At 39.5% G+C, this 51,944-nt stretch overlaps 4 protein-coding genes across 12 annotated transcripts; 2 read left to right on the top strand and 2 right to left on the bottom strand.

Moving 5' to 3' along the window:
- Positions 1-280: 280 nt before the first annotated feature.
- Positions 281-7,509, top strand: LOC137726426 (Glycosyl hydrolase family protein). 3 transcript variants are annotated; one of them, XM_088694680.1, is made up of 6 exons: positions 324-1,089; positions 1,472-1,641; positions 1,766-1,863; positions 2,063-2,674; positions 2,765-2,827; positions 3,067-3,903. In XM_088694680.1, exons 1-6 carry the CDS (start codon positions 388-390, stop codon positions 3,732-3,734), a joined length of 2,313 nt encoding a protein of 770 aa, XP_088550806.1. In that variant the 5' UTR covers positions 324-387; the 3' UTR covers positions 3,735-3,903. The 3 variants fall into 3 exon arrangements, with proteins under 3 accessions (XP_088550805.1, XP_088550806.1, XP_068321454.2); XM_068465353.2 differs by adding an exon at positions 7,031-7,509 and having other exon boundaries at positions 340-1,089; positions 2,063-2,827; positions 3,067-3,710; XM_088694679.1 differs by having other exon boundaries at positions 281-1,089; positions 2,063-2,827.
- A 2,739-nt stretch (positions 7,510-10,248) lies between these two features.
- LOC137725675 (uncharacterized) lies at positions 10,249-14,440 on the top strand. 4 transcript variants are annotated; one of them, XR_015962893.1, is made up of 10 exons: positions 10,249-10,340; positions 10,422-10,799; positions 10,886-10,996; positions 11,070-11,204; positions 11,315-11,419; positions 11,704-11,873; positions 12,000-12,099; positions 12,231-12,461; positions 13,597-13,886; positions 13,976-14,440. XR_015962893.1 is itself a non-coding variant. In XM_088694676.1 (8 exons), exons 2-8 carry the CDS (start codon positions 10,452-10,454, stop codon positions 12,468-12,470), a joined length of 1,209 nt encoding a protein of 402 aa, XP_088550802.1. In that variant the 5' UTR covers positions 10,252-10,340; positions 10,422-10,451; the 3' UTR covers positions 12,471-12,684. The 4 variants fall into 4 exon arrangements, 2 of the variants coding, with proteins under 2 accessions (XP_088550802.1, XP_088550803.1); XR_015962892.1 differs by lacking the exon at positions 10,249-10,340 and having other exon boundaries at positions 10,362-10,799; XM_088694676.1 differs by lacking the exons at positions 13,597-13,886; positions 13,976-14,440 and having other exon boundaries at positions 10,252-10,340; positions 12,231-12,684.
- LOC137725676 (putative GDP-L-fucose synthase 2) lies at positions 11,714-16,481 on the bottom strand. Of its 3 annotated transcripts, none has more exons than XM_068464446.2 (3): positions 16,349-16,481; positions 15,235-16,198; positions 11,714-11,850 (listed from the first exon to the last, which is right to left on the bottom strand). In XM_068464446.2, the coding sequence occupies exons 1-2, from the start codon at positions 16,365-16,367 to the stop codon at positions 15,243-15,245; spliced, it is 975 nt and encodes a 324-aa protein (XP_068320547.2). In that variant the 5' UTR covers positions 16,368-16,481; the 3' UTR covers positions 11,714-11,850; positions 15,235-15,242. The 3 variants fall into 3 exon arrangements, with proteins under 3 accessions (XP_068320547.2, XP_088550804.1, XP_068320546.2); XM_088694678.1 differs by lacking the exon at positions 11,714-11,850 and adding an exon at positions 12,102-12,119; XM_068464445.2 differs by lacking the exon at positions 11,714-11,850 and having other exon boundaries at positions 15,082-16,198.
- A 1,454-nt stretch (positions 16,482-17,935) lies between these two features.
- LOC137725688 (cyclin-like protein) lies at positions 17,936-21,043 on the bottom strand. Of its 2 annotated transcripts, none has more exons than XM_068464458.2 (4): positions 20,755-21,043; positions 20,013-20,283; positions 19,079-19,142; positions 17,936-18,875 (listed from the first exon to the last, which is right to left on the bottom strand). In XM_068464458.2, exons 1-4 carry the CDS (start codon positions 21,021-21,023, stop codon positions 18,289-18,291), a joined length of 1,191 nt encoding a protein of 396 aa, XP_068320559.2. In that variant the 5' UTR covers positions 21,024-21,043; the 3' UTR covers positions 17,936-18,288. The 2 variants fall into 2 exon arrangements, with proteins under 2 accessions (XP_068320559.2, XP_068320560.2); XM_068464459.2 differs by having other exon boundaries at positions 19,079-19,139; positions 20,755-21,040.
- Positions 21,044-51,944: the final 30,901 nt, after the last annotated feature.

Below are 51,944 nucleotides of genomic sequence, written 5' to 3'. Positions count from 1 at the left end.
AAAACAAACAAACAAAAATTACAAATGCCATAATTAAAAATCAAATCAAATCTATCAAGACAAGTAAATACCAAAAGTGTTAACATTGAGTTTGCCTACATTGATTATTTCATCTTTGCTCCCACGAAGATTGGGACCATAATTTGCTGGTCCATGAGTAATGACTGTCCATGTACATGAAAGTGCAACTAAGAGAAGCTTTTGCTTCCTCTAAGCATTCTCCTTTCTTGTTTCACAAGCAACAATCCTCTTTTTATACCACAACAGAAAAAAAGTTCACGGTGACTTTTGGCATTTCGACTTATAGAGCTTCTAGTATAAATAGCAACAATGTATGTGCTTAAATCCACCAACCAGTTAGTTTAAACCCAAAGAATTGGAGAAGCCATGAACAACAAAATCCGAATTCGAATCCAAATCCTCTTGTTTCTTTCTTTTATATTTCTCCACATAGTTCCCATTTTTACACAAGAATTTGCATGTGACAAGAGAGCTTCGGCAACTAGCCAATTTCCTTTCTGCAACACTTCCCTTCCTTATGAGAAGCGAGCCAAGGACCTCGTGTCGCGCCTTACACTCCAAGAAAAGGTGATACAGCTAGTAGATAAGAGCACAGGTATTGCTCGACTAGGGGTGCCTGCGTATGAGTGGTGGTCCGAGGCACTTCATGGCGTGTCTAATGTTGGCCCGGGAACTCGTTTTAATGGCACGGTGCCTGGTGCCACTAGTTTCCCGGCGGTGATTCTATCCGCTGCTAGTTTTAACCAATCACTGTGGCTAAAGATGGGCCAGGTTGTGTCAACTGAGGCTAGGGCCATGTACAATGTTGGCCTAGCCGGGTTGACATACTGGAGTCCTAATGTTAATGTGTTCCGCGACCCTAGATGGGGTCGCGGACAAGAAACACCTGGCGAAGACCCTCTGGTGGTGTCGGATTACGCGGTGAATTATGTCCGCGGTCTGCAAGAAGTGAGTGAAGGGAATAAGACTGGTGGTGATAGGCTGAAGGTCTCAAGCTGCTGCAAGCATTACACTGCTTATGATGTGGATAATTGGAAAGGAGTTGATCGATTTCACTTTGATGCACAGGTAATCGATTAATCCACTGTTATATTATGAGGAAACGACGAGTTCATGTTTTAAGTTATAGTGTTAAATTGTTAATAATTACTTTACGTGTTATAACATGGATAGATTAATTATACCACGTGACAACCTTCCATCTTTTTCAGGATACAATACCTTTATTTATTTATTTTTTAAATAACTATCTAGTGTGGTTAATGCAGAAAAATAAATACATTTGTTACTTTTTGATACAAAGGCAGTAATCAATAATGGTACCCCTTGTTTACTGATAACCAATCATTAATAATTTTAGAGTCATTACTTCATGTTTCTTAAGATGCAAGAAATTTTAGTACAACTGAGTCAAATGACCATATATGCATGACTGCTGGATTCACTGCAGGTGACAGAACAGGACTTGGAGGATACATATCAGCCACCATTCAAAAGTTGTGTACAGGAAGGCCATGTAAGCAGTGTGATGTGTTCATACAATCGTGTCAATGGCGTTCCAACGTGCGCTGACCCGAACCTCCTCCAAGGGGTAGTTAGAGGTCAATGGGGCCTAGACGGGTAATTTTCTTGTCTCTTAAGCTTCAGGAGGTGTATTTTATCTTTATACTACAAATTTCTCTTTAATAACCTTATCAAATGAGCATTGTACCCGACTGACTGCTCTATTTTATGTTATGAGCAGATACATCGTTTCAGATTGCGACTCTATTGAAGTTTATTACAATGCCATCCATTATACTGCAACACCTGAGGATGCAGTAGCCCTTGCCTTGAAAGCAGGTTTGCCATTATGGTGTGACGGAATTAGATTTGACGAGAATTGTTTCATATTTCAATATTTTGTTTCCGTCAAATTTTATCAGTTTCCAGCTCACAAACACCCCTAATTGTAGCCAAAAAAAAAAAATTAAAAAAATTGTGACAATTAAGAAGAAAGTGTTTTGATCGATCCTATGTGTTACAATGTGATGATATGCAGGTTTAAACATGAATTGTGGGGATTTTCTAGGATTATACACAGCGAATGCAGTGAGCTCAAAAAAAGTTGAAGAATCTGTGGTAGATCAGTCCTTGATATACAATTACATTGTCCTGATGAGGCTAGGCTTCTTTGATGGTGACCCGAAATTGCTCCAATTCGGAAAGCTTGGCCCGTCTGATGTGTGCACCAAGGATCATAAAATGTTGGCACTTGATGCTGCTAAGCAGGGCATAGTTTTGCTTGACAACAAGGGAGGAGCTCTTCCATTGTCCAAAAAAATAAAAAGCTTGGCTATTATTGGACCTAATGCAAATGCCACCACTGTTATGATAAGCAACTATGCTGGCATACCATGTAGCTACACTAGCCCCTTACAAGGAGTACAGAAGTATGTCTCTGCCGTGAAATATGCCCCGGGCTGTAGCAATGTGAAATGTGCCGATGAGAGCCTCATTGGGGCTGCCGCTCAGGCCTCTGCCACAGCTGATGCAGTAGTGGTGGTAGTGGGACTTGATCAGTCCATTGAAGCTGAGGGGCTTGACAGAGAGAACCTGACATTGCCAGGGTTTCAGGAAAAGCTTGTGAACCAAGTGGTTAGTGCAGCAAAAGGTAAGGTCATTCTGGTAATTATGGCAGCTGGCCCAATTGATGTTTCTTTTGCCAAGAGTTTGAGCAAAATTGGGGGGATTCTATGGGTAGGGTATCCAGGTCAAGCTGGAGGAGATGCCATTGCTCAAGTCATATTTGGGGACCACAATCCAGGTTGAGTTTTGACCCTCTTCCGCTCTTAATTGTTTGAATATGTCTATCTTACCGTCATGTGATGTTACTGATTTGTTGCATGAGTTTTCAAAAATTCCAAGTGTGTCTGTCAAACTGTTATGTGGTTGTTATTAATACAGTGGATTAATTTGTAACAGCACGTAGGATGTGATGGTCACAATGAAAAACTACTCGTAAGATATATGCTTCGTGTAATAATTTATTTTTACCATCTGTAGCTGGAAGATCTCCTTTTACATGGTACCCAAAGGAGTATGCAGATCAAGTGGCAATGACAGACATGAACATGAGAGCCAACACAAGCAGAAACTTCCCAGGAAGAACATACAGATTCTACACTGGAAAAACCGTCTATGAGTTTGGTCATGGTCTAAGCTATTCAAATTTCACCAAGTTCATACAGTCTGCACCATCCTCAGTACTCATTCCCTCAACCCCAACTCATCATGTTAACCTTCTACTTTCCAACTCCACCACTCAACCGGATTCGGACCCTAACTCGAAAGGCAAACTAGTTGATGTATCAAAAGTACATTGCGCGAAATTAAATTTTAACCTTGTTGTCGGCGTGAAGAACAACGGGCCAAGGGACGGGGGCCATGTGGTGCTCGTGTTTTGGGAACCGGCAAGCTCAGGGATGGTGATGGGAGCACCAAAGTTGCAGCTGGTGGAATTTAAAAGGGTGGAGGTGAAGAATGGGGTGACAAAGTATGTGACAATTGGGGTGGATGTGTGCAAGAGAATGAGCCTTGTGGATAGTGAAGGAAAGAGGAAGTTGGTAACTGGAAAACACACAATTGTGGTTGGTTCTCCTAGTGAGCGCCAAGTGAAGCACATTGTCGATGTCAAGCTGGCTGGAAAAGCAGAATTGAGGGAGGCTTTTTAACTTTATGACAGCAGCAACTAAGCTATGAGCTATGATTTATACGCAGAATAATCATCCATGGTAGTAAGCATTATGATAGAGACTTGTTATTCAAAGGGTGTAAAGCATATATAATGTTTAACCACCTGTACTTTATAGAAAAAGAAATAAAATAAAAGGGTTTGTGTTAGTTTTTGGAAAGTGCTTAATCGATAGCCGTCGGTCGATGAATATGAATTTTACAATTACCCACGTGCCCCTAAACAGTTTAAAAGCACTACGGGCATACTAAACAGTTTAAAAGCACTGCATACATATGAGCGTATGAGTGATTGGTGCTACTTTTAGTTAGCACCTTGCAATTTACTGTTAGGTTCAGCGTCATGTAATTATGCATATGTTTTTGTGTGATTTGCCACTGAAAAGCTGCTTTGACTACTACTAATCTTGCACTAATGTTTCAAGTTTCAAGTTTCAACACCGAGTTCAAGCGGCTCACATTCTTGACGCTTATTGTTTGAGACCAATTCAACATAATTCAATTTGCATTAAGTGCTTGACAGCTATATTATGTGGTATCATACAGATTAAACTAACTTTAGCTTTAAGTTCTTGGGTCCAAATTTGGGAGTATCCGCATATAGAGAAAAAAAAAAAAAACCTGTATGCAAGGATTCCATTCCCATCTCTCTTAAATGAAAAAAACTTCAGAACATGTGTTTTATCTGTACATGCACATAAAAAGATTTCCGTGTTTTATGTGAATTCCCGTCAGTTAGTCGTAATCTCTATCTTTTGTGTCTGTTATACTAGTGTGACAACCTCACCGAATACTCTCTTTTCTATAAACAGTTGGGTAATAAAAACTGAAACATGCAAATTTTTAGTGTATATTTCATTGCACATTCCTTAAAACAAATGATTGGCAAAAGGGACCCGTATGCTTTACAAAACCCAGAAAATACGAAAACTAAGATTCATCTCTCTTTGAAAGCCAAGGATTTATATATAATAAAGTGTAAGAAAATAAAATGGCATATCTAACATCACCACATATCAAGGTTTTACAAGATGTTAGGCACTAGTCGGGAAATGAGCTGGGGCCCCAAGGACGAAGCCAAAGATCTGCCTAGACAGGGACATCCTCAAACAACGAAGTCACAAATTAAAAAGCTCTAGAATGTACTAAACAAAGCACTTATATATTAATCCATAAGGTTTTTCATACAACATATTACAATCTCTTTCAACGCATTTTCATGTTTTGAAAGCACTGTATGACAACTTCATTACCAATACCATCAAATATCTCTCTTTATAAAATAATCATGTTATCTTTAGTCTCCCATCCAATTTTTCAATCATTCTTTAGAAATTTCATGACGGAAAATGCTCTTTTAACGATGACAGTAGCACATAGAAGAGTTAATGCTAATGTCATAAGCAACTAAAAAAGTTGTTTCCAAAAAAGATGAGTGAGGGCATCCGCCCCCTATGAGCCCAAGTTGGCTCCGTCCATGGCTGAAGCATAGCGTCTAGGCAAATTTAAGTAAATTTACTATATATTGTATAAATAAGTGTCTTTATATTTATACTAGAAAAACACATAATTGTATTGGGATACATAAATTGCAAATAAAATGACATATAGATTATAAAGTATTAGAACATATTGAAAACATGGGGAATGAGCATATAATGAGTGTCATCCAAGTATTCAATGAGTCTCTTACATTTTATTGAAAAAATAAATTACAAAATGAAAGTTACTGGTTTTCTGTTTAAGTGAGATGTGACATAGGCGGGTGTCTAGGCAGATTTAGGTGGGTTAGGCGGACGCCTAAGGAGGTCTAGGAGCACTTTCTTAATTTTCAAACGCCTAGAGACTAATGGAGGCAGCGACCAAAAGCCTACGCCTAGGTGATGCTAGGCAGAGATTTTTAAAACAATGCCAATTTTTAGAACAGACGCCTAAGGAGGTCTAGCGTCATATACTTACCGCACTTGGTGCAAAGTAAAACCCACAATGCCAATTGTAAACCAATTTGTGTCAATTCAAGCACGTGATTATAGTGTCAATTCAAGCACGTGATTATAGTGTCAATTGCCCAATTCGAAATTTTAGTGTTCGGAGCTTAGGGATCAAATCGTCTGGGCCTTTGATTGGTGTGTAAAAGAAATCAGAGTCGTTGTTTTTGTGTGATGGCCTAGGAAAATGAGTTAATAAAGACTGTTGTATTGAATTTGTGTGGCCCAGATGAATTGATCTTTAGGCTCCGAACACTAAGGTCCGGAAGGGATCCAATTCCACCCAATCCCTCATACCAGTCAAGGAAATAATATTTCTTATATCATTTCCCACTTGTCAGAATACTTTTTTAAGCAAACACTGTTTCATTTAAATTACAAAATGTACGTTTTTCTAATATATTCTAAAAATATGACATTTTAATTCTGTTGTTCATCCATCTTACAACGTAAAATAATAATATCACCCGACAATATTATCCATAAAAAATAAAAAGTCTCCCCTTGATGGTTATCACCTAACAGTGTTATATGTCCGGAGAGGATCTAATTCCACCCAATCCCTCATACCAGTCAAGGAAATAATATTTCTTATATCATTTCCCACTTGTTTGAAGAATTTTTAACCAAACACTGTTTCATTTAAATTACAAAATGTATGCTTTTTCTAATATATTCTAAAACTATGACATTTTTATTATGTTGTTCATCCATCTTACAACATAAAATAATAATATTATCTGACAGTATTATCCATTAAAAAAAAAAAAAAAAAAAGGTCTCCCCTTGATGGTTATCACCTAATAGTGTTATGTTATCCACTAAAAAAAAAAAGTCACCGGTTGATGGTCAAACCATATATTTTCTTTAGCCAAGTGTAATTTGAATTCAATCCATAGTGATATCCTACGCGCATAGCCGCCTTACCTTACTGATTGGATTTATGTGTGAAGAAAACTCAAAGCCATCGCAATCCCACCAAATGTTCCACGACACGCCTTTATTCATTGCAAAGTCAACCATGCAAACCCCCCATTCAAAAACCCTACCCGGAAACTACCCCCAAGCCCCCATGAAACCTTAATATCTTCCCGCAATCGAAGGGCATAAGCGTCATTCTACGTATATTACCCGCCTCGCATGCACCCCCCAATTGTCTGTGTATATAAGTCTCTGCTTCGTGACGGCCTTGTATCACAATACATATCTAAAGAACAAAGTGCTTCTTCAAGAACAAAGTACCTCTTCAATAATCTGCAACAAGACAAGGAGCTAAAAGCAAAAGCAAGAGATCGTCTAGCAAGTTAAGGCAAAAAATGGAAGGTTTGATTCCATTTCTTATTCATGCAATCAAGAAGCAAAGTCCTCAGCACAGGATGATCAGATCGTTTTCTGCTTCTGAGAGCAACTCCAACCGTAGCTACCATCCTCTGCTGACCGGCCAGGATTCAGCAGAGGGCTCGTCTCACCGCAGGACAAGGTCGGAGTTCCAGCCTCCCACCTTCATTAAGGAAGAAGCGGGTGTTTCCGCTGCTGCTCCTTCGGTGTTCATTGGATCGAAGATGGGTTCCTATCCTTACCAAGGCTCTAATGTGGGCATGACTAGAAGGAAGTGATAGATATGTTCATCCCAGATATTTCATTGATTTTTTTGTCTTTTGGGGGTGGGTTGTGTTTTAAAGCAGGAACAAAGTGTTCAAAGGTGGAGCTTCTATCTGACTAGCAATTCATTTACATGTACAAGTTCAATATGTTAATAAAAATAACATACATATAATTGTATGTAGATAATGTTGTCGAAACTGAAATTTGAAAGTAATTAAGCAGTGTTCAGTGTAAGTTAATTCTGATTTGGATCGCCTCTTTTGTGACTAACAACCTGTACAGTTATGGAAGAGTCGTGATTTGATAATAACGATTAAAAACTATGTTCATCAAAAGGATTTTGGGTTCCCTTTGTTGACTTTGTATTTTTAGGTAGGATTCCTAATTGATATTAATTCTGTGCAATTTCCTGTAATCTCGTGTAATTAGTTTTCTTCCTATTACATTAGGGTTGTACACCTTGTATGAATACCTCTCATTGAGAATAATAAAATTATTATTCAAAGCATTCTCTTTTTGGTATCAAAGCTAATCCCTGGTCGGAAGTGTGCCGACGAGGACGTCGGGCCTCTAAAGGGGGTGGATTGTAACATTCCACATCGTCCGGGGGAATGGATCTCTACCTATCACGAGGCCTTTTGGGAGCTCACTAGCTTCGGGTTCTATCGGAACTTCGAAATTAAGCGAGTAGCACGTGAGATCAATCCCATGATGGGTGACCTACTGCGAAGTTCTCATCTGAGTTCCCAGAAACAAAACCGTGAGGGCGTGGTCAAGGCCCAAAGCGGACAATATTATGCTACGGTAGAGTCGAACCCGGAATGTGGTGGAGGTCCGGACCAGGATGTGACAATTTTGGATCTTGTGACCAATCGGGGTTTTAACTTTGACCGTGTTGATTCGGGTTGTAATCGGAGCTTTGCCTTGTGATTTTGTTCTCTTAGCAAAAAGCACAAGATAACAACCATGCCCAAGAAGGAGCACTAGATAATAGCCATGCCCAACCAAGCAAAACGGTTCATTCTTTTAATGTCAAATTATTGAAAGATGATTTGGGCTAAAGGTTCGTTTGGTAGAGCTTTTAACACTAGATTTTAACATTTTGTCAAAGTTTCCCACTAACATATTTGGTAAAGCTCTTAGAATCTGATTTTGACAAACTCTGCTAGTCCAAAAATGTGAGTTTGGTCGCTAGTTAATACCTTACAATATGGTATTAATGGTGTAATAACAGGATATTAACGATGTAATAACAGTGTATTAACAGTGCAATAGTAAGGTATTAAGTTTTTTTTAATAAAGTTTTAGTCGAATTGGTTTTTTTAGTTATAATATGTAAAGGGTTTTTGGTGAATGTCCCTTCTCTAAATCCTTATTTAAAATACAAGCCATATTACTATTTAAGTTACATTAGGGGAAGGAGGAGAGTTTAAACCTGAATACAACGGAGTTGAAGAGGAAGACCTAATGTAAGAGAAGTTCTTGAGTAAGAAAACCGGATTGAGGTTGGTGTGAAAGAGAGAATGAGAGGATTAATATGACGAATTAGGTTGTGTGTCATGATGATGTTTTTTTCTTGGGATTTTATCACAAATGGTCCCTAAAATTGACTATCACCATCAATATGGTCTTTGAAATTGAAAATCAATCAATGTACCCCCTGAAAATAGGTGTCGCAAATCAATGTGATCATTCCGTCACAATTCTGTTAAAAATTTCATTAAGTGCTGATGTGGCATATAAATGGGTCCCATAAGTCATTTTTTTTCTCACAAATGGTCCTTGAAATTGGCCTGCGACATCAAAATGGTTCCTGAAATTGATCTGCAACATCAAAATGGTTTCTGAAATTGAAAATCAATCAATGTAGTCTCACAAGTAAGTGTCCCAAATCAATGTAGTCATTCCATCACAATTCTGTCAAATATTTTGTTATGTGTTAATGTGACACACAAATGGATCACACAAGTCTAATTAAATTTAAAAAAAATTACAAATAGGTTTAGTAATTTAATGGTTAATAAAAAGAGTGAACCCAAAAACCCAGTCTTGCAATCACATCCGATCCTAGTCCACATTCCTCTATCTCATTATCTGTCTATTCTTTGAAAAAAAAAAATCTCAATACAACCATCATTACACACTTCGACACCTTTCATCAAATTCAACCTGGATTAAGATCACCTCTGGTGACGACTTGGCTGATTGGCAACGACTTCTGGGACATTATCGTTAACATTTAGGCAATCAACATCCTCACAACCTTAATCTTGTAGAGCTTGTTTGGGGCTTCTCTGGTGGTCTGATGACTTAAAGAACGGCGAGGTCTGCCTTGAGATAATGAGGTTATAACCAAGGTGCGTCTATTGTTGGTTGAAAACTATCTCCAAACCTCCTCTTAGGCCTTGGTTAAGCATTGTGCCTTTGAGAATTTATAAAAGGGATATCTCTTCGGAATAAGTCTTACTATAAGAAAAAAATTATATTGTGCAAAAAGGTATTTAGACAACTTTTTAATTAATTATTAAACCCATATCAGCACATAAAAAAAAAAAAAAATTAGGGACGCCTATTTTCAATTAATTCTATTGTTGCAGATCATATTAATTTGCGACATCTATTTTCAAGGACTACATTAATCGATTTTTCATTTTAGCGACCATCTTCATGCTGTGGGTCAATTTTAGGGATCATCTTGATGGTGTGAGTCAATTTCAGGGATCATTTGTGATAAAAATCTGTAAATCTTGTGGGGCCCATTTATGTGACACATCAACATTTAACCGAATTTTGAACAGAATTATCACGGCAAAACCACATTGATTTGCTACAACTATTTTCAAATACTACATTGATTAATTTTCAATTTCAAGAACCATCTTGATGGTGAAGATAAATTTCAAACACTGTTTATAATCAAATCCCTTTTTTCTTTGTGGCGTATGAAATGAGTCATTCGATTTCCGGACCTTAGAATTTCTCCTAGAAGTACAGGTAAATCTTTTTTTATTTTCTGATTGGGCCCTAAACTTTCACACAAGGGGCAACCTGACGTCGTTTTAATTTATTTTTCAGACGCTCTTTCACGGTTTCCTTCCCCGACGGATGATTTCCCAACAGAGCCATAAGCCACACTCCGATTCCGTTGCGGCAACACCCAAACCAGCATTCAAAACTATGCAAAGCGCGCGAAATACGACGGCGTTTCGATCAATCTTCGACGCCGGAGAGCTGAAATCGGAATTGGAAAATTCCGGGGTCAAGCCCAGCTTGATCCCCTACATATGGAAGCGGGTGATCCAAAACCCCGATGCCCAATTCGACCAAATTCCATCTTTGCCCTCGGCAGCGTACCCTCTCCTGACCTCCAAATTCAAAACCCTAACCTCCTCCGTCCACAAGGTCATGGACTCCTCAGACCAACTCACCACCAAGCTCCTCATAAAACTCCAGGTTTGCCCAATTTCTTACGCTCCACACAAACTGTTTGATAAAATGCCGCTGTGAAAAAAATTCTCACATTATTTTGTTTTTGTTAGAATGGGGCTCTTGTGGAGGCTGTGATTATGCGATATGACAGCCGCTTGGGAAAGTATGACGGGAAGCCCCGCCCTGGTGGTCCTAGGTCCACCTTGTGTGTATCATCTCAGGTATCAAAGTTTTGAAATTTTTTGTTTTCGTGTCGAAATTTCTGGAACTGAATGTTTATGTTGATTTCTATAGGTTGGTTGCAAAATGGGTTGTACTTTCTGTGCTACCGGGAGTATGGGGTTTAAGAGCAATCTGACATCGGGGGAGATTGTGGAGCAATTGGTTCATGCTTCTCGCATTTCGCCTATACGCAATATTGTGTTCATGGTAATTGTTTTTTCTTTACTTCATTTGTGATTGTTATTGAATGATATAGATATGGAGGAAATATGGGAACCGTTGAATGTTGAACTCTTTGATTTTGTGTATTCTGTCAGGGAATGGGAGAACCGTTGAATAACTATGGTTCCTTAGTGGAAGCGATTCATGTCATGACTGGATCGCCATTTCACTTGTCGCCAAAGAAAATTACTGTGTCGACGGTAGGCATCAAAAACTACCATTATGTCTAAGATCTTTTATCTGCCAAAACGTTCAGATATGGTGGATCTTATTAACTTTCTCATGCTATTCTATTTGATTATATAATCAAAGTTTTGTAGTTTTTAGATTTGGTGGATCTTAGTAAATTGGGTAGTACGTAATACTCTTTTGCTTCTTTCGTTGAGTGGGGGTCAATCATAGTTGCATTAGTAATGATGTAGTTCGCAATTGCTACAAGCATTTGGCTTACTGGTCTATCAGTTGTTCATGTAATCTTCTGTAGGTCGGCATTATTCATGCTATCAAAAAGCTTCATAGTGATCTTCCAGGTCTGAACTTAGCAGTTTCACTTCATGCTCCAGTCCAAGAAATTCGTTGTCAGATAATGCCTGCGGCTCGGGCTTTTCCTTTAGTAAAGCTTATGGATACACTGCAAGAATATCAAAAGAGCACGTAAAGTTTCGTTACACCTCATGCGTTTAGTAAATTCTTTAGCCTTCATTTCTTTACAATGAAACTCATTCTGTTGTTTTACACTCCTAGAGAATCTCACTATTGCCCTTCAATCTGATTCTTTAGTCAGCAGAAAATCTTCATTGAGTACATAATGCTTGATGGAGTCAATGATGAAGAGCAACATGCACACCAACTCGGAAAATTGCTAGAGACATTTCAAGTGGTGAGTTCTAATCTATGAACCTGCAGCATATGAGGAACTTCAGTCTCTTTTGTGTGTCTGTGTTTCATATATATATATATATATATATATATCCAAAATAACCTTTGCATTTGCTGTTTGCGGTCCTACAGGTCATTAATTTAATACCTTTTAATCCAATTGGTATTCTGAGTAAATTCACAACCAGTAATGAAAACAAAGTAACGAACTTCCAGAAAATTCTACGAGGCACATACGGCATTCGAACAACAGTTCGCAAGGAAATGGGTCAAGATATAAGTGGAGCATGTGGTCAGTTGGTGGTGAACTTACCGAACAAGAGGTCAACTGAGAACACTCTAACTGATATAGAAGATATTCAGGTAAGATAGATCTCATCTTGCTCCCGTAGGTGTTAATGCCCGAAAGTCCGTTAATGCTGGTCAAAGTAGCCAAACAGTCTGCAGACCATAATTAGTTTTTCTGTAATTTTGATAGTTTTGTAACTCATTCAAATATTATTGGGGTTGCAGTAGCAAAATTTCTGTTGTAGTATTATCCTATCAACTTGAGTTCTTCATTTGATACACCTAAAACTGTTTATTATCCCTTTTCTTTTTCCCCTTCAAGCTCCCCAAAAGTGTGAGTTATGGGTTCTTGTAAGTATTGGCATTAACTTGAGAATACAAAATTTTGATTGGCAAATACTCAAACATGAACAACCCGATTATAGATTAGTGTAATTTGTATGTCATAAAATATAAAATGAAAATGTTGTTCACCCTCTCATTTATTTAAATGTTTACTGAGAAATGACACAAATAAAGCTCGTTACAAATTTTTAATCAAAAATTGAACTGAAGGGATGCTAAACTTGGAATAAGCCATGAATAAAGCACATTTATATAGTGTTGGTCGGGTTTCATTTTTTATTAAAAGGTTGTAACCAATTCTATATGTTTATGTTTGACCATGGGGTCTAGGGAAATTCTTGGTCAATAGCCCTTGTATCCCATCTAATGGTGGTTGACCAAGGTTATTCTTGCACCCTGTGAATTATGATAATCCGACTCTGATGAAAATCTCTTTTTACCCTGTGTGCTTTCATTTCAGGTCTCATGTTACTACATTCTGTTATTTGGTCAGAAAAATCGTTAACGATTTTCTGACCAACGTGACGAAATGGGTTTAACTTGAGACGCGACATGAAAGAACGAAGGTAGCAAAGTTACACGGTTGCAAGTTAAGGGTAAAATTAGATTATGATCAAGCTCAAGGGGCACATGAACTAAAGGAAAATTATCACATCCAATATTTCTTCACATGTGCACTCATATTAATTTTTAGCCCTTTGATTAAACAAGAGCACGTAACGTGCATAAATCATTTTCCAAACAAAAACAAAAAGGCTTTTGTTTTCTGCTAACATCTTGTTGGTGTCATACACACGTGACCACCCTTGCAAGATGATCATATTCTCCCTTAACTAACACGTGAGGAGCACCTTGACTATTTCAGAATCTTACCCTAATTTTCAACCACTGCAACAACATTGATCGCATACTCTCACCTGCACCTTCATGTACCAGACCAATTCAAAATTTTCAATTTAATTGAAAAAAGGGGAAGAAAACAGCTTTTATACCGAGCCAAACAGAGCATTGCCTCAAACAGAAAGAAAAATGCAAGCAGCAGCAAATCCTAGAAAACTTCTGTTTGCCCTCTTGCTCACCGTGCTCATTTCTTCTCGACTGGTTCAGTCCAGCAACTTAGCTACCTCTCCATCACCGTCTCCATCACCTTCGCCGGTGAGTACTTCATCCGACACTCTTTTCTAATTAAATTATGAACTCTAATTTTCTGTTTTTATCATCTCGTTTTCTGAATTCTGTGTTAGGCTGTCGGGATGCCAACACCGAATGATCACGGGGTGTCTAAAGGGAAAGGGATTGTTAAAAAGGAAAGGAGAGGGTCGTATCCAGCAACTTGTCATTCAAAATGTAACGAGTGTGAGCCTTGCATGCCCGTTCAAGTATCTGTCCGAGCAATGGTATTGGAAGAGAACGAGTACTATCCACAGGTGTGGAGATGTGCCTGTGGTGACAGTATATTTTCCCCTTAAGCTGGCTAGAATTAACTCTACTGCTGCATGTAAATTAGGGCTAGCTATAAGAGGTTTTCTCTAGATTAGTACAAGTTAACGTTCACGCACACCTAATTATGTGCAGAAAAATTCTTAAACATGACAGAGGCAATGCCACGCTTTTTTCGCAGCGTGAGGAACGTGTCGTATGTAAGAACTTTTCACTATAAATGCATGTATAAATAGCATATAAAATAGGTTTATTTGTGCAATTCAAAATGTATGCTATGCCACCATGGTTCTCCAGTTATTTGTGTACTGAGACTGAGAATTAAATACCCCAAGAGTTACTGAATGTGTTGAAAGCTCAAGTGAGCGAGCGAGAGCCTAGATCAAAGGTTACAAATCAGGCATTCCTGAGTTGGAGGCTAACCGACTACGTTGTCCACTTCTTTTCATCTCTTAAACCTACAATGGAGCTTAGTTTCTGCTGTGGGTGTCCGTGTTAATCGAACACCTCATTTGGTCCTTGACCCTTGAATTTTCAATCATCACACAAAGAACTTGACTTTGTGTGATATGACTTACAAAAGTTGACAGCCTATGACCAATTTTTGAAGGGCATTTCGGTTAAAGAAGTGGACACCTTGAGGTTTTGAGGTTACCCTACTCAAGTCTCTCAAACGGGAACTAAATCATTGCAAACGTAGGGGCACAGATAGGAAGCTTCGGAAGATAAGGAAAGAGGGAGGGTAGAGAACCAAATCGATGCAAAGAAGAAGATCAAACCGCTTAACTAAAAAGATAATGAAGTCTACTGCTACTTTGGGAATCTTACTAACAAGAAGATTTTATTGAACATATATATATATTCAATTATCTAAAATGGTTTAATCTGTAAAAACAAATAGCTCACTTGGTTCTAGTAACAACTAATGCACAGATAACTTATTCGACATAATCGATACAGAATCAACATCCAAGGTAGGCCGGGCTCCTCATTTTACATGTAACTACGAACAATAACAATTTAAGGATGATAACAAAAACGAAAACCAATGCAACGGAATCACCTGCATTATCACTGCTTGACATTCTCCAAGTACCAGCTATAAGTATCAACAAGCCCGTCTTTCAGCGAGATCTTTGGTGTCCATCCCAAGCCTGCGAGCTTTGAGCTATCCATGAGCTTCCTCGGAGTTCCATCCGGCTTAGTGGAGTCCCAGACAAGCCGTCCCTCGAACCCAACAACCTCCTTGACAAGTTCAGCCAACTCCTTGATAGTCACTTCCTTGCCACTCCCCACATTGACATGCTCCAACCCACTGTAACTCTCCATCATGAACACCACCCCATCCGCCAAATCATCGACATGCAAAAACTCCCTCAAGGGGCTTCCGGTCCCCCACACCACCACCTCCTCTGCACCCTTCACCTTTGCCTCATGAAACCGCCTCATCAGTGCCGGCAAAACGTGCGAATTTTCGGGGTGAAAGTTATCATGCGGCCCGTACAAATTGGTGGGCATCCCAGAAATTGCATCCCAATTGTACTGAATCCGATACGCCTGGCACATCTTGATCCCGGCGATCTTGGCAATGGCGTACCACTCGTTCGTGGGCTCGAGCGGGCCCGTCAGCAATGCGTTCTCCGGGATGGGCTGAGGAGCGAATTTGGGGTAAATGCAGGAGGAGCCGAGGAACAAGAGCTTCTTGACTCCGAATCGGTAGGCGGCGTCGATGACGTTGGTCTGGATCTGGAGATTGACGGCGATGAAATCCGCCGGGTAGGTGTTGTTGGCGTGAATGCCGCCGACTTTAGCGGCGGCGAGGATCACGAATCGGGGTTTCTCGGCGGCGAAGAAGGACTCGACGTCGGCTTGGCGGGTGAGGTCGAGCTCGGCGTGGGTGCGGAGGACAAGGTTGGTGAAGCCTAGGGCTTGGAGCTTGCGGACGATGGCGGAGCCGACGAGGCCGCGGTGGCCGGCTACGAAGATCCTGGCCGATTTGTCGGAGAGGAAGGAAGGCGAAGTGGCATCTGTAGAGAGAGGGAGAGAGATTACAATTGAGAGTATGGGGATCTGAAAGATTTAATTGTGTCATGTTTGTTTGGTTGCTGAGAAAGTTGTATGAGGTTAGATTTTCTCAGATACCAAACAGATTGGAGAGAGAGAGAGAGAGAGAGTACCGTTATTGGCGCCACTCATGTTGTATTTGCTTCAGTAGTGCAGGAAAATCTGGGAAGAGACTAGTAAACGGGTGAGCACTGGGATTGCTTTGTCCTTGCGGTTTCCGGAGTTGATTTAATTGATTTCTTTTTTATTTTTAGGTGCAGTGTTATTATGTAGTTAAGATAATATCGTTTGTTAAAAAAAAAAAAAATTAATATAACTCAGGTGAGTTAGTTTCAATTGAGTTAAATAATACTTCAACCCAACCTAACTCACTTATTGAACGAGTAATCAAGTTTTTTCTCATAAATAAATTGTTAGTGTTTATAACCCAACCCAATCCAATTCATATCGAGCGGGTTGGTTTGATAGACCCACTAAAAGTGCCACCCCTAACAAATCTAGTCATGGATCCATAACCATCACTGAATCAAGCTAGATCTTCAACAGTCATGGCCCTTGGAGGGTGCCTCCAACTCGAATTTAATATAAGGAAGGCGGCTCAGCCACTAAAACATTTAGGGAGGGAGGGGGTACGGTCACCGTGAAAATAATCCGTAGAAGGCGATTTCGACCCACCACAATCACAAGCCTGACTCAAACCCATCAATCTATCCCAAAAAGGGCGCATATAAATGGGTTTGAGAATGGCATTCCATTAGAGCATGGAAGGTTGCTCACAAAATAATGGTTGGATAGATGGGGAAGATGTATGTGCGGGTAAATGGTGAAGAGAATGAGTAGAGGGACAAGGAAGGAAGGAGGTTTGTAGCCGACTCCAAACCATTGCAAGGGGCAAACTTAGAAAATAAGTCATGATGTGATTTGTGGTTAATCTCATAGTAAATGATGCTAGTACTCCTCTCGCATGTAGAACTCATTATTTGACAAACCACATAAATAGTTCACGAGAGAGGAGACACCAGCATCAATTACTATGGGATGAATCACATCAGGTATTATTTAGGCCGTCAACATTTAGCCTTTTTGGTGGATCGTGATGGTCACTTTAAGTGCAACCCTTTATTGGAGGACGATTGTGGAGCAATTGGTTTATATGACATGTTCTCATGCAATGTTGCTTTCTGTTTTCGTCAAAGCATGCAATTTTTCATGCTTCAATTATATTTATTTAATTAGATGCAAAATAGATATCATACATTACAAAACTTTTATTTATTTATTTTTTTGAGAAACAACTAAATATTGTTTACCATAACGATAGGCACCTCCCACGCAGGTCGGATTTTATGGGCCGTCTCCCCTGGGTGGTGGTTTTCGTTAACGGCACGGTTGTAAATTTTTATGACAATACACGGATACAAAATACGTTTACATAGCTGAACTACTGAGTTAATGGACTGCAACCCACGAAAACAACTTACATGGCGTATTATGTCAATCAAACGAGAACATATGGACAAAAACTTAGTTTATTTCATTGGCAAGTGACGCATTTGACTTTGTTTATATAAACGTGCGTAGTATGGTACTAACACTAAAAACCCTAGCTACGTCGGCCGGTGCCGATAGTTTGATTGACAAGACAATGGCCGATGAGGATGAACATCGCATTCGGACCACCAAAAGCAAAAGGATCAACAGGATGGAAGCAAGTGTATCAACAGAAGGAAACCTCAAATGGCAAACTCATCGCCATCAGTTATGCAAATGTTTAGGCAGCTGACATTCTCTCGGCAGGAAGCAATTTCAACCTGCTGCGGCCAAAAGGCAGAGAGATCCTGCTAGATCTACATACATGTTCGTTGGTAAAATAAAACTACTCGTCTGATGGGAATGTTTTAAAAAGTTTTTGATACTTATATCAGCAATCGGGTTTACAAAAAAGCAAGCGAATATCTTAATTACGTTAAACATGCAAGAGAGACGCTTAAAGACACAATAGACAGTGTTCTGCAGATAAAATACCTATTGCCATCAGCATGCAGATCCGATCCTACGAAGCCAAAAGTGCTTCCACCTTTGCAATTTGATCCTCTTCATTTTTCGGCGTTGGACTCCTATTAGCCTCGTTATACAAATCATGCGTCCATTTCTCAGCACGACCCATACTAGAATTATACCCTTGTCTCACACTGAATCTATCTCTTCCTCTGTTGTTCCGGCCAGCACCACCAGTGTACCTCTCTCTCGAAGGAAAGACACCCGGTGGTGCATCTCTTCGGTAAGACCCCCTCTCTCCTGCAAATTGCTTCTCAGATCTATCCGTGTGGCGTGGGTTGTGCCCTCTTTCCTCCTTTTTTCTGCTTCCTTCCATGGAAGGGTCAGGATGGCTTGACTTTGCAGTCTCTGCTGCTGTCTTGTCAGCATTATCAGACTCGACAGGAATCTTCTTCTCCCTGAATGCAGGTCTTTTCCTTGCCGATGGTGGATCAGCCTCCATTTCAAAGAACCCATCATGGCGCCAGTTCCTGTTTTCACCCCCCTTAGCTTTCTCATTTCTTGACCTTGAATCATTAGTTGTTGTCTTGCTCACTGTCCTATCATCATGCCTATCCTTTGGATCCCTCCACGATCCACGCTCTAAAGTAGAACAGGAAAAGTAAATTACATTGTACCCACAGTAAATGGTATTCAAGTATTACATGCCATATAGATTATGTGAAAAAATGACAGGCACGCAAAAGGCTTTTATCCTTTGCTTTTTTAGTGAGATGTTTAATTTATAGTGCATAAAAAGAACAGTGATTAATAATCAAATGATGAATTATGACAAGGAACCTCACCAGCAGTTGAACCACGACCAGAGCTTCGAACAACTTGCCCAGCATTACCACGCTCATCATGCTGCTACAAGACAACAGACATGCACAGGCAAGCCTAATATTGTTATATACAAGGACCACTTGAAGGAATGCGGCAGATCAAGAATCCCGCTACATCAGCCCAGTAAAAAGGTTTGCATACACTGAATAGCAAAAACATAAGTAAACTCAACAGAGTAGGTTCTTAGCTGAGCAATTTCAAATCAAAGTGGAAATAAGACTTAAGCATGTTTGAACTCATTCCAATGCACAATAATAAGAATAGGAGAAAGTGTTTCATTTCAAACTTTAATCACTTGCATGTACGGATGCATAACAATTAGCTTCGACTTTAAATCCAATACTGTATTTCGTCATAACAAGGGAACAAAACATGATTAAATCACCGCATTTTCTTGTGCACTGCTGTCTATTTATCTAATAAGAAATATCTTGCTTTTGATGTAGAAGTTAACCCTTAATACCATACCATAAATTCAAGAGTAATAACTATGTACTGCTACAACCTGCTGACGTGTAAAACCCTCAACGAATGGAAGTGAACAATGTACAAGTCTGCTAATATTGTTCTATACTGACGAATAATATGCATTGAACAATGGAAGATTGTGGATGAGACCATATGGCAGTTCCTACAGAATACACACTATGTAATACACATTAACTACAGAAGACATGCAGTGTCATAGGCTCAGAGGTTAGACACAGCCCAGAAAATCATTAACACCAATTGCACGTTAGTAACTAAATTATCACCAAGCTAAAATATATTCGGCAGTGGTATTTTGCAAGAAAATCCACATTATCACTAAGCTAAATTGAATGCAAGAGATTAGTTCATCATCATGCATGAAATGAAAAACAAGTTGATGATATTCATAAATCTATACACTACCTGAAAATAAGATTGAGACCGGGGTATTTCAGATGGATTAGTGGAGTGCTTGGTTCCTTCATGATGTCCACTGGGTTTCTTATCGGATTCTTTTCTGGAATCCCCATTTTCCACCTTTGAGTCGGGTGCTAATGTAGATTCAAGTGGCAATGTATCTTGCAGCCTCAGGCGGTGCTTCTGATCCTGGTCACTCTGCTTCGCACTTTCTAAATTACCTTTGCTGGCGATTCTGTCTTTTTCATCTTTCTCACCCCTCCGGGACCTCTTGGGACTGAGGCAACCAGTGACAATCATTAACAGTAGGATTCTACTTAAAAACAAACTATTTCTATAAGATTATAACCATGTTGCAAACATATACTGGAGACGATTAACTTCAAAATTACCTTTCAAAACGTAAATTAAGCTACTTAGGCAATGACATTCGACATAAAGATAGAATCTTTCAATCAAATGCTCACAAAAATGAAACATTAGTCCTAAATTAACATTTCTTTTTTAACAAAGCACACAATCTACCTGCTTGAATTAACATTTTGTTTCAATTAAATATTAAATACCACGAGAAATCGCTATGTTCTGCATTACTCTCATATGTATTGATATACAGATCAATCAATTTTGTTATTACCATCAAATTTCATACGAATTCAGAACTCACGAAAATGCTACATCTATTGCGACAGTAGCTCAATCTGAACGCATTAAATCGTTAAACCCAATTAAGCCCCCAATTTAATACCTGGGTTCTCTGTCAAACCTGGAACGGTGTCGTCTGGAGTCGGAATCCCGACTGTCTCGTCGCGACATAGAGCCGGTACTGCCACCAGTCGAGAGAGAGGGGGGGGAGGGGGGGCACTCTGGGTCACTGGAACAGTGGGGCAGATTGGTAGCTAGGGTTTTTCCGTTTCTGTTTGTGGGGTTTGTGTGGTGTATTGTTCGAGAGAGATGTGATTTTGACCGCACGATCAAAATGTTAAGCGGGTCAGGCGAGGATTTGATAACGATCATTCCTGCCACGCCGAACTCTTTTTCATTTTTTTTTGGGTTGGCACAAGAGACGGAGTCTGGGAGACTCGGATGTGTAAGGGCACGTTTGATACGTGGGATGAAACAGAATGGAGTGGAACGGAACGGAGTGGGACGGAGGCGTTCCGTTTCATGTTTGATGCACTAAATTATGTGGAACATGTTATTCCACGGAACGAAACTGGGTTAAATTTTCGTTTCACCTACCCCCTGGAACATGTCGTTCCGTCCCGTGGAACACAAAAATTATAAAACCCCTTAACTTTTTCAATATTTACACCATCTAAATCATACAACAAACCCTAACTATTATCCTTGCATCTCCCCTTCGCAACCTTCCTCCTCATCCTCTTATCCGTGAACTTCAGCTCTGCATCTCCGTTCCAGGTTTGATCTGATTGTGATTGTGTAGCCTCTCGGTCTCTCTTTCCTTGTATTTTGTAGTACTTTTTGTTTCTTTCTTGGTTTGGTGTTTGTTGTTTGTTGTTGCTTGAGTATCTACGTAGCTTTCAGTCCTCGTACCACTTTTTGGAGGCTCGCAGTCAGAAACCCTACCCACTTGGACTGATTGAAACTAAACCCCGTAGCATCCATGCGACAACTGTTGAAATTAAACCCCATACTCTTACAAATCCTCCAATCTTAACTTTAATTAATTTTGATGTAAATTTGAAGTGGCATTATTATTCTTTTCTGATTTGCTTGTTTCGATTTCATTAACACCCAGTTCCTAATTTTGTAGTGCTTCAATTTATTTGTATTCTTTTCTGATTTGCTTGTTTTGATTTCTTTGTATTTTGTAGTGCTTCGATCTCCCCAATACTGCATCTGCAACCAAAGATCTGCCTCTGTTTATCTGCTTCCACTCCCCCTATTGAGCAGTACTGCATTCAGAGGTATCTCTCAATCTGGATTCATTTTTTCAGTGTTCAAGTTTTGATTTGTATGTGCTGAAATCTATAAATATGATGTCTTTGGGTTCTGTTGGATTGGATTGGGTATAGTGTACAAAATATATCATAGATAAGCAGCAGTAAGAAGAAGAAGAAAAAAAAAATGTTCTGTCCTGTCGCAAACATTGTACCAAACAACAGACGGAACAAGGGTAAGTTAGTCATTTTAATGTTTTGGTTCCGTTTTGTCCTGCGCTTACCAAACGCAAAATGGAACAACTCTCTCGTTTTGTCCTGCGCATACCAAACATCACATGGAACCACTATTCCATCCCGTCCTGTCCCGTCTCATCATGTCCCGTCCCGTCTGCATACCAAACGGCCCCTAAAAGACATAAGGGCATGTTTATACACCCGTAATCAAAATGAAAATAAGGGGTTTGATTTTCAGTATAGATAATTCTTGTGTTTACTGATGAGTAGATTTTATATTATATATTTAACACTATTCTTAGTATATTTTGGTTATTATTTTGGAAGAATTTTAATACTTTGAATTATATTTTCAATATAGAACTTTCGACTTCCTCTGAGTCAAAACGTGACCAAATAGATGAATTTTGGAGTAATTCCAGTTGGAGGACGTTCGTGAGTTGCTTAGCTTTAGATTTTTCCACCGAGTAGTTATTTTCTGACGATAGAATAAAAGAGCAGTGCACGGTGCTGAAAAAGTGACATTTTTGGCTAAGACATAGATGAATCAAAATTGTGTGGGGTCTACATGAAAATGGAATTTAACTCCTCTTTTTGGAGGAATTGGATTCCTTGGTGAGAGTCGAAAATTGAATTCTAAGAATTGGGGACAAGAATGAATGCATGATTTTTACCCTTCATACCCCCCACATATTTTTTTTAAATGCCAAGTTTGCCTAGGGTGCATATGTAGTGTTTGGAGATGATGGCCTGAACAAAAACAGTTAAAGAAATTAAAGTATGCCTATAGTGTATTTCTAGTAGTCTAGAGAAACGCTTAATTGCAGAGCGAGATTGAAATGAAATAGGTCTTTTTTGAAGGGAAAAAAAATCAGATTTTAAAGAGGTGAAAAAAAGAGGGGGGAATATAAAATATATTATAAAGAGTTAGAAAGTTTCTATAATTTATAAGTATATGGTGCTATGGAAATTAAAGTTATTATCTAGCACATAAATTAACTTATTAAGAACATTGGCAGTTTAGTAATTATACTAGTTTTAATTCCAATTCAAAGATATTTGGTAAACAGCTGTTTGGAATCAGCATTATTCCTACTCTGATTCTAGACAGATTGGTAAACAACTTTCATAAGAATCTATTGGCCCTAAAAACTACCAAGCCTATGTGGCTCGTAGGCCGAGTAACTAATAAGCTAACTACATCCTTTGGTTATGTACAGGGCGTGCCAACTCGAAGGTCGAGCTCGACCGAGGAGTAAAATGTATTGATGTTGTGTTGAGCGTGTTGCTGACTTCTTGATTTTGCAACTGCAGTCAAGGAAGGAACACGTCTCGGCCTTTGGGTTCTAGAGCCTGAAGACAAGACTGTTAGTTCTGTGAAGTTCACGAATCGTCGGCACCAAGTTCAGTCACGGTGATTATATTTGTGAGAGTATAAGCATGTCGAACTGGCACTAGACCATATGGACACAAGTACTTGAAAAAGATGTATGTCTTGATAGTGAATGTGGTTCGGCCATCGGAATGTCGAACTCTAAAAGATACTTATGAATATCGAATCATAAAACAACTCGGCGTCAACGTGTCGAGCTTAGTAACCTGTAACACCTTACTTCACCGAGAAGGCTGATGAGATGACCTTTACCAACAAGGACTCGAAAACCCTTGTCGACCAAGACTTGGATAAATAACCAGTCGATCTCGAAGCAGTGTTGTTTATCCAAATTGAAGGTGCTCATTGATCAAATGATTCTACGGTTCCAATGCTGTTTATCTAAACTGAAGATGTCACCGGTTGCCTTCATAGTCCTGTTTATCCAAACTGAAGATGTGTTGGTGAGAAGAAAGGGGAAGAAGATAAAATCTCAAAGGTTGTTGAGAAGCTTTGCGCAGGGCAATTTATGTGTTGAATTGGAGGGCCTTGAATGATGCACTCCCTTCTCTATTTATAGTAGCAAATCCCCTCATGGCTGAGCTAAAATTATACTCGGATTATGACTCTTTATCCTAATCTGATTAAGTCTCGACCAATTTTAACTTTAATAGAAATTTGACATTGTACACATCCTCGCACGCATTCAATGTAATCTTTCAACATACTCGACCAGAAATAGTCTTGTCGGCGAAGCAGCCAACGCGTCTTGTGTCCGGATTGATGACCTCCGTATATTCCTTCGTGTACCTTTGTAATTGCTTGGGTGGCCTATTCCGCGCCGAGGCATAATAACAACAGACCGTCTTCACCCTTTAAGTACAAATCATTCTGGTACATTACTTAATTTGTGGCATGTACCCTTGTCTTGAGGTCGTAGTTACCACTAGATTATCGATATATTGCATAATTGACTTCTCCAGTCGTCAGGTAATGTCTCGACTACGCAAACATTTACAGGATCTTCTCGTGCCAACAACAAAGGTAGGGACATAACTCGTGCACCGATCGCGTTGGAAAACTTGTCGATTAACCAGGGTCGGGTGTGGTCGTCACATGACTGGTACAACCCGGCCTAACTCTCCACCTTAGGAGTTGTGCTCTAGAGGCTATTCGAGTTAATTCGTCTGCGTCAGTGTTTCGAACTCGTGAGATGTGCTTGAATGTGATGCCTTCAAACGATTCAGCCAAATAGTTGGCAACCATCTAATAGGGCGCCAGAGTACAAGTCATACAACGAAAACTTCCATTGAGTTGGTTAATCACAGGTTCTGAATTGCCAAAGATGAGCATGCGGCTGGCCTTAAGTTGTGAAGGACATTAAGGCCGATGATAAAGGCTTTGTATTCGGCCTGATTATTCGTACAATCGAACTCCAGCTTGAAAGCAAAATACCATCAGTAGTGATTCGAGGATTGGATGACGATTCCAACGCCAGCTCGAGGTACTAGAGCCATCAAAATACGGTGTCCAATAATTATCACGTGTTTCCACCATGCCAATTTCGATGTCGTTGCCCCTAAAACTGTATGGAGAGGGATGTTGAGCTAAGAAATCGGCTAACACCTGTCCTTTTACAGCTTTTTAGGGCACATATTGCAAACTAAATTCGGACAGCACCATTGTCCATTTTCCGATGCGACCTTTCACTATCGGCCGATTAAACATATATTGAAGAACGTCTGTTTGGGCGATGACCTATGTAATGGAAGAGAGCATGTAATGCCGGATCTTGGACGCAGCGAAGAACAAAGCCAAACAAAGTTTTTTGACGGGTGAATAATTTATCTTGGCTGAGTTAAGATTCCGGCTAAGATAAAAAATGGCCTGCTCCCGTCCCGTGTCATTGTCTTGTGCAAAAAGACAGCCAACAGACTTCTCAGCAGTCGAGATATACAACTTGAGGGGTTTGAAGTGGCACAAGGATAGGTGGGGTAGTGAGAGACACCTTAATTTGTGTGAACGCATCTTGGTGCTCCTCACGCCATTCGAATTTGTTAGAATCCTTAAGTTTCAAGAGCGTAGAGAAAATTTTCATCTTCCCTGCCGAATTATAAATGAAACGGTGGAGGAAATTAATTTTTCCGAGGAGTGATTGTAATTTCTTCTTGGTTGTCGGGGATGGGGCATCAATGATCACTTGAGCTTTATTTGCGTCCACCTCAATGTCATGATGATGTACAAGGAAACCTAAGAAGTTGCAGGCCGATACACCAAATGCGCATTTGGCAAGATTCATTTTAAGGTTATGTTGGCGCATACGAAGGAAAGCTTGCCGAAGATCATCTAAATGTGTTCGGCGACATTTCAATTTGACTACAGCATCATCAATATAGACCTCGACGATGGTACCAATTAAATCATGAAAAATAGTATTCATAGCGCGTTGGTACGTGGCACTAGCGTTTTTAAGGCCGAATGAAATGACAACCCATTCGTAAGTCCCGAGTGCCCCTGGGCAACGAAAAACAGTTTTGTGGACATCGGCCTCAGCAATGAAAATCTGGTTGTAACCAGGATGACGATCCATGAATGATAACATCTCGTGGTTTGTTGCTCTATCGATTAGCAAATCTAAAATTAGCATTGTATTTTCATCTTTAGCGGTTGACCAAATTCAAATTTTGAAAATCAATACAAATACATAGAGCACCACTTTTCTTTAAAATTAGGACGATGTTTGTGAACCATTTGACGTATTGAGCTGTCTGAATGAACTTGACTTTTAAAAGTCGAACGAGTTCATAATTTATGCTGAGTTGTACTTCGGTTGAGAATCGTCCGAGGGGGGGTTGGGGGAATGGTTTACAACCAAGTTTGATGTGTAATTCGTGCTCGACGAACGTTCGGTCTAAATGAAGCATTTCATGGTAACTCCAAGTAAATTACAAAGCTCGGTTTTCATGGTTGGGGTAACAAAGCACTAATAAATAAAGGTTGCGGGTCTTCGACCGTTCCAACATTTATTTCTTCTAAAGGGTCATTAACTTGGGACCAACTATCTTGGAGCTCAGCTGGGGCAGCTTGAACCTTGTCAAGTGATAGAATTGGACCGTTGTCTCATTCGGCGAGAAACTCTACCAAGTTCACGCTTGAATTCAGTTGCTTGGAAATAGCATACTAATGGGCCAGCAATCGTCCCACGATGGATGAAACCACGGCCCGACATCTGTCTTGTTTGGTATCAGAATTAGCAATCAGGTCGGCCAACCTGAGTTTCACCAAATCCTGGTGAGCATTCTTGACACCTACCTCAATGGCTTTCTGAACTGAGATTCGAGACGGCCGTCCTTCCTCGTTAAAACCTTACAGGGTGATGTAGCCAACATGATTATCATAATAACAAACCTGAATTATATTAGCTTTGAATAGCTGATTGTCAGCTGGATGAACCACGACTGATTTGCCATCCTAGAAGATGAGGACATGATATAATGATGAGGGGATGCAGCTCGTTTGATGGATCCAGTCACGACCGAGCAATGCATTATACTCGATCTTTGAATCGACTATGAAAAATGCGGTCATGTGATTACGACCTGCGATATTTACTTCTAACAAAAGCACTCCATTGGTCTGGGATTTGTCACTAACAAAGCAGCTCATGGTGACCCCTGATGGAATAAGTTCATCATTGGAATGACGTAATGCCTTCATGATAGTAACGGGCATGATGTTAACCATTGCTCCACAGTAGACGAAAATTTTGGATATCAGATATCCTTCAATATAAGCCGTAACATATAATGGCTTTAAATGATGAAGAGCGAGGAAACAATTTGGCAATAGCTGCTTTAAGTTTATTTTCTTTTATTACCAACTCAATTTCTTCAGCGGCCATAAAGTTGACTTGTGTGGCTTCCTTGGCAACCTCGTCGCCATCCAGGAAGTTTGGCTAAGATGTAGTTGGCTGGAACTCGGTAGGTAAGATATGGACATTGTTGATTTCCATGTTATCGAGGACCAAATGACACATTGGGTTGTGATCTTCGTCTTTTGGGTTTTAGGTTGAAGTATCTTGCTTATGCGTATCATCTGCTTGCTCTTCTTCAGTCACCACGAGAATCCGGTCCTGCGGTGCATCCACGGATCCGGTTCATTCTGACCATTGAATTTGGGCTCGCTCGGTGTGGGGATTTAGTGTTGTAAAGCCTTGCGAGTCCGTTCTTGATATGTGATGCGAGTGTCTCTTGTGTCAAGATAAGCATCTAATCGTGATATGCGCCTTTTCTCATTGGTTGTGAGGTCGAAGAAGGAAACGGCTGAAAAAACTTCAAAATGGTACCATAAATACTGGAGATCCTCAAGAAAGAAAGGGAGGTCAGCATCATCAATATCAGTGTATGGGTCTACCTCAAAGCTGAGAACTCGAGCTTCGTGTATATGCTAGATCCTAGCCTTTATCCCTTGGTCCGTGGTCTTTTGGATGATTTGTTCAGCATCGGGGCAAGTTAATGTAAGATCGAGAGCCTCTTGGCATGCTTTGGGCATGCCGTATAAGTCGTTAGCTGAATGCTTCTTGTGGAATTCCTGCATGTATTCTAAAGTTTCGTGAAGAAACGACGGGAAGAGATTCCGTCAGACTTTGATTAATGGCTCTTGCAGGGGAAGTGAAGAAAGAGTTTGATTCATTTTTTGAATTCTTTAATCGTGGTTTCAAAGTCACGATCGATCACTTTTTTGCCTTGGAGTAACTCGGCCATGGTGGCCGGAGGTTGTCGGTTATCTTCGTTATCCACCATTTCTTTCAACTGCCATATAGCGGCTAAGGTAGTCTGGGCAACTCATCGGCGAGCCAAGCAATCTATTTTTTGACATCGACATTTCTGCGATTTGGACAACGCAGTATATACACCGATAGGGGAGTTGTAGGTATACCAACGCTAGTCGCGTGGCTCAGGTGGTTTGAATGCACGCTGGTTGGCTGGTGAACTTGAGATGCCATGGTTGTGTGCATAATACTCCTCTTTGTAAAACAGCGCGTCGAAGTTAAGGCGTAGTTTGGCTTAATATGGCTTGTTATCTGGTACCTAGGGGCCAAGCCGATCGAAAACCTTCTGGCATTGGCCTGCACCAAGTAACTTTTGGGATATCACTACAGTGATGGGTGCCTGTTGCAGTATTTGAGCCCAAAGTGGTTTTTCTTTTAGCTCAGTTAAGATGACACTGGCTTTGCATCGATTACATAAAACCATCAGCCTGTCAATTTCCTTTACTCTAGAGTTTGACATTGACTCAACAATAGCTGGTCTTGAAAAGTCCTTAGGTGGCTCATTTGAAAATAAATCAATCTTCAGTTATGGCCGAGAGTTCTACTTAAGGATGAATTGCATTGGAATGAACTTGGTCTTCCCTTTTCCTTCCCTAGGTAGATGAACATCCACCATGCTTACCATCACTGTGGGGAAAGGGTCGGTGTCAACGATCATTTGTTTCTTGGGAAATTTGAATTTCCATTGTTGATCCAACTTTGGATGGCGTCACGAAATACGACATAGTTGTTCGTTGTATGCTTGTTTGAGTTATGGTACTTGCAATATGTCTTTCCTTTCAAATCCGGCCTTAGGAATATTATGCCATGGCCGAAGCTTGACAATTTTTGCAAGTAGCAGCTGGTTGAAGATGGCATCGGCCTTAGTGATATCAAAAGTATAAATTTTTGATGTTTTGACGACGGTTTCTTTAGAGGCGGAACGGCTTTTGGTATCCTTGGAGTTAGCATGAGCCAATACTTTGCATATGTATGGTTTATCAATTACTATCTCGGCCGCATCTATACTAGCATATTGGGACACTTCACCTTTGCCCGATGCATAACTGACCATAGGGTTTTTGTAGATTGTCCATCGGGATGGGGACTTTGAGATCTTCTCTTCTCGGACCAAATAATCATATTGCTCGACATGTTGAGCCAATTCGTACATATCTAAGAAATTTGCCCCCAAGAATTTTTTTTTGTACTCTACATCTAGGCCGTTTAAGGCAAGCTTAACAAACTCGACTTGAGGGAGAGGTACTCGTACTAGTTTCTGACCGACTTAAACCTCGTGAGATATTCCTTTGGCAACTTGTCAGAGGATTAAGCCTTTCTGGCCAAAGAAGACATTGACATGTCTATCCATGGTCGATATAATTGCTCATGAAATTTCTCAACTAGTTCCTTCTAGCTCTGGATGGAGTTGGGTGGGAGGTTGATATACCATGCGAATGCTGAGCCGGTTAACGAGAAATTGAACAATCGTAGCTTATGGAAATCATTATTAACGTCCCCATATTGAGCAGTGAATCGAGCCACATGTTCTAAGGACGATAAGGACGACTTTCTAGCAAAACGGCTGAAGTTCGGGATTTTGAACCTTTGGGGTACTCGAATTTTTCTACAAAAGCAGGATATAGATGAATGAACTTTGGAAACTTTCGCCTTTTTTTCAAGGTCGAATCAATCATTCTTTGAACTTTGACCATATCAACAGATGTTGTTTCTGCTTTCTAGTTATATCCATTTGATCTAGTGGTACCACTTTTTTCTAAGTCAATCATTTTGAGCCGAGCATATCCTGTCTTGGCCTGTACTGTTGGCAGTGGGTTAGTCTTGAAAATAGACTGCTTGGAACGATCGGCGGGTCCACCTTCGTGGGCTTTATTAACTAGTACTTTGAGCAACCTATTATGTACAGCGCTATTATTACACATTTCTTCAGGTATGCTTTTTAAGTCTCGGCTGAACATTTGCTTAAATTGCCTAAGATTGCTCTTCGATTCGCTGTCGAAGAAATGACCTGGTTGGTGGATCAGAGGCCTCACCACCGTCCTCATCATAATCCACCACTATTCCTTCAACAAAAATTCCTTCTGTGATTTTGGTGAGGATTTTTGCACCATAAGGCTGACCGCCGAGATTAACTTCCTTTTCTCGGCATGTTGCACTTATAGCTTCAGGTGTCACGGCAGCAGGAGGATTATGTGCCTGTAACAAGCCATCTTGTCCTAGGTTTTGGACTGGAAGATTAGTCCTCGATTTTCCCATGATTGTTCTCTTTTTTACTAACCGTGTCTCAATGGTCATGAACTTCATAGCTTTAGTACTAGGTCCCACCAGGCATGCCAAAATGTTGGCCCACAAAACTACTAAGCCTACGTGGTGTGCAGGCCGAGTAATTAATAAGCTAACTACGTCATTCAGTTATGTGCGATGCATGCCAACATGACGGCCGAGCTTGACCGGGGAGTAAAATGTATTGATGTTACGTTGAGCGCGTTGCTGACTTCTTGATCCTACAACTGCGACTGAGGAAGGAACACGTCTCGGCCTTTAGGTTTTAGAGCCTGAAGACAAGGCTGCTATTTCTGCGAAGTTGACGAATCGTCGACGTCAAGTTCAGTCGAGGTGATTATATTCGTAAACGTATAAGCACGTCGAACTGGCACCATACTATATGGATACAAGTACTCAAAAGACATGTATGTCTAGATGGTGAATGTGGTTCAACCGTTAGAATGTTGAACTCTAAAAGATACTTGTGAATATCCAATCATAAAACAACTCGGCGTTCAACGTGCCGAGCCTAGTAACCTGCAACACCTCATTTCGCCAAGATGGCTGATGAGATGACCTCTACCAATAAGGACTCGAAAACCTTTGTCGACTGAGACTTGGATAAATAACCAGTTGGTCTCAAAGCAGTGTTGTTTATCCAAACTGAAAGTGCTATTTGATTGGATGATTCTATGGCTCCAGTGCTGTTTATCTAAACTGAAGATGTCACCGGTTGCCTTCACAGTGCTGTTTATCCAAACTGAAGATGTGTTGGCGAAAAGAAGAGGGAAGAGGATAAAATCTCAAAGGTTGGTGAGAAGCTTTATTTGTGTGTTAAATTGTAAGGCCTCGAACGATGCACTCCTTCCTTTATTTATAGTAGCAAACCCCCTCATAGCCGAACTAAAATTATACTTGGATTAGGACTCCTCATCCTAATCTGATTAGGTCTCGACCAATCCTAACTTTAATAGGATTTTGAACCAAGCTCTTTAACAAACCAGATTCATCGCCTAATTCTCAGCATCCTCAGCCTTAGCCTTAAGATTCCTTGTTGCACTAAGTTTCGACTACCTCTCCCTTATCTAAACCAAGCCTCCTCGCAGTAGGATTCGGATGACCCTTACCAGACAGCCGACGACAAGATTCTAGATGAATGTTACTGGGCCAAGAATAACTTTAAGCTCGACCTAAAATAATATTTTGGGCCCAAACGGAATCTGATTTTAATTCCTATTCAGTTCAATTTCTCCCAATTCAATTCCTTTTAATTTGATTACGGATTAGTAAAAGTTGATTATGAAATGCAGGCACTAATGAGGAAAGATGAGTCAAGCACAAGACTTTGTACCTTCGGGCGGGCGCCCCGAGAGGGGAGGGTTTAACCGTTAAGGCTTTCGCATCGCAGGTACCATTATAATATCTTTTAGAATTATTTCTTATTTCTTGCCTACCTATATTATTTGTTATTTGCTTCTTTTCCGTAATAAGCAGGATGTGCCCAGAGTTAGACTCAAGTCTCAATCTTTTCATACCATTAATCATTTTATTGTTGTGCTTGATTACAAACCTGCACTATTAGGCTCGACAGTCAGAAGACCAAATGTAAGCCTATATAAGTTTTTTTTCTTATATACTTTTTTTTTTAATTCAATAAGGATGATGAAGGATTAGGCGAGTCAAACTACTCTTATGGCTTGGTCATCGAACTACAAAAATAGCCTTACTTTCTAACATGCATAGAGCGGTCAGAAAGAACCAATACTTAAGATTTAGCCATCAGCTACAAAAATAGGCTACTTTCTTCCTGCTCAGAGTCATTACAAAAAGCTAACTTCCCGATAAAACGATCTCATGTCCCCCATCTCCAAAATTTTATTTAAAGTTTTGTATCCGATGTGGGGTGCTAGGCTCTAGTGTAACATCCCACATCGACCGACGGAAAGGGGGTGATGTGCCTTATATGTACATGCCCACCTCCATATAGCACGAGGCCTTGTGGGGACCCACTGTCTTCGGATTCCATCGGAACTCCGAAGTTAAGCGAGTTCAGGTGAGAGCATTCCCAGGATGGGTGACCCACTGGGAAGTTCTCATGTGAGTTCCTAGAATCAAAACCGTAAGGGCGTGGCCGGGGCCCAAAATGGACAATATCATGCTACGGTGGAGTCGGGATTGGGATGTGACAGAATGATATCAGAGCCTCTCTGCCGTTCGGTGCGAATATGCCAACAAGGACATCGGGCCCCTAAGGGGGGTAGATTGTAACATCCCATATCGACCAACGGAGAGGGGGTGATGTGCCTTATATGTACATGCCCACCTCCATATAAAACGAGGCCTTTTGAGGACTCGCTGGCTTCGGATTCCATCAGAACTCCGAAGTTAAGTGAGCTCGGGCGAGAGCATTCCTAGGATAGGTGACCCACTAAGAAGTTCTCGTTTGAGTTCCGAGAAACAAAACCGTGAGGGCATGGCCGGGGCCCAAAATGAGCAATATCATGTTACGGCGGAGTCGGGACTGGGATGTGACATCTAGGGATTGTTTACATGCGTATAAGAGCTAGAGATAACTTGTATATATATATGTTATGGGAAGTGTTATTGGCACTCCAAAAATCTCATTTTGCACTCCTCACAAGTTTATTTTTCTTTCTAAATATAGAAAGTTTGGAGTGTAGAATGAGAAATTTGGAGTGCCAATAACAATTCCCTATGTGATCAATAAAGAAGGTAACTCGATGTTGCCACTCGCACTTGGCAATGCATATGTAATTTGGTTGTGGTAATTTTGCTTATTGTCCTTTTACTAGTTAATTGCGCTAAGCTTAGATTCATTTATTTATTTTATTTATTTTTTGTTTCAACACTTATTTTTGAGAGCGAGAAAACTAATCATAGTCTAGTTCAGAGAAAAGTTGTTTGTTTGGTATGAACTGGATCATAGCATCAAAAATTCTTGGTTGTTAGATCCGTAGTTGCACATTTAACCATTCATTCAGTTGGTCCATATTAAGTGGCTTTATATCCTAGAGTATTTACAGAGGTAATGTATAAGGAGTATTTTGACAATAACCTCTATCCATTCCCCCATGACTTAGATATATGGTACTAATGATTTTGATAATTTAAAGTGAGCTTCATGGAATAGAGTGCTTATGTTGCCTTCATCTTAAACACTTGGATACCCCAATATGTGTGGTTTTATCGCAAAAAGATTTGGTACTCAGGAGTAGAAACAATAAGTACTAAGTTAGTTATTGCATTTTAATACGTCCTATTTTTGACGTGTAATTTTATTTCTTCAACATTTATGAGGCGGTTTAGACTTGTTGTCAAGGGTTTAGAGACCTTAATCTTAACCTAAAAAGTTTATTTAACTTTTTATATACAATTGATACTAAGTATATCAAAGAAAATTGATCGCTGACTACGAGTGTAGAGATGAATACTCTTATTTAATCGATACACAAGAACCCCTATTATATGATTATGTGTAGGTTGAGAGGTGTATTACAGCTTGCTTGATAAACATTTCATTTTTAGGTTTTAGTTTTCACGTTTTTTTTTACTTCAAATACGAGAAAGGAGAGTAGAAGAAGGATGATTGGAGGGAGTAAGGGTGGGTTCAAAAAACCGAAAACCGAAAAAAAATGGACCGAGGCCGAAAAAAACAAAACAGAAACTGTCAAACCGAACCAAACCGAATTGGGTTGGTTCGGTTTCAGTTTTTGAGGTTCGAAAATCGAACCGAACAGAAATATATTTTAATTATTAAAAAAATAAAAAAATATTACACCAAAGGGGTTCGAACCCATTCCCACTTGGTTGAGTATCTTTCACTTAAACCATCTTGACAGCAAGTTTTTTCTTGCCAATATTAGTATGAGTAGCATATTTAAAATAAGCTGGATCATCATCCTCCTCTCTCTCAGTCTCTCTCTCTCATATTCTGTTTAACTACATCTCTCTCACACTCTCAGAGAGTGCTGCAATGGCACCTAAGAGTCTTCCTCTTAGATTCAGATTCCACCTAACGGATGAAGAGCTTGTTGCTTACTATCTAGATCGAAAAATCAATGGTCACACCATTGAGCTAGAAATTATCTCAGAGGTCGACCTCTACAAATGTGAGCCATGGGATTTGCTCGGTATGTACTTGATTTTATTTTGTTCGATTTGCAAGATGGAGGTAAAGGTTTAATTCTTGGTTTTCTGGGTGAACTGGAAAAAAGAATAAATTGTGGGTTTTTTTAATTTATAATAATTGATGTTGCAGGTTTGTTAATTCATGTGCTTATTATTGGAATGCTTCATGGATTTGACTACAAGTTTGTTAATTTTAATAACTGATGTTGCAGGTTGATTTCTCACTGAGAATGCTCAAGGCAAGGAAGTATGTGCTTCAAGCTTCAATTGTTTTATTTTTTTTATTTTTAAAAACATGGAAAAAACCGAACCGGGCAAAAACCGAACCGAAAAAAACCAAAACTAAATAAAATCGAACTGAAAAAATCGAACCGAACCGAATCGAATAGTAACGTCGATTTGGATTCCCGTTTCGGCCAAAAACCGAACCAACCGAACCGAACCCACCCCTAGGAGGGAGGAGAACAAATAATGAATGAGAATAAAATCTTAAAAATAAAAATAATTTAAAATAGTTTTTGCTTTTTTGTTTTCATTTTTTGTACCTTTTACGTTTTCCACTATCATTCTTCCACTTTTCTATATTCTTCTTATATTTTCAATTGAGATCAAGATATTAAAAAGAAAAACATAAAAATAATAATTAAAAACAATATGGTGGTAAATTATGCAAAACTACCTCTGTGACAACCACTCTTTACTTTTACGATTTTATTAATTTTTTTAAAAGCGTGAATTGATGAAAATGCCCTAGAGGCGAGAATATTGACTTTCGTTGACCGTTAGTTCATGAGGCGTATGAGCTGTTATTTTAGCGTATTCTCGAAGTACTCGATGATTCAAACGTGTAGGCGCAAACGGAATCGAATTCGAAGTTGCGATGGAAATTTTATGGAACTACAATCATAAAGAACATTTTAGTAATTTCACATTTACGGGAGATAATTTGATTTTATCTTTTTGGCCTTGGGTTATGTACCACGTGGGACCCACCCCCCATTCCTCAACCTCTCTTTCGTGTCCCCTCCATTATTTCTGGGACCTCTCTATTGCTGCCACTTCATTGTTTCTCCTTCCTCTCTTTTAGCTCTCTCCTCCTCACCACTCATTCTCCTCTGAAAAGCCAAGGAGACTGGGAAGCCAAGGCCAAACTCCGGCGAACTCCACGTAAACCACAGCTGACTGCCATGACTCTCTTTGTTCCCTCACTCCCTCTCTCATTTAAACTATCTCTCTCTTTTCCTAAGGAACACCATTGAGCCATCATTCTAGCCAGGTACGACCATCGCCACTCCGGCGAGTCCTCATGCCACCACACCACCACGTTTCAATCTCTCTTCCCCTCTTATGTTTTCTTTCTTTCATTGTCGATGCACACTTACACAAAAACACAGACCACTGCACAATAATAGCAGCACACTTAACCTTGCAAACTCTGGCGAGATCTTTCATTTTTTGATGTTGGGTAAGCATTGGGTCAACTCCTCTTATCCCTTTCTTGATTTAGAGGTGACTTTTAGATCAATAGGTGTCTAATTTGATGAGGTTTTGATGCAGAAAAGACATGGAGGAAGTTTTCTCATAATTATGGAAATTTGAACTGTGACCATTAGGCCACTTTTAGGCCGTTCTTCCGAACAACTCTGGCCACTATTGGACCTCAAACTGGTATAAACCTCTTTCTCACATTCCTAGCTTCACTTTTGTTTTTAAATCACTAGAAATGGTTGAGTATTGAGCTTGTTTGGAGCTCTGAAAGTTAGGTCGACAACATGCAAAATACAGGTCATCGCGAGGAAGGCAAGTACTGTTGTAATCGCAGGTGCGTAGGCACGCGTGAGGGAGCCACTGCGAGTGGCGCGTGCGGCGCGTGGTTGCCAGAGTAGCCACCTTGTGGAGGTGCATGGAGAAACCCGAGGTGCCTCCTTAGGTTTCTCGACGTGTTGAACCCGAATTCGCCCTCCATTTTTCGAAATTCGATCGTTTTAAAATAGTTCCTTTATTAGCCTTTGTACGAAAAACATGTTTATATGTTAGTACGTTATATATTTACATTAATGGTTTTGTTTCTAGGTGAAAAGCATCACAAGGGGTTCGACTCGATGACATGATCTGTGAGTGTGTATTTTCTTTGATATATACATATAATTATTTAGTTTCCATATATACATCTAATAATGAATTTTCTATACGACCACCGTAATTAAATTAACATTTATAGGAAATCACAAATGGTGAGAATTAGGAAATCACTATAAATGTTATACGATACCTTAATTAAGTTCACGGCTATGAATAATATTATGTTGACTAGAATTATTAAATCATTGTGGCATGACTACATTTATGTTATATGCTTATCATTTGTTGCACCGGTGTTAGTACTCATTCGGGTCAGGGCTAGTCTTTCATGTGTATGTGCACATCGCACTGTACGCTCACTTTGGATCCATTGTAGGTGTTAGTCCTGTCCTAGATTGCTATAAGAAATTAGGACTCGTATATGCTACACATAGCGCCAATCTTCACATGATTGTAGTACTAGAGCGTATATCATTGTTACACCCAGTCTTATTCATGTCAGAATATCTCTGCATGAACTCGTGTGTCAGCATATGTCGATGAACACAAGATATGATATGTTTATTTATGTGAGAATATGTGATTACAGATGTCAAGTGTTTATTTACAAAAGTTTGTGACATATTACATTTCTTGAGATACTGCTAGCTCTAGTAAGTATTTTTGTACTATATGTAGTATGTATATTTTGGAAACTATATTTGTTTTACGGCGAGGGGTTATAATGTTTTCAAAAACGTTTTTATAAAACTTTATTTTTAGGCCCGCTCACCCTTATTTTTCGCCCCTCCAGGTATTAGTAGCAGAGCTGTCGTGTCGACGAGGATTTCTGGCAAAATGTTGTTGTGGGAATATTATCAATGGTACAATTCTTAATTCACTATGCTGTACTTTACTTATGCTTTGACATCACATGTGGAATGGGTTCATTCCCGCTCACTAGCGCACTTTTACATTTGGGCACTTTTAAGTTTAAATTTACTCACATTTCCACATCACTACACTTTATGGCTTCGTGACCCTTCTGGTGTCGGCCAACACAACTCGATTCAGAGTATAGGTGGACATTTTGGGTCAGGGTGTGTCAACCTCAACTATGGGTTGAACCACAATCTCATACCTCATGTTTTGAACATTCGCAATTTCATACCTCAACTTACGGATTCGTTGCAATGTCAAATTTCTGTTAAAGTTTCTGTCAATTTGATTGTTAAATAATGACGTGGCAAGAGTAAGGCCCACTCATTCCCAACTAAAATAAAAAAGTAATTAAATAAAATGAATTAATAATAAAGAAAAAAAATCTATTCCTCAAACATTTCCAATTTCCTAAGTCGGCTCTACTACCTTCCCAAAGACCTGCACCTACCACCCACCTATCCTTCTCAGCCGTCCTCATCGTTCTTCTCCTCAACCACCTCTTCCTCTCCCCACCTCTGCTCTTGACTTCCTTTTCAACTCCTTCTCTAACATCACCAATGCTACTGACCTCACTCTCACAATGACGTCTGACTCTATGCTGCCATTCGCCTCACAAATAACACCAACTAGTTCGCTATCAGTTGGGTCTTCTAGCCAACAAAAATTCCCATAAAACCCACCTCCAACTTCTCCTCCGTCGCCTCCTTCACCACCTCATTCGTCTTCTCCATCCTCCTGGAAATTGCATCGATCCTGAGATTTGGCTTCGTCTTCTCCAACCCCCCCTCGCCGCCCAACGCCCTCGCCAGCCAATACTTCGGACTCTTCACCAATGCCACCTTCCCCTTCGTCGCCCTGTTGCTCGCTGACATTGAAGCGCCTAAGGTGACGGGAGTGGGCAGAATTGGCGAGGGTCTCGAGGGTTTTTTTTTTTTGAAAATTTTGAGGACATGGGAAATTTTGGGGAATGGAAAAATTTGAGGAAGAAATTTTTTTTTAATTCATTTTAATTGTTAAATAAAAAATTAATTTTTAATTTTAGTTGGGGAATGAGTGGGCTCCACTTCTCCCACGTCTTCATTTAATAGCCAAATTGATAGGAAATTTAGCAGAGGTCTAACATTGCAACAAATTCATAAGTGGAGGTATGAAATTGCAACATTTAAAAAATAAGGTATGAGATTATTGTTCGACCTATGCTTGAGGCAGTTTTGTGTAATTTACCATTTTTTTAACAAGCGATATTATGTAATCTAATGAGAGGGGGTATGCTTAACCTCATAATGGGCTAGCAATAATGTGGTTTATATTCACCTTTAGTAAGAATTGAATATAAGACCTCTCAAGTGAAGATAAATATCAGTAAACCGTAATAATAATTAACTGTTAAACAGACTTCTAAAGTATGCAAGTGAGAGCAAACCCAAAATGCAAGGTACTCTTGACTTTGAAACAAACAAAGCACGAGTGAGAGAATCTAATCCCTAACAAAACAGTAGGACAAGTTTGGTCGACCAAGAAGCTTTCTATTTTGGAGTCAATTCTAAAATAAATAAATGCAACTGTATGTAAATTATGACTCTCCTTGTATTAATTATTAAGGATAGTACAATATATACAGTTATAACAATCTCTATTGTGAATAGAATCATATACTAATTATAATTTGATAATTATGGAGAAGATTTTGGAGATAAAGATTCTATTCTACCATCGTCTCCAGTCGTTCCAATGTCTCTAATCTCTAATAAAAATATTATTGTAATAATAAAAAAAAAAAAATTGGCATTGCCAAGATCTTGAAAGCAATCTTTCAACAAACCAAAATAAGAGGGCCCAAAGGATGATGATTGCTAGCAACTTGCAACATCAAATGAATTATGAGTGCAAAGTCTCATTCCACCAGTAATTTATTAATCCATAATCTCCATGCCGATTGTAAATCCAAATAAAGTTCTCATAGCTCAACAGTGAGAATCTCGCCTATGCCCAAATTTGGCGCAAAACCCAAAATTTCATTTACCATCAAAATCTCTTAAAACACCACTTACAAGAAATTATTATTTCCATTCTTGCAACCATCAACATTAAGCTTAAACAAATACGGAGAAGATTACAAATGGGGCAAATATTTGATTCTATGGGGTTTATCAATCTTGTGAGTATTAAACTTCAACCATTCACAAAGATTTTGTAGCCGATAGTTTAATGACCTACAGTCTTAATTTAGATTTAGACAACATTTTACTTTGATAATTCTCCTTTAGGTTCAGTTAGTTTTGTTCATAAGGATCAATGTGAGATGTCCTAGTCTAGACTTATTATTGAATAATTTTGTTTGGGCTATTAGCATTTAGCCCGGTTTTTCAACCAAAACAAAAAAGTTGATTGTGTGACGAGAGAATGGGTCAAGTAAAGCACACAAAGACCCATGCTCTCGCGGCCTTAGAGCCTTCACGCAACAGGTAGGGTGTGCCAATGAAGGGATGAGTCAAGCACTAAGACATGTTATATCTAAAATAGTAGTGCTATTCATACACCTCTTTTACCTTTCACACATATTTATTATTTTTATCCATTGATCTTCTTCAATTCATTCAATTTGACAATTGGAAATTGAGCAGTGTGTTTAAAATGCACCGCCCTATCTCCAATTCAGAGATATTTGGTAAACAGCTATTTGGAATTAGCATTATTCCTACTCCGATTCTCGACAGGAAGAAGACCAAATGTAAGCCTATATAAGTTTTTTTTTTATATACTTTTTTTTTTAATTCAATGATGATGTTGAAGGATTAGGTGAGTCAAACTACTCTTAAGGCTTGGTCATCAAACTACAAAAGTAGCCTTACTTTCTAACACGCACAGAGCAGTCAGAAAGAATCAAGACCCAAGATTTAGCCATCAACTACAAAAGTAGGTTACTTCCTTCCCACTCAAAGCGATTGAAAAAAACTAACTTCCCGATACAACGATCCCCTGTCTCCCATCTCCAAAATTTTATTTAAAGTTTTATATCCGATGTGGGGCGCTAGGCTCTAGGGATTGTTTATATGCGTCTAAGAGCAAGAGATAACTTGTGTATATATGTTATCAGTAAGGAAATTAAGCCGACGTTGCCACTCGCACTTGGCAATGCATATGTAATTTGGTTCTGGTAATTCTGCTTATTGTCTCTTTACTAGTTAATTGCGCTATGCTTAGATTCATTTATTTATTTTATTTATTTTTTGCTTCAACACTCATTTTTTAGAGCGAGAAAACTAATCATAGTCCAGTTCAAAGAAAAGTTTGTTTAGTATGAACTGAATCATAGCATCGAAAATTCTTGGTTGTTAGATCTTTAGTTGCACATTTAACCGTTCATTCAGTTGGTCCATATTAAGTGGCTTTATATCCTAAAGTATTTGCAGAGGTAATGTATAAGGAGTATTTTGACAATAACCTCTATCCATTCCTCATGACTTAGATATATGGTGCTAATGATTTTGATAATTTGATGTGAGCTTCATGGAACGGAGTGCTTATGTTGCCTTCATCTTAAACACTTGGATACTCCAATATGTGTGGTTTTATCGCAAAAGATTTGGTACTCAATAATAGATCACAGTAAGTATTAAGTTTAGTTATTGCATTTTAATACGTCCTATTTCCGACGTGTAATTTTAAATTCTTCAACATTTATGAGGTTGTTCAGACTTGTTGTCAAGGGTTTAGAGACTTTAATCTTAACCTAAAATTTTTATTTAACTTTTTAAATACAATTGATCGCTGACTACGAGTGTAGAGATGAATGTTGTTATTTAATCGATACACAAGGACCCTTATTATATGGTTATGTGTAGGTTGAGAGGTGTATTATGGCTTGCTTGATAAACATTTCATTTTTAGGTTTTAGTTTTCACATTTTTTGCTTCAAATATGAGAAAGGAGAGTTGAGGAAGGATGATTGGAGGGAGGAGAACACAGAATGAATGAGAATAAAATCTTAAAAGTAAAAACAATTTAAAATAGTTTTTGGTTTTTTGTTTTCATTTTTTGTACCTTTTACGTTTTCCACTATCATTCTTCCATTTTTATATATTCCCCTTATATTTTCAATTGAGATCAAGATATTAAAAAGAAAAACATAAAAATAATAACAAAAAACAATATGGTGATAAATTACGCAAAACTTCCTCAACTATGGGTCGAACCACAGTCTCATACCTCATGTTTTGAACATTGCAATTTCGTACCTCAACTTATGGATTCGTTGTAATGTCAAACTTCCATTAAAGTTTTTGTCAATTTGGCTGTCAAATGATGACATGGCAGGAGTGGGGCCCACTCATTCCCCAACTAAAATAAAAAATTAATTAAATAAAATGAATTTAAATGAATTTAAAAAAAAATAAAAAATCTCTTCCTCAAACATTTCCAATTCCCCAAGTTGGCTCCACTACCTTCTCATCCCCCTATTGCCGATATACATATAAATTTCGTTACATACAAATGATGCACCGCAAAGTTCCATGTGGCATATGACTCATCGCAAATGGACAAGTCATTAATGACATGTGGTACAAATCAAGCAAATGAAGTGTAAAACATTCCCAAAATTCGGAAAAAAAAGAAGAAGAAAATCCCCCTTAAAATCGGCAAGGGGCCCAAAATCTCTCAAAGCCGGAAAGAAAGCCAAAACATCTTCATAATATAAGCAAGAATTGAAGATTGCTCACAAATAGGCAACAAGGCCTACAAATTTCGGCCAATATGAGGAAGGTGGCTGAAATTAAGACACAAAACATGCCTAAATTCTCCCATGGATGAATCAAGACACAAATCAAGGCCAAATCCATCCAAAGGCATGGCTTTGGAAGTCTATAAATACAAGGACCCAAGACACACAAAGGACACACAAAGGGGTCAAAAAGTACACATTGAGAAGAACCTCTGCACAAATATTTGAAGATTGATACACTGCCAAAGTTCTCTTCCAAGAATGCACAACCAAAGCCGAAGCTTTCTATCAACCAAAGTTGAAACACTCCTTGAAGAATCAACAAGCACTTATGCAGATTCCTTGAAGACTTAAAGTTCAAAACTTGTAACGACGTTCGTTTCAAGATCAAGTCGTCAAGACCCTTGAATCAACAAAATCCCGCATCAACACCATCTTTGCTGCAAGTCACACAAACCTTGAGGTGAAGACCATTCACGCATTCTTTCAAGCTCAAAACTTGAAGCAATTGTTTAATTATCTGTCCGAGATCAAGTCATTAAGATCCTTGGATCAACAACCTACGCATCTACATCAAATTTGAAGACTGAATCAGAGGAAAATTGTAAACAGTGATTGTAACCTACATATTCAAATCAATACAAATCTACTTTGTACACATGTCCTTATTTCATTCGATACAAAATTTTCTTGTTTATAAATTTGGCACTCCCAGCGGGATATCTCCGCCTCTCATCTCTGTCTTTAAGTCCACAAGAAACACAAATGGCATCAAGAAAGGATTAAGTTATTCCTGCAACCAACGCGAAGAACAAGAACATTCTTACCGCAAATGGTGGCACTTTGGGCTTCATAACTTGAAGCAAGGCAAGAGCTCTCTCTGTCCTGTATTCCACCCCTACATCAACTCTGCCGAATGAGTAAGAGCACCCAAGGCACGAGCCCGTGATCACCCTGGCCTCGCTAAGAGCGCCAATGGAAGAAAGCCCGAAGAGGTACTCTTATCGTTGACTTCCAATGTGGACTCAAGCAACAACTCATATCCCGTAGCCATGCAAGTCATGATTACTGGTGCGACTTTAATCGAAGAACAACTGGTAAAAATGAGTGAAGCAATCATAAAGCTGATAAGGATCGTGGAGGAAAAGGACTTGCAAATTGTTACACTCGCCAACCGTCTAGAGGCGTAGCACAACGAGAAAGCTGACTCGAAGGTTGATCCACCAAATGAGGAAACTGACGAAAATGATGAGCTTTTGATGGACAAAGCTAGAGGTGGACCGAGCTATGACGCTCATGAGATCTTTTTCTATTCAACAGCTGCAAGAGATGATCATAAACACCATCAAGGGAGCTCACGTGACTCCGTGCTGAACTTAAAGCCATACTCCAAGAAGATTGACGCCTTGAGGATGCAAATGGGTTATCAACTGCCAAAATTCATGCAATTCGATGGAAATGGCAATTTTAAGCAACATATTGCCCATTTCATTGAAACTTGCAACAATGTTGGGACATAATGAGATTACCTTGTTAAGCAGTTCGTGTGCTCACTAAATGGTAATGCTTGTGATTGGTACACTGACCTCGTGCCCAAGTCTATCAACAGCTGGGACTAGCTTAAAAGGAAATTCTTCCACGACTTCTACAGCACTTGCCGCACCATAAGCATGTTGGAGCTTACGAGTGCGAAACAATGGTAGGATGAACTTATCGTCAACTACATCAATAGATGGCATTCATTAAGTCTGGATTGCAAAGATCGGCTTTCTGAAACCTTCGCCATTGAGATGTGTGTTCAAGGCATGCACTGGGGGTTACATTACATACTCCAAGGCATAAAACCGATAACGTTTGAGGAGTTGGTAACTTGATCCTACAACATGGAGCTGAGTATCATCAATCATGGGAAAAATGAGCCAATCACTGACTTCAAGAAGGACAAGGTTTTGCTCTGAAGGTGGACAAGACTTGGAAGAAGCCCGCCAATGAAGCTTTTATCGTTAACACTACCCCTATCAAGACCTCATTCGTGCCCGTCGAAATCTCGTCCAAGAACAAAGCAAATGAGATAAAGAAAGGTGAGCATTTTTGCACCCAAAATAGGTACAAAAACACCTTGAGGGAACTTGAGCAGAAAACGTACCCTTTTCCTGGACTCTGATGTGGCCGCAATGCTAAACGACCTATTGGAAAGGAAAGTAATCGAGCTACCTGAATACAAGTGCCCCGAAGAGATGAATCGCGTTAACGATCTTAGATACTGCAAATACCATCGTATCGTGAGTCATCCAATTGGCAAATGCTTCTGTTAAAGATGTGCCCTAAAACTAATCATATAATGATACTTTATGGACATTTCACACATTAAACTAATCTAGTTTAATATAAAGGGCAAAGATTATTGTTTTGAGTCGTCTCATATAAATGTCATATGCTTAAACGATAAGTTCAAGGAATATGTAATTGGGAGAATGTGATCTAAAGAAGTTAGATTCAAGAGACCATTCTCTTTCTTATACATATCCTAAATGTTCTTGATCATAAGATTGCCAATTGGGCATTAACAGTCCATTAAGATCAGTGCGTGCTATGTCTTTGCTTAGGGAGAGTGACTGATCTCGAGTCATTGGTGTGACCGACACCAAGACAATCATGTAGGTGCTCAATAGAGAATGAGTCCACTGAACACGATCAATGAGGAGTTCTCATACTCATGTCACATGAGAACTCATGGTTGGGATAATGCAAAGTAGTCTTTTGACCTGAGGCATCATAGTTGTCTTATGGCTAGGTTCTTGATCTTTGACTATGTCAAAGTCACTTTGTCAGAGGGTGTCCACGACATAGTTGCGGTTAAGCCACTTAGCCATGGAGGCAAGTGAATGCACAACAAGGGATCTCTGGCCTTCAAACCATTTGAGGCAGAATACGCTATGATATGATTAAGAATCTCTGGCCAAAGTATGAATGAGATTTAGGAAGTCGTTCCAATTTACATTCAAGGTAATCATATAAGTAAAAGAATCACATTGGATAGTAGACATGAATAAACTATCAAATCAAACAATGTGGTCAAGAGTATTGTATTAGAGAAAGACCGTATTGCATTGTAATCCTAAACTGAATAGGTTATCCACCTCTTTTGATTAGCTTAGGTAGCCATGATATACTGCTAGGTGTCACTCATGGTTTGTGAAAGCCCTAAAGGTGTATAATCACTAAAGGGAGAATTGAAAGTATGTTTCAATTCACAATCAATTTGAAGAGTTCTAATCGCCCACTACCTCGCTAAAATGAACATAATGGATCATACACCGTGTAAGGTAAAGATTGAAGAAACAATGAAGAAGAGTAAGGGTAATTAAATGGTTTAATTATTTATGGCTATGATTAATTAATATGTTAATTAATTAAACAAATAAGTTTGTAATAGGCCTTGGGTTAGTTTTGAGCCGCAAGGCCCAATGGGATTTGAATGTCAAACCCATTAACTTAAGTTGTATGACAACTTGAAAATACAAAGGGCTTGAAAGCCCAATGAATCCTTAAAGCTAACCGTTCTTTTGTCACTTAATTGAAGGGACTATATGAAGAACTTTATAACATTTCATCATTAAGGTTTCTTTTGGAGAAAAGATGAGAACACAAAGCTCTCTTTTCTCTCTAAGAGGCCGGCCACCCTAGAGGAAATTACCTAGCAATCTTACTTCCTCTAGGTCACTCATCTCTTCATCAATGCTCTCCTTGGTGTGGAGACTTAGAGTTTCTCTATTTGGGAACTTGGAAAATCTATTCTACCATCATCTTCCAAGAAACCCATGAATCTAAGAAGTAAGGAATGAAGGCCCTATCTCTTAGGTGATTAGCCTTTGCTTATGCAAAGAGGAATCAACAAAGGTATAATATTTCTTAACTCACTTTGTTCTTGAGTTAAGTCTTAGTTCACTACACTCACTAGGCCTTGAAATTCATGCGTAAAGTTTTATTTTTAAGTGCATATAAGCATGATTCCGCCTTTTAATTGTTAATTGCATGCATAGATGTTGCTCAAATGAACTGGTTTTCAAAAATATTTCCTTCAACTTTATCCTCAAGGAGCTTATCATGAAGCTGTCACAATAAGGGAAAATTAAGCTTGACCTTGAAGACACGGTCGCAACTCACACTACCACAATTATGTTTGGATCTTCGATCCCGTGCCTCTCCAAGTGATGCATGCCCACTTCCATCCATGCACAAACTACATGGCACCTTCTGCACAACCAACGCTGGGGGTAAACAACCAAGATGCACATACCGATGAAGAATAAGGGTGGACGTTGGTGACCTACAAAAAGACAAGGAAGCCAATACCACAAACCACACGGCCAAAGGTAGAGTAAGGGAGAAAGCACCGTTGCCACAATAATAGGAAGCCCAAAAGAAATGTAAGAGCTGCTAAGCCAACGTACGCTGGGGAACCTGTAGAGCAAGAGTCACACATTCCCGTTTCCTTGCACGAGTACTTCATGAGGGACTTCTCCCAACAGTGCACTGTCGATACCTGCCACATGGTTGAAATAGAGATAAAAGAGCCCTCAAAAGGAAAAATTATCGCCATTGAGGAAGAGAAAACTCCCATGCCCAAAGAAAGCCTGCCAGCACATTTTAGCATCGAGGAAGCACTACGATTGCCCAAAGAGATGCGAAAAGCACTAATAGATGTCTTGGCAAGTCCTGACAACCACAAGGTACAAGAAAGCAAGGACGAAAGATTGAAGCTTTGACCATATGAATATGGCCACATGCTGTGCCGCCTATGACGCAACCAACTTCATTGACGAAGACTTTTTGTTGGGATCAAAGCCTCACAACCATCATCTCTTCGTCTTTGGGTACATAAGAAAGAACAAAATCAACTGCATGCTTGTGGATGGCGGGTCGACTATAAACATCATGCCAAAGTCAACAATGACCACAATTGGCATCAAGATGGATGAACTATCCCAAAGCCGCCTCCTAATCTAAGGTTTTAACCAAGGAGGACAAAGAGCAATGAGCATGATCCAAGTCAAGATGGCCATTGGCGAACTCAAGTCAAGCACGCTATTCCATGTGATCAACACAAGAACTTTCTACAGCTTGTTATATGAAGGCCTTGGATCCACTAAAATGGAGTAATGTCGTCCACTCTCCACCAATGCCTAAAGTCATACCGAGAAGGGGTGAAGGTGATACAAAGTGACACCAAGCCATTCACTGAAGCCGAATCACACTTTGCAGACGCCAAGTTCTACATGGATAAAGAAATGGTGCCTCAAGCTCGTCCAAAAAAGATCAAGTCCATAGGAAAAACCACACCCAAAAAGAATGAGTGGCAAGCTGTGCCCAAAGAGCAAGAAGGGGAAGCCATGCCATCTTCAAGCAAAGATGACAATGAGCCTGCTAAGCCCGCAACAACCAAAGGGAGTGTGACACCCTCAAAAGGGTCGAACACACCCGTCTTCCTATACAACCCGATGTCGAGAAGAAAGAATGGGCAATCCCCATTCAAAACTGGAGCAAGCAAATATGACACACAGCTGCACAAAGACAATGTAAAGCTACTCAAGACAAATGTAGTGTTACCTCTGACACAGCTAGGCAACGCTAAAGTTTCAAAACCACCACAAGGTTTAATAAAACCCCTGCCAAAGGGGGCGGAACCTAGCTCTCTTCCAACCAAGAAGACCGAAGAAGGTTTTAACCCAAACACCTACAAACACATGTCAAAGGTTGGGTACAATTTCACCTCCTCTTCAAATCTTGGAAAGAAGAACACAAACACCGTCAACAACAAAGAACATGACCTCATCGAGACTCAAAAGAAGTTGAAGGAGCATGGTTACAGAGTTGACAACAATAAAGCTGGACTTGACTTCACACTTAATACACCCGTGAAGATCTCAAGAAAAGTGAAGAACGCTAATGCTCAACACATCAGCTTGAGCATTAAACAAAATCAAGAGAAGCCTAAACAAACCCGCTTGTCGAACATCAGTCTTTAATCAATTGAACTATTCAAAACCTAGGGTTTCAGCACTTGATCCATGATGGTCGGCCTTGGAAAGACTTGAAGAAACCAGGAAGCCTTCTAGAAAAGAGGAAGACAACGCCGAAGGAAGAAAAGCTCGATGGTCTAGCAAAAAAAGAGAAATCAACCTCAAACTTGGCATGCAAGTCAGATGACGTGTTTCCCAAACCAATAAGGGAAATACATGTTGCTTTTGCAACAAAATCAGCAAGGAAGAGAAAAGGAAACAAAAAAAAATAAGGAAAGGACTTCAAAATTTCCAAAATAACAAGGGAAAGAACCCCCTCCTTGTCGTTGAAAACAAAAGGAAAGAATGCTTCTTTGCCGTGGAAAACAAAATGGGAAAAAGAAAGGCAAAGGAAAAACCCCTCATTGCCGTGGGAAAAAAGAAAGGGAAAGGAAAAAATGCACATCCTATTTACCCAAGGACAAGCATTAAAGCTTTCCAAAACCTTGAAGGAAATCATCAAAGCTTTCTAAAATCTTGAAGGAAATCATCAAGGCTTTCCAAAACCTTGAAGGAAATCACCAAAGCTTTCCAACATTTTGAAGGAAATTGAAGAAAAGTTTCATTTCTTTCAAGACCAAACCTCTACGACCCTTGAAGGAAAATTTTCATTTCACTCAAGATCAAGCCTCTGTGGCCCTTGATGAAAAATTTCATTTCTTTCAAGATCAAGCCTCTATGGCCCTTGAAGAAAATTTTCATTTCTTTCAAGATTAAGCCTCTATGGCCCTTGAAGAAAAATTTTCATTTCATTCAAAAGCAAGCCTCAACGGCCCTTGACAAAATTCATCATTTCAATTCAAGAAATACGTCTCAACGACCCTTGAAGAAATGTTCATTCAAGAAATACACCTCTACAGCCCTTGGAGAAGCAAACTAATTCAAGATCAAGTCTCGACGACCCTTGAGTTAAAGCATTCATATTGCAGGACTTCAAAACACGTTTACTACATGTGACAAACGCATGCCTACAACGCACCTTGAAGTGGGGGCATTTGTAGACATATAAATTTCATTGCAACAAATGATGCATCGCAAAGCTCCACATGACATATGACTCATCACAAATGGACAAGTCATTAATGACATGTGGCACAAATCAAGCAAAGGAAGTGTAAAACATTCCCAAAATTTGGCAAAAGGGAGAAAATCTCCCTTAAAATCGATAAGGAGCCCAAAATCTCTCAAAACCGGAAAAAAAGCCAAAGCATCTTCACAAAATAATCAACAATTGAAGATTGCTCACAAATAAGCAACAAGGCTTATAAATTTTGGCCAATACGAGGAAGGTGGTTGAAATTAAGACACAAAACATGCCTAAATTCTCCCATGGATGAATCAAGACACAAATCATGGCCAAATCCATCCAAAGGCATGTCTTTGGAAGTCTATAAATACAAGGACCCAAGACACACAAAGGGGTCAAAAATTACACATTGAGAAGAACCTCTACACAAATCTTTGAAGACTAATACACTGCCAAAGCTCTCTTCGAAGAACGCACAACCAAAGCCAAAACTTGTTGTCGACCAAAGCCAAAGCACTTCTTGAAGAATCAACAAGCACTTGTGCTGATTCCTTCTAGACTTTGTTGCAAGCTCAAAACTTGTAACAACTTTCGTTTCAAGATCAAGTCATCAAGACCCTTGAGTCAACGAAATCCTGCATCAACACCACATTTGCCGCAAGTCACACAAGCCTTGAAGTGAAGACTATTCATGCATTGTTTCAAGCTCAAAACTTGAAGCAATCGTTCAACCGTTTATCCGAGATCAAGTCATCAAGACCCTTGGATCAACAACCTATGCATCTACATCAAATTTGAAAACTAAATCAGAAGACAATTGTAAACAGAGATTGTAACCTACAAATTCAAATCAATACAAATCTACTTTGTACACATGTTTTCATTTTATTTGATACAGAATTTTCGTGTTTACAGCTGACTACCTTCCCAAAGACCTGCATCGTCCACTCACCTACCCTTCTCAGCCGTCTTCATTGTTCATCTCCTCAACCACCTCTTCCTTTCCCTACCTCTGCTCTTGACTTCCTCTTCAACTCCTTCTCCAACATCACCAATGACATCGACCCCACTCTCATCAATGACACTTGACTCTACGTCATCATTTGCCTCACAAATATTACCAACCAGTTCATCATCAGTTGTGTCTTCTACCCAACAAAAATTCCCATAAAACCCACCTCCAACTCCACCTCCGTCGCCTCTTTCACCACCTCATTCGTCTTCTCCATCCTCTTGGAAATTGCATCCATCCCGAGATTCAGCCTCTGCATCATCCTCTCCAACTCCACATCGTCGTCCAATGCCCTCACCAGCCAATACTTCAAAAATAAGGGAAGTGTTACTAGCACTTCAAAAATCTCATTCTATACTCCTCATAAGTGTATTTTTATTTCCTAATATAGAAAGTTTGGAGTGTAGAATGAGATTTTTGGAGTGCTGACACACCCCGACCCGAAATGTCTACCTGGACACCCGAATCGCGATGTGCTGGCCAACACCTGGAAGGTGACGAAGCCATAAAATGTAGTGATGTGGAAAATGTGAATAAATTAAAACCTAAAAGTAACTAATTTAGAGTGCACACGTGAGTGGGTCATTTCTTTTAAATATTATGTACTTATTTATTTTCCATTTATACATTTAAAAAAAAAAAAAAACAAAAAAGACTTCCTACGTATGCCTAGATTAGACTAATATTATTTATAAGAATTAGCGAAATAATGTAATTTAGGAAATTATCCTAAATCCTACAGGATGCATAGGTATGCATAATATTAAGGGATGCCTTATTTATATTTACGGTTGTGAATAGTATTATGTCAGCGTAAGTTATGGGTTTACCGCTTTTTTATTTTATTTACGTTATCTTCTCATCGTTGCTACATCGGTGTTAGTAATCGCCCAGGCCAAGGCCAAGCTTTCATGTGTATGTGCACATCGCACCATACACTCGGTTTGAATCCATTGTAGGTGCCAATCCTGTCCTAGATTGCTATAGTCAATTAGGACTCGTATGTGTTGCGCATAAAGCCAGTCTTCACATGATTGTAGTACTAGAGCGTATATTATTGTTACACCCAGTCATGTTCATGTCAGAATATCTCTGCATGGACTCGTGCGTCAGCATGTGTCGATGAGCATTCGATACGATATGTTTGCTTATGCAAGATTATGTGGTTATGGAAGTCATGTACTTACTTACGAAATATTGTGCCGTATTAAATTCTTGAGATTTTGCAGGCTACGGTAAGTAGTTTCTTACTATACGTAGTATGTATATTTTGAAAACTGTACTTGTTTTACAGTGATGGGTTATTATGCTTTCAAAAAGGTTTTTATAAAGCTTTGTTCTTAGGCCCACTCA

This window comes from Pyrus communis, chromosome 5, assembly GCF_041283825.1.
Source record: "Pyrus communis isolate YQ-2024b chromosome 5, ASM4128382v1, whole genome shotgun sequence".
NCBI classification, from domain to species: Eukaryota; Viridiplantae; Streptophyta; class Magnoliopsida; order Rosales; family Rosaceae; genus Pyrus; species Pyrus communis.
Note: the sequence above shows the minus strand (reverse complement) of the source record. Positions and strands in the feature narration are given on the sequence as shown.

What these genes read in the sequence shown, in the direction of transcription:
- LOC137726426 (XM_068465353.2), top strand. Translation starts at nt 388, where the DNA reads ATGAACAACAAAATCCGAATTCGAATCCAAATCCTCTTGTTTCTTTCT. An exon ending in ATTTGGGGACCACAATCCAG is followed by an intron (nt 2,828 to 3,066) that starts GTTGAGTTTTGA and finishes TACCATCTGTAG; the next exon opens with CTGGAAGATCTCCTTTTACA. An exon ending in ATGTCAAGCTGGCTGGAAAA is followed by an intron (nt 3,711 to 7,030) that starts GCAGAATTGAGG and finishes AGCAAAAGCAAG; the next exon opens with AGATCGTCTAGCAAGTTAAG.
- LOC137725675 (XM_088694676.1), top strand. Translation starts at nt 10,452, where the DNA reads ATGATTTCCCAACAGAGCCATAAGCCACACTCCGATTCCGTTGCGGCA. An exon ending in TACGCAATATTGTGTTCATG is followed by an intron (nt 11,205 to 11,314) that starts GTAATTGTTTTT and finishes GTATTCTGTCAG; the next exon opens with GGAATGGGAGAACCGTTGAA. An exon ending in AGAAAATTACTGTGTCGACG is followed by an intron (nt 11,420 to 11,703) that starts GTAGGCATCAAA and finishes AATCTTCTGTAG; the next exon opens with GTCGGCATTATTCATGCTAT.
- LOC137725688 (XM_068464458.2), bottom strand. Translation starts at nt 21,023, where the DNA reads ATGATCGTTATCAAATCCTCGCCTGACCCGCTTAACATTTTGATCGTG. An exon ending in GGTCTCAATCTTATTTTCAG is followed by an intron (nt 19,143 to 20,012) that starts GTAGTGTATAGA and finishes GTTGTCTTGTAG; the next exon opens with CAGCATGATGAGCGTGGTAA. An exon ending in TGGTCGTGGTTCAACTGCTG is followed by an intron (nt 18,876 to 19,078) that starts GTGAGGTTCCTT and finishes GTTCTACTTTAG; the next exon opens with AGCGTGGATCGTGGAGGGAT.